Consider the following 72,089-nt stretch of genomic DNA (forward strand, 5'->3'; position numbering starts at 1 on the left):
GTTTCCTTCTTTTTCATTCTATAGATCTACGGATCTCCATCTCAAAAGGATGTATTTGTTTTAAGTATATTTTAAGATTCCTTGGGTCTCTATTATTGCCTGTGAGGTTTTAAAATTTATGGTAGCGCCACATGCCCTTTCTATTTCGTGTGAAAAAATTTGTATTCTTAAAATCTTGGTGAAGGATTTTCTGAAGGTTCATAGGCGGCTACTGTAATTAGCGCGGTTTGGGAGTATATATTTTGTCTTGGTTCTGTGCTATTCTCTTCACTAATATTCCTATACTGCAGCTAATATGCTATCATTTAGAGAGAATAGAAGAGAGCTATTTGATAGCTTATTTTCAAATGATAAAATTGATATCACCACCTCCGATATAGATTTGACAACTGTTCTCCACAAACTTGATGGGGCTGTTTTGAAAGAAAACAGGTTGTGGTGGGAGATAAATACTTTAGAGCGGTATCAAGTGGATGGCTTGATCCCCAAAGGACTTAAGTTGACAAAAGTCCCATCCTTTGGGTCTCAAAATGAGGATTTAAAAAAGAATGGGATCTAATTTTAGATCAATGTTCGCATCGGTTGATAGATTTAATTGTAGATGAAAGGAAGAAAAACCAACAGAAGTTAAATGAAGAGATCTCTAATCTCCAAATCTCTATAGAACCTTTTAAAGATTTGGAGGATGTAAGAGAAGCAGAAATTGAGATTATTAGGAAGTTGAATAAAGAAACTAGAGAGTTAAGAGATAAGAAACAGAGGAAATATCAAAGAGATCTAGATAGTTCTCGTCATTTACCTATTATAGAACGGAATGAAAGTAATCAGACACACATTTCTAAAACCCCTAGAAAATTCAAACCAATAAATAACTTTAATTGTAGAGAAAGTGAGGATGAATGGGAAGAACAACCCAGAAATTATCCGTACAGAAGTCGCTTTCGCGATTATAATAAGCCCAATGTGAACTGGAGGGATAATTATTCATCTAGAAAGTGGAATGGTTATAGAGGGAAAAATTATCATGGTGATGAGCTGACAAGAAAAAGGGGTGGATATAATGATGATTGGCGTAGACATGACAGGAACGACAGATACAGATCTCCTTTTTTAAGACGCAGTCAACAGGACAGGGGGAGATTGTAGTGAAAAATCATTTTAAAAAAACTAAGAGAGTGAAGATAGGTGGAATTCCAAAAAAAATCAAAGAAACATAAAAAATCAATAGGACCAACTATGATTAGTGAGGTACAAAAATCAGATAATGCAATAAGCAATGTGAAAAAATTTAATCTCAGTAAGAGGGTGTTAACGGCAGAAGAGGAAAAAGTACTTAAACGTGGACTTAAGTTTGCACCCACGAGTCAGATGGATTCATTTGATTTTTATATAGATCTCCAGAAATTTATACGTAAACTGACTGTACAAAAAACATTTTCATTGAAGGAGAGTGTTCTAACTCAGGAGACTGGAGAGTTTCCAGGTCCTCAGTTTAGAACAAAGTCCTCATTTTATCCCACATATATGAAAGGAAGCTTCCTTGATTGTTTTAGCAAGTTGGTGCTTGATGATGTAGAGCAAGTTTTAAGAAAAAAGAGAAGAAATTGTAACCTTACCAGGAGAGAATGGCAGGCATTAAAAAGCTTAAGGGAAGATGAACAGTTAATTATTAAACCTGCCGATAAGGGTGGAGGGGTAGTCCTTGTGGATAAGGAAGATTACATTGAAGAAATTGACCATCAATTAAAGGAAGGTGGGACTTATAATAAATTAAAAAGTGATCCCACCACTAGAATTACAAAAGCCCTTACCGTTTTGACACAGGAAGCCCTGTCTAAAAATGTCATCACAAAAAATTAATATGAATATATAAATATTCAACATCCGTCGGTACCCACTATATATACCCTTCCTAAAATCCACAAGGACCTTCTCCACCCTCCAGGTAGACCTATAATATCAGGCACAAATAGCATTATTTCAAACTTATCTTCCATAGGAGACCACTATTTACAACCATTGGTCAAAAATACGAGATCCTATTTAAAGGATACGGGTGACGTTCTAAGAATCTTGAATGGGTTTGTCTGGAATGAAAATTATATTCTAGTTAGTGCAGACGTCTCGACACTGTATACAATCATACAGGAGGATAAAGGTGTGGAGGCAGTCAAGTATTTTTTTAATTTATCTGATTATTCGGATGAGTTAAAGGACTTTTTGGTTGCCAGTATTAGCTTTATTCTAAACAATAATTACTTTGTTTTTGGAGGCACTTATTATGTGCAGCGGGTCGGCACCATTATGGGCACCAGGTTCACCCCCAGCTACGCCAATCTGTTTATGGCATACTGGGAGGACACCAAGGTGCTGTGTGAAGGCAGACTGGGGTCAAGCCTGGTACTCTGGCGTTGATTTATCGACGACCTCCTGTTTATATGGAGAGGAAATATGGATGATCTACAGAAGTTCTGTGAACTACTCAATCAAAATGATTGTGACATCAAGTTGACAATAGTCATGAGTCATGAAGAAATAACCTTTCTCGAATAATGTATTTATATTAAGGAGAATACATTAGAGACGAGGCTGTATCGCAAACCAACAGACTCTAATTACTTTATTGAGAAACACAGCCAGCATCATGCAAACTGGTTAAAAAGCATCCCCTATAGTCAGTATATGAGGGTAAAACGCAATTGTACAGAGGAAGAAATATGCAAGAGCCAGACTTTAGAAATGACCAACCAATTCCTAGAAAAAGGGTATGAGAAAGAACTGCTGATGGAGGCGAATCAAAAAGTGGAGAGGTTAGAAAGGAAGAATCTTATTGGGGAAAAAATTATTCAAGATGAAAATATCAATAAAAGGAAAAGGGACATTACACAATGGTCCTTTATATCTGAATATAACCCCCAACATAAAGAAATCGAGAAAGTGTTCAAGAAACATTGGAACGTTCTTAGGAAAGACCCCATCATAGGAAATGCTATACCTGCCAAGCCTGGTTTTATTTATAGGAGATCGAAAAATCTAAAAGATAAGCTAGTACATAGTTCAATAGAACCTGTTAAAAGAAACAGCATACATACATAGGGCTTCCATCGCTGTGCGATGTGTAATATGTATAGGACCACCAAAGGAGTGAGCAAACTTAAAGAATTTGAAGTAAAAGGAATAACGTATAATATAACAGAAGTTTTGACATGTAACTCAAAAAATTTGGTATATACCATTGAATGTAAATGTGGACTTGTATATATAGGTAAAACTACCAGATGTTTGAAAATTAGACTGTCTGAACATCTTAATAACATTAAGAAAGGAATAGAGACACATTCTCTTTCATCTCATTTCAAAAAAGTTCATGGATGTAATCCAAATGAAATAAAATCATTTTGGGCAATACAACAAATAAATTCCAATAAAAATGGTGGTCACCAGCGCTAGGTTGTGTGAAGTATAAATATATAATAATAAATAAAAAATTCAGGACGGTAGGTTATGTTGAGATAATGTATATAGTAAATTTAATAAGGATAATGGCCCTCATTCCGAGTTGTTCGCTCACAAGGCGATTTTAGCAGAGTTACTCACGCTAAGCCGCCGCCTACTGGGAGTGAATCTTAGCTTCTAAAAATTGCGAACGATGTATTCGCAATATTGCGATTACAAACTACTTAGCAGTTTCAGAGTAGCTTCATACTTACTCGGCATCTGCGATCAGTTCAGTGCTTGTCGTTCCTGGTTTGACATCACAAACACACCCAGCGTTCGCCCAGACACTCCCCCATTTTGCGTTTTTTCCGGAAACTGTAGCGTTTTTTCCCACACGCCCATAAAATGGCCTGTTTCCGCCCAGTAACACCCATTTCCTGTCAATCACACTACGATCGCCTGAGCGATGAAAAAGCCGTGAGTAAAAATACTAACTTCATAGTAAAATTACTTGGCGCAGTCGCAGTGCGGACATTGCGCATGCGCACTAAGCGGAAAATCGCTGCGATGCGATGAAATTTACCGAGCGAACGACTCGGAATGAGGGCCAATATCTTAAAAACACAGATGCCTTTGCAACACAATTATAGATTAATTAATCAAATAAAATGACACATCCACATATCTCCTCAATAGGATTAGTTCATACCCTGGCTAGGACTCCCTCTTGAAATGTGTCCATCTAAATTGTAGGAGAATTGATAAAAGCAGTGGAGTTGGAAAGGTCCCTGTTAAGCATACCAGATGATGGTATCCAGCAATAATGAGGTGATTTTTTGAAGATGTGTCCGGCAGTCTCTAACTCAGTTAGAGACTGCCGGACACATCTTCAAAAAATCACCTCATTATTGCTGGATACCATCATTTCTGCTACCCATATGGCACCAATTGGACAGCATTTCCCTTGGATATCACCATCTGCGGAGAAATTGGAGTTTCCCTATCTGCTTGAAAATGCTTGCATCTGGTATGCTTAACAGGGACCTTTCCAACTACACTGCTTTTATCAATTCTCCTACAATTTAGATGGACACATTTCCAGAGGGAGTCCTAGCCGGGGTATGAACTAATCCTATTGAGGAGATATGTGGATGTGTCATTTTATTTGATTAATTAATCTATAATTGTGTTGCAAAGGCATCTGTGTTTTTAAGATATTATCCTTATTAAATTTACTATATACATTATCTCAACATTACCTACCGTCCTGAATTTTTTATTTATTATTATATATTTATACTTCACACAACCTAGCGCTGGTGACCACCATTTTTATTGTATATACTCTCTTGGGGAATTACCACCCCCTACACCAGCAGCTTTTTTGACAGCGCACTCTTTCTATTTCTTTTGAACAAATAAATTCCACTTGGCGCAATAGAGATATCGATGTGAGATTAGCAAAATCCGAAATGCGTTGGATTTATAAACTAGGGACCTTAATACCGCATAGCTTGAACAGCGATTTTGAGCTTGAATGGTTCTTACAGTCCTAATAGTGCTCTCTTCTTTTCTTTTTTTCTTTTTCTTTTTCATATACAGAAAAGGTGAATAGGACGAAAATTTTATGTCTATGTTGTGAACATGCTATAATTGTATATATTTATATTTTTTATTTTTTATCTTTATGTATTTCAAACTGATTCCGGGACGGCCAAAGCACTTTACAATATGTCCCCTGAAAGTAATGATCAAAAACACCAAGTGGACAAAACATCAGACATAAAGAAATGCACTACGAGTATAACAGCGCTATGGAACGCAAACAGGAAGTGAAAACTTTGATCTGGAACACAAGCGTCACCGTGGAGTGACGCACTTCCGGGGGAATGCCGGAGCTCCACCTGAGAGTTCAGGTGTTTTGGATAGAAGTAATTGTTAGGGGTATATAAAGGGACTATTTTTAGATGATAGTTATGCTTCTGATGAAGGTTGTATGACCGAAAACGCATTTGAGCAATTTTATATACACCATTGGACCGCTGTGACTCTGCACCAGGACTCTGAAAGATTTATCCTGACCATTTCCATCTGGGATTAACAGGCTTCTGGGTCCGGTGAACTGTGGGAATTCCATTGTTGGTAAAACACCAGATTGTGGTGATACATGCATTGTTTTTAATTATTAAATGTGAGTGTAATTGTCTATTAAAGTCTGTGTATTTTTATCCAGACTCTATTGCACTATGTACATCTGTTTAAAGTTTTAGTACCACGGAGTGGGATCTCAGAATTAAGAAGAAACAGCTTTATGTGGATGATATGCGAAATATATTCCTTGTCCATGTGAGTGGAACTAATAATGGGGACTGAAAAGGCAGAATATCATTTGGTGCTGCACTATTGTTTCCTTCTTTTTCATTCTATGGATCTACGGATCTCCATCTCAAAAGGATGTATTTGTATTAAATATATTTTAAGATTCCTTGGGACTCTATTATTGCCTGTGAGGTGTTAAAATTTATGGTAGCGCCACATGCCCTTTCTATTTTGTGTGAAAAAATTTGTCCTCATAGATAGCAAACTAAGCAGTAGTACCCCAAGTAGGACTGCAGCAAAGAAGGCTAATAAGATATTAGCATGCATAAAACGGGGAATTGATGCTAGGGACGAGAGTATTATACTCCCGTTATATAAATCACTTGTGAGGCCACACCTTGAATACTGTGTACAATTCTGGGCACCTTACTACGAAAAGGATATCCTGGAGCTAGAAAAGGTTCAAAGGCGGGCGAACAAACTAATTAAGGGTATGGAGACACTGGAATACGAGGAAAGGCTTGCAAGACTAGGCATGTTTACACTGGAAAAGAGGAGATTACGAGGGGACATGATCAACATTTACAAATATATAAGGGGACATTATACAGATCTTGCATATGACCTGTTTTTGGTTAGATCAACATAGAGAACTCGTGGACACTCACTCAGGTTAGAGGAGAGGAGATTCCGCACAATACAGTGTAAAGGCTTTTTACAGTAAGGACGATACGTGTTTGGAATTCCATGCCTGAGGGAGTTGTAATGGCTGACTCAGTCATCACCTTTAAGAATGGGTTAGATAAATTCCTAATGGATAAGGATATCCAGGGTTACGGGGCATAGTCACGCACTATGGTTATTATAAAAAAGAGGGGTAAAACGTAACGTCAGTCATCAACTTCAGTCAAAATTTTCTACAAAATAATCATGCATAGGAGACCACAAATAGGTTGAACTCGATGGACAATTGTCTTTTTTCAACCTTAGATACTATGTTACTATGTTACTGTGTTACTATGTTACTATGTATGTATGTCTTTTATTAGCATTCTGATTGGTTTTAATTATAATATTTTTGTGCATTTTTTGTGGGATTTTGGTGGGGGTTTTGTTGGAACTTAGACAAAAAAATGTCTTCACATGCTACAAAAATACAATGAATTGCATTGAGATGCAATTTTGATGCAATTTGGGGGCAAACTTGAGCTATTTTGAAAAGACAATACTAAGTAAATCTGCAATTTCCATAGATACCAATGTTTTTTGATGATGTTTGAGTCAATGGAAATTTGCTGTGATTTGTAGTGTGGTCTCATGTGACATGCAAATTTCATTCAAATTGATCCTTGGTAAATTTGAGTTTAGAAAAATTGTGTTTTTTTTTGCAAAGTGATAGCAAACCACTCAGAATTGACTCTTAGTAAATTTTCTCTGACTACTCCACAGTACCCACTCCACTACCCAGTGTTGTATCTATTATGGGTGCAGAGTGTGCAGCTCACATGGGAACCAGTGTCCAAGGGGACCCATACCGCATATTACAATACTCCCCTCCCCTGAGTCCCCCTTTCCACAAATCACAGAGAAAATGGCACATTGCGAATTTACACAGTGTTTTGTGCATGAACTGTAAGGATATCTCTAGGAAAATTACCACGTACCAATCGCCCAGAGATTTGCACATACATTATGCAATAGAGACTGTGCCCATTAGTGCTCAAGAAATGACTGCACTGCTAGTTAAAGAGGTGGAGGCCTGAGAGGACTAGGCTTCTTACGGGCCTCCTTCTTTGCTAATACCCCCTGGATATACCCCTTCCTAATTGCACCTGTCTAAATTATTTTTTACCTTTCATTGACTGCACCAATTACATTCACATAGGTAACCAAGACCAGGGCTGAAAGTGGTCCTGAGGAGTTGGTGGAACTCACTTCCCCACCATCTACTCCCCTACCATTAGGTGAAGCCAGGGACAATGGTAGGGTGTTCGGCCACCCTCTGCTAACTGCAAATTTGTGTCCTAAGCCCCATAGTGCCTAAAGAAAGAGTATGCACCGAAGGCATGTGCTACAAGGAAGGAGCGGCATGGACTCTCCATATGTCACACAGTAGCACAAATTTATCTTCATTACACTGCATGTAGTGCCTAAATGCACCTGCCTAAATGACTTTTCCCTCTCATAGATTGCACCAATTACTCTCAAAAAGGTAATCAATTTTATCCTCCTGCTTGTGTGGAACCCTAGTTTCTGTCTCCAACCATATGTTATCACACAGATTAATACCTCTATAATTATTGGTCTTAAAAATCCTTAAAAATCTGCTAAATTTAGATTACATGCTTCTAATAAAGATACCTTCAGACAGACTAAAAGTAACCCTGCTGCATATTATCCACTCAGATGGACTTAATTTGTGGTCATCACTCAATGGTCATATCAGTTACTGGTCTCCTTACAGCTTTCAAGGGCCTTGAATCATATGTAATATTATCTTTAGAGTTTGAAAAGGTGTTTGCCCTTATGCATGGAACACACCTTTTCAAATCCCTATGCAGCTTCAGATTTCCTAAAAAGTTTATAGACAGTCTAAAAGCCCTAAATAGCATGCCTCAATCAAAGGATTAACTTTCCTTATCATTGATGATACAAAAAGGGACTAGATAAAAAGCCTTGGCCATAGGCTTCTACACTTCATCCTCTTTCAGGGTAATCTTGACTGCCAATGTTGTGCTGAAAGTTCTGTTAGCAAATGTTATGCTGATGTTTCTTTCATACCCAGCTTCCTCTCTCTCTCTCTCTCTCTCTCTCTCTCAGCAGTGTTGGACCTTACTGTATCTCATCCTATGGGTCATTCTCCAGTTATATGGTCAAAGTTAGTAAGTCTGAAGTTCTTCCTATTAGGACCACTACCTTTGATCTATCCCAGCCCTACATTACTTCCACATTTCACTTCTAAAACAAAATACATGGGAATGCAGATACCTTCTGACCTCTCAGTTATATAAAGCAAACTTTATGCCTATTATTAGTAATATTAGTGCTATGCTTGATAACTGGAAACTCCTCCCTCTTTCTTTAATTAGACCTGAAGCAATCCTCAAGAGTATAATTTTCCCAAAAATATTTAATCTTATGCAAATGTTCCTAATTAATATTTCAAACAAAGATATACAAAGTGTGATCATCCTAATGTCTTAATTTTTATGGCAAATGGAAAAAAATGAAAAATATTGCAGCTACAGTATGTAACAGTTTATAATGTCACATGAGAAAGGTGGAATGGCCGCTCAACACATACATTCTTATTCACTGTTGGCAATTTTTAGATAAATTGGTACCTGGTTATTAGACAGAAGCACCTACACTGACTCTAAACTGGACGTAGCTAGTCTCGACCTATACTCCTCTGGAGTGCTACTTGACACAAAATCCCCGGATATCCCAAATTATATTTTTAACCACATCACATTCCATGACACTTACCACTCTTGGATCTCTATTAATAAAAAAAATATGAAGACATACTTTTACAACACACTGGTGCAGGGGTAAAGGCTGTGCTCTGATTGGCTCTATCAGAAAGTGACAAAGGCAATCAAAGCTAGAAATCTTTTCTATTTCCTAGCAGCCTATAGAGGAGAGGGACCAAGTCAATTGTTTCTGAGACTGAAAGGGACAGCCTCCATCATACCCAAGAAGATCTCCTGATCTCTACATATGCAGGAACAGAACAGCCAGACGTTGTCTCCTGATGGGTCAGAAAATGAAGTAAGTAAGCTCACATAACATGCTGTAAGTTTTTTCCATATCATTTTTATTTGCAACACGTTTGTCTATGTAACCTGCATCTCTTTTGTAAATAAAATGTGTTATTAGTATATTTCATATAAGCTCCAGAAGCAAGTCATTGAGGAATCTATTAGATGGCTACGGTTATGCTATAACTGTCATTGGTTCCTGGACACATGGGGAGACTAAACTAACTACTGTATGTAGTACTGCAGAACTGACACAATTTTGCTAAAATATTACAGGACAGGGTGGTTGTAGTAAAGATAACTGCATGGCACAACAGGCAGAGAGATACTGTACAATATTCAGTGCGAGTTTTATATTCTGCTCTACCCTTGGTACATGAGGAGTTGGGGATCTGCCAAACATAGTACTGATGCTAGTGTGATAACAGTAAAGGTGATACAATTAGTGGTAACATGTGCACAATGTGTCCTTGTCAACTTACTATCATGGTGGCACCATCTGTCAGACCCATCAGTAGAGGCTGCACTAGGAGGATCTCTAACCAATCACTGAATGGAACTTAACAGTTTCCTCTCACCAATCTCAGCTAGGTATCCATCTCATGTCCAGTCAGAATAACTTAGTACAATATACAGTATATTTTTATTAATGATATAGAAATATACCATGTATCAAACATAACTGAATTACTATGTGGTATACAATATTTGATAGCATCTTACCATTCCTTCTTTCCATGTTATTTCTTCTGGTTCTATATGGATATTATGTCCGTCTTCTAGTGAATCTTTAAAGGTGGCCAATGTTTTTAGAAGAAACTCATGTGTAGTGCTTATTTTGTGTATTACCCAGTTTGTCATAGACCACTTAGAAGTCAGATCTCCGCTCTCATTAAAGATCATCTCTTCTCCAGTAGTGAAGGTTTTTCATATAGTGCTGCTTTAATAGCAAAATAAAAACATATGATAATAATATTATGAATACTGTACAATTAGACTTTGCACAGCACAATTGTGACCAAATAAAAGGCAATGATAATATTTTGTGTGACCTATTTGTCAGTGGAGAAATGATGATTCTTGATATTCTGTTCTATTCCCCATGCATAATCAATACCATAAATCATCTCTTTAATAATTTGCATATAGTTCACACAACTTACTGTTTGTCTTAGTCCATATGTTATAAATGGATTTTTAATTAGAGTCATTTTATGCAGATCATGAGCCAGAGCATATACCGCCATGTAAGCATAGTCGGGTTTCACATCAGCAACCCCACAAAATGTTGGCGGAAGATGATTTTTGCCACTGCAGTTATGACCAGAAAAACGATATATGAGTTCATAAACAGCATTTTTGAACATAATGGGGAAAGACAATGAAAATCCAGAGCCAAATATCTTCCAGCATTGGATCGCCTGGTAGATTAGATGGGTTTGCATTTTTAATAAAATTATTCATTTTGTGAATTTTTTTGGGATTTAACATAAATATTCGGCTACAGTTTATATCGAACCTCATTCTCCATTTATCGGCCCAGACCTCAAGTCTAGATAAGTAATTCTGTAGAGATTCAACATCCTTGTATGAATTAATTACTCTACATAGTTCAGTATCTTCTGCAAAAATTGACACTGCTTTCTAGCCCCTCTCCTAGGTCATTAATGAATATGTTAAACAGCAGTGGTCCAAGTATTGATGCCTGTGGTATTCCACTGAGCACTGAGGCCCATTCAGAGAACATCCCATTAATCACCACTCACTGTTCCCTATTGTACAGCCAATTATTCACCCAAGTACAAATAGTGTTTCCTACCCCGAGCTCTCTTAATCTGAAAATAAGTCTCTTATGTGTGACTTTGTCAAAGGTTTTAGCGAAGTCCAGAAAGACCACATCCACTGCTTTACCCTGAACAATATTATCGCTCACTTTCTTGTAGAAGCTTATTAAGTTAGTTTGACATGACCTGTTCTTCACAAAACCATGCTGATTCCTAGTAATAACCTTGTAAGTCCCCAAGTACTCTAGTATACTATCCCTTAATATACCTTCCAGTATTTTCCTCATTATAAATGTCAAACTTACTGGTCTATAGTTACCGGGATGAGTTTTAATACCCTTTTAAACATTGGGACTACCTCTGCTATATGCCAGTCCATCAGTATCATTCCTGATGTAATTGACTCTCTGAAAATCAAATATAGGGGTCTCGATATCTCTGCATTAATTTCCATAAGAACCCTGGGGTGAAGTCCATTCAGCACAGGAGATTTATTTATCTTAATTATACTTAATCTCTTTCAGACTACTTCTTCATTTAACCAAGTACTTAGCAACAGGTTGTCATTATAGCTTATGTTGTGCTCTAGTCTTGTCAACTGTGAATACAGATGACAAGAATTTATTCAATAAATCTGCATTTTTCCTATTATAATAAATCAAGACATCCAACTCGCCCTTTAAAGGCCCAATTTTCTCCTTTTTAAACCTTTTACCGTTTATATACTTAAAGATCTTTTTGGGGTTTGTTTTACTCTCCTTTGCTATTTGTTTTTTGTTTTCTATTTTAGCTACTCTGATTTCTTTTTTTTCTTTTTTGTTACATACCTTGTACAACTGGAATGATTCCACCATCCCGTCAGACTTAAATGCATTGAAAGCACGCCTTTTTTTATCCATTTCTTCCTTGATCTTCTTTATAAGCCAAAATCAGTTTGAATTTACTACTGCTATTTTTGTTGACCTTGGAAATATACAACTTAGTGTACTTATTGAGGGCAGTTGTAAAAACATCCCATATTTCAGCTGTATTCTTACCATGAAATACAATTTCACAATTGACATCCTACATTGCTTGTTTCAGCAATATCAATTTAGCTTTCTATAGTTAAAAGTCTTAGTTAGACTCTTATAATGTTGTTTTTGGAAGCTGATATTGAATGTGATGATATTATGATTACTATTTCCTAAGCTCTCCCCTACATTAGTGTTTGATATTATTTCCTCATTATTAGTTAGTACTAGGTCCAGTATAGTCCTGTGTATAGGTGGTTCCTTGATTACCTGGGACAAGTAATTATCTTTTAACATGTTTAAGAACCTGTTAGCCCTAGCTTTATTTACTGTTTGGGTGTTCCAATTTATGTCTGGGTAATTAAAGTCCCCAACAATAGAGACATCCCCCATTCCTGCAGCTTTTTGGATTTGCTGCCAGAGTTGTAATTCATCAGAAACACTAATATCTGGAGGTTTATAACATGTCCATATTAACAGTTTTTTTGTATCTTTACCACCACTCAAAATCTCAACCCAAATGACTCCTTAAAATACAATTTTAAGAATGGTTAAACATAAAGACAAACACTCCCTCCCTTTTTATTAGTCCTATCTCTCCTGAAGAAGGTGTACCCCTCCGTGTTTGCTTCCCAGTCGTGAGAATCATCCCACCATGTCTCTGTAATGCCTATGATATCATATTGGACATTAAGTAATATTGTTTCAAATTCCTTCATTATACTTATTAGGATTCTTGCATTAGCAATCATACACTTAAGTTTAGTAATTTCCTGATCCAAAAGTTTTTTTGTAGATAACATTTCCTTAGGAACTTGACATTTCCTTAAACTAACATTGCTGGCTATTTTGCTCCTTCCCCCCTCTCCACCCCATTATAATTCACACATCCCTCTTTTCTATGCTCTCTAGTTGTCCCATTTATTCTTTCTAATCCCTCCCCACAGGCACCTAGTTTAAAATCTCTTAAAACCTTCTAACCATCCTTCCCCAAGCGCTGCTGCCCCCTTCTCATTAGGGTGCAATCCATCACGACAAAAAAGATGATGAATGACTGAGAAGTCCATCCAGTGTTCCAAGAACACAAACCCCTCTTTCCTACACCAGTCTATGAGCCACACATTTAGCTCCCTAATCTGCCTCTGCCTCCCTGGACTAGCACGTGGCACAGGAAATATTTCAGAGAATATTACCTTAGATGTCCTTGCTTTTAGTTTATGGCCTAGGTCCCTATAATCTTCTTAAGGACATCCTATCTACCACTAACTTTGTAGTTGGTGCCAACATACACCAATACCGTCGGGTCATTCCTGTACCCTTCCAACAATCTTTCTATCTATCAGGTCCGCAATATGCTATACCTGAGAACCCAGGAGACAACAAACTGTACGGTGATCACATATTTCTCTGTCTGTCTTCTTGATAATAGAATTCCCTACCACCACAATCTGATTAGGTACCTCACTTTCTCTTGTTCCCTTTGTCTTTGAGGGACCACTCCTCCATTTGCTAGAGGGAATGGTATCCTCCAGGTCCGTAATATTCTCACTGCCATCCTCAGAATGTTCGTCCAATTGGACAAATTTATTGGGGTTTGGCAGATCGGAGATTTCCTGTCTCCTCCTCTTCTTCTTCCTTCTACCAATGACCTAGCTAGCTACCTGATTGTCCTCATCCTTTTCTACCTGTGTCCCCCCTGCAACTCCTCTAGCATTCTATCTAAGCTCTGCTCAAGATTGTGAATACCCCTCAGTCATGTAATTGTTTGCTCTAGATCAGTTACCTGTGCTTCCAGGGCAACCATTTGCACATACCTCGTGAAGATGTACTCATTCTGGGACGGTTGCACTAGGTGTTCATACATCTTGCATAACATGCACTAAGTGAAATTCTCAATCATGGCCCCACCCATTTTGATTAAAACTCTAACTCCATGTTATCTTCAGAAAAACAATGCAATACAATACAAACAATACAAACTATGCAATACAATACGATTCTATAGCCTAGCTGTGGAAAGAAACAATTTTCAACACAGTAAAGGAATTGGTAATACAATGCATAACAGATTATAAAAATGTGTAAATGGAAAACAGTCAATAAAACAGTCAGTACAATAATAAAAATGATACTTGCGTGTCCGAGGGAGTCACGACCACCTGCCGCAGCACCCACTCACTGGTACCAGCTTCCCCTGTGTTGGCTCCTTTCCTGCAGCCCTGCTTCAGCCTTAGTCAGACCCCCACTGCTTTCACTCTCTGTACTTGCTCCACTGCTCATCGCCATTGTTCACCGCCTGCCCCACTGTCTCCTCCGCAATTTTGTCTCCCCCTGGTTATACCCTGGTGCCCAGCTTGTTCTGGTGCTCGGTGCATTCCCCGGCTCCCGCGTGCACATGTGCGCACCTTTGTCACTTCTGCTTCATTACATCACAGCCTTTGCTTCCGCCTCATCACAACTGCTGATCTTCAACGCTCACAGCCACCTCTCAAGTGCACACACTGGTTGTGTACACTCATGAAGCCACGCAGATGCTCATGTAAGGTGACAGAGCTGATGTCCGTCCGCATTTATATAATGGTAATTTTTTTTCACACATTGGAAGAAACTAGAATGCAATTTACTGCCCCATTAGATTTCTTAGTGTTCGTTACTAAGTCCCCTAAATCTTTAATATAAGATCTTTTTTTAATGTCAAGCTTAGCTGCCTCAAATTTGAGCCCATTATTCTCAGTTTTCTTCATCCCAAATAACAAATGTACTTCTGTGAGCAAGAAAATATCTCACTTGAATGTTTGCATTTGGATAGAAAGCTCATTGAAACAGGTTATCTCTAGGAGTCTCAGGGAGATCATGGGCTTTGTGAGAGTCAACTGACTTTTTTAATTTTTTTATTAAAACTACAATACTATTTTCTGAATAGTGTTCAGTACAGAAGTCTGGAGCAAGAAAAGAAAACTGACTTTGAGAGTCCTTGCTTTGACGAAAAGCAACAAATAAAAGCAATGTTTGCAAATTATCAAGGCGCTATGCCAAATATAAGTGAGCACTTTGAACTTGTATTATTGATTATGAAATACAAAAATTAATATACTTCAATGATTCTGCTAAATTAGAGCTTTCAAATTCATATCCTTGGCATACATAGACACAGTTGACTTGTCTTTCTACATGCTTCATGGAAGTGAACAAGCCCGGGACCGGTTGAAACGCATTTTCCCCTCTTTCCTGTGGGCCCCTCTCCTACCTGAAGACTGCATGGGTGATATCTGACATTTACCTGTAGTTATTAACTGTTTTTTTGGCTCAAATCTAAATTATCACTAGCTTAAGTGAGATTCTGTTTTGCACATTGCCATTGGATTTTTCTAGGGGCATTATAACTAAGCGTAAAGTGATTTGTAACCATGATTTTCCCCACTAATACCAGCTCTGTTACTTTATCTTCAAACTGTTAGACACAGGTAAAACTCCTCATTTAATGAATGCAGGCATCCTCAGGTATACATATATTTCTTGGGTGGTTCCGCAGTTAAGTCTGTTTCAAGTATCTCAAACTGTGTGTTTTTTCATGGTTTCGCTCTGTTATAATCCTGTTGAGTCCTGTATATGCCACGTTTCTCTGACAAATTGCATATGGTTCTAAAGACTGAAAATAAGATTTTACTCACCGGTAAATCTATTTCTCGTAGTCCATAGTGGATGCTGGGAACTCCGTAAGGACCATCGGGAATAGCGGCTCCGCAGGAGACTGGGCACAAAAGTAAAGCTTTAGGACTACCTGGTGTGCACTGGCTCCTCCCCCCATGACCCTCCTCCAAGCCTCAGTTAGGATACTGTGCCCGGACGAGCGTACACAATAAGGAAGGATTTATGAATCCCGGGTAAGACTCATACCAGCCACACCAATCACACCGTACAACTTGTGATCTGAACCCAGTTAACAGCATGATAACAGAGGAGCCTCTGAAAAGATGGCTCACAACAACAATAACCCGATTTAGTTAACAATAACTATGTACAAGTATTGCAGATAATCCGCACTTGGGATGGGCGCCCAGCATCCACTACGGACTACGAGAAATAGATTTACCGGTGAGTAAAATCGTATTTTCTCTGATGTCCTAGTGGATGCTGGGAACTCCGTAAGGACCATGGGGATTATACCAAAGCTCCCAAACGGGCGGGAGAGTGCGGATGACTCTGCAGCACCAAATGAGAGAACTCCAGGTCCTCCTCAGCCAGGGTATCAAATTTGTAGAATTTTGCAAACGTATTTGCTCCTGACCAAGTAGCTGCTCGGCAAAGTTGTAAAGCCGAGACCCCTCAGGCAGCCGCCCAAGATGAGCCCACCTTCCTTGTGGAGTGGGCATTTACAGATTTTGGCTGTGGCAGGCCTGCCACAGAATGTGCAAGCTGAATTGTACTACAAATCCAACGAGCAATAGTCTGCTTAGAAGCAGGAGCACCCAGCTTGTTGGGTGCATACAGGATAAACAGCGAGTCAGATTTTCTGACTCCAGCCGTCCTGGAAACATATATTTTCAGGGCCCTGACAACGTCTAGCAACTTGGAGTCCTCCAAGTCCCTAGTAGCCGCAGGCACCACAATAGGTTGGTTCAAGTGAAACGCTGAAACCACCTTAGGGAGAAACTGAGGATTAGTCCTCAATGCCCCCTGTCCTAATGGAAAATCAGATAAGGGCTTTTACAGGATAAAGCCTCCAATTCTGACACGCGCCTGGCCGAGGCCAGGGCCAATAGCATGACCACTTTCCATGTGAGATATTTCAAATCCACGGATTTAAGTGGTTCAAACCAATGTGACTTTAGGAACCCCAAAACTACATTGAGATCCCAAGGTGCCACTGGAGGCACAAAAGGAGACTGTATATGCAGTACCCCTTTTACAAACGTCTGAACTTCAGGGACTGAAGCTAGTTCTTTCTGGAAGAAAATTGACAGGGCCGAAATTTGAACCTTAATGGACCCCAATTTCAGGCCCATAGACACTCCTGTTTGCAGGAAATGTAGGAATCGACCAAGTTGAAATTCCTCCGTCGGGGCCTTACTGGCCTGCACCACGCAACATATTTTCGCCAAATGCGGTGATAATGTTTTGAGGTTACATCCTACCTGGCTTTGATCAGGGTAGGGATGACTTCATCCGGAATGCCTTTTTCCTTCAGGATCCGGCGTTCAACCGCCATGCCGTCAAACGCAGCCGCGGTAAGTCTTGGAACAGACAGGGTCCTTGCTGAAGCAGGTCCCTTCTTAGAGGTAGAGGCCACGGATCCTCCGTGAGCATCTCTTGAAGTTCCGGGTACCAAGTCCTTCTTGGCCAATCCGGAGCCACGAGTATAGTTCTTACTCCTCTCCGTCGTATAATTCTCAGTACCTTGGGTATGAGAGGCAGAGGAGGGAACACTTACACTGACTGGTACACCCACGGCGTTACCAGAGCGTCCACAGCTATTGCCTGAGGGTCCCTTGACCTGGCGCAATACCTGTCCAGTTTTTTGTTGAGGCGGGACGCCATCATGTCCACCTTTGGTTTTTCACAACGGTTTACAATCATGTGGAATACTTCTGGATGAAGTCCCCACTCTCCCGGGTGGAGGTCATGCATGCTGAGGAAGTCTGCTTCCCAGTTGTCCACTCCCGGAATGAACACTGCTGACAGTGCTATCACATGATTTTCCGCCCAGCGAAGAATCCTTGCAGCTTCTGCCATTGCCCTCCTGCTTCTTGTGCCGCCCTGTCTGTTTACGTTGGCGACTGCCGTGATGTTGTCCGACTGGATCAACACCGGCTGACCTTGAAGCAGAGGTCTTGCTAAGCTTAGAGCATTGTAAATGGCCCTTAGCTCCAGGATATTTATGTGAAGTGATGTCTCCAGGCTTGACAATAAGCCCTGGAAATTCCTTCCCTGTGTGACTGTTCCCCAGCCTCGCAGGCTGGCATCCGTGGTCACCAGGACCTAGTCTTGAATGCCGAATCTGCGGCCCTCTAGAAGATGAGCACTCTGCAACCACCACAGGAGAGACACCCTTGTCCTTGGTGACAGGGTTATCCGCTGATGCATCTGAAGATGCGACCCGGACCATTTGTCCAGCAGGTCACACTGGAAAGTTCTTGCGTGGAATCTGCCGAATGGGATTGCTTTGTAGGAAGCCACTATTTTCCCCAGGATCCTTGTGCATTGATGCACTGAGACCTGGCTCGGTTTTAGGAGGTTCCTGACTAGCTCGGATAACTCCCTGGCTTTCTCCTCCGGGAGAAACACCTTTTTCTGGACTGTGTCCAGGATCATCCCTAGGAACAGAAGACGAGTCGTCAGAATCAGCTGCGATTTTGGAATATTGAGAATCCAACCATGCTGCCGCAACACTACCTGAGATAGTGCTACTCCGACTTTCAACTGTTCCCTGGATCTTGCCCTTATCAGGAGATCGTCCAAGTAAGGGATAACTAAAACTCCCTTCCTTCGAAGGAGTATCATCATTTCGGCCATTACCTTGGTAAAGACCCGGGGTGCCGTGGACAATCCAAACGGCAGCGTCTGAAACTGATAGTGACAGTTCTGTACCACAAACCTGAGGTAACCTTGGTGAGAAGGGTAAATTGGGACATGAAGGTAAGCATCCTTGATGTCCAGAGACAACATATAGTCCCCTTCTTCCAGGTTTGCAATCACCGCTCTGAGTGACTCCATCTTGAATTTGGACCTCTGTATGTAAGTGTTCAAAGATTTTAGATTTAAAATCGGTCTCACCGAGTCGTCCGGCTTCGGTACCACGAACAGTGTGTAATAATACACCTTTCCCTGTTGCAGGAGGGGTACCTTGATTATCACCTGCTGGGAATACAGCTTGTGAATGGCTTCCAATACTGGCTCCCTGTCGGAGTGAGACGTCGGTAAAGCAGACTTTAGGAAACGGCAAGGGGGAGACGTCTCGATTTCCAATTTGTACCCCTGAGATATCACCTGAAGGATCCAGGGGTCTACTTGCGAGTGAGCCCACTGCGCGCTGAAATTCTTGAGACGGGCCCCAACTGTGCCTGAGTCCGCTTGTAAAGCCCCAGCGTCATGCTGAGGGCTTGGCAGAAGCGGGAGAGGCTTCTGTTCCTGGGAACTAGCTGTTTTCTGCAGCCTTTTTCCTCTCCCTCTGCCACGGGGCAGAAAAGAGGAACCTTTTGCCCGCTTGCCCTTATGGGAACGAAAGGACTGCGCCTGATAATACGGCGTCTTCTTATGTTGAGAGGCGACCTGGGGTAAAAACGTGGATTTCCCAGCTGTTGCCGTGGCCACCAGGTCTGAAAGACCGACCCCAAATAACTCCTCCCCTTTATAAGGCAATACTTCCATATGCCATTTGGAATCCGCATCACCTGACCACTGTCGTGTCCATAACCCTCTTCTGGCAGAAATGGACAGCGCACTTACTCTTGATGCCAGTCGTCAAATATCCCGCTGTGCATCACGCATATATAGAAATGCATCTTTTAAATGCTCTATAGTCAGTAATATACTGTCCCTATCTAGGGTATCCATATTTTCAGTCAGGGAATCCGACCACGCTAACCCAGCACTGCACATCCAGGCTGAGGCGATTGCTGGTCGCAGTATAACACCAGTATGTGTGTAAATAGGTATCCGGACTCCAGGTCGACAGCACAAAGGTCGACACACTTTAGGTCGACACCAATTGGTCGACACACATTAGGTCGACAGGGTGAAAAGGTCGACAGGGTCAAAAGGTCGACAGGAACAAGGTCGACATGGAAAAAGGTCGACATGAGTTTTTCATGATTTTTTTCTTTTTTTTAACCTTTTCATACTTAACGATCCACGTGGACTACGATTGGAACGGTAAAGTGTGCCGAGCGAAGCAGTAGCGGAGCGAAGGCACCATGCCCGAAGCATGGCGAGCGAAGCGAGCCATGCGAGGGGACGCGGTGCACTAATTAGGGTTCCCGGTCACTCTACGAAGAAAACGACACCAAAAAAACATAAAAAACTCATGTCGACCTTTTTCCATGTCGACCTTGTTCCTGTCGACCTTTTGACCCTGTCGACCTTTTGACCCTGTCGACCTAATGTGTGTCGACCAATTGGTGTTGACCTAAAGTGTGTCGACCTTTGTGCTGTCGACCCTGAGTCCCAGACCCGTGTAAATACATTTTATGATATTCTCCTGCTTTCTATCAGCAGGATCCTTAAGGGCGGCCGTCTCAGGAGAGGGTAGAGCCACCTGTTTTGACAAGCGTGTGAGCGCTTTATCCAACCTAGGGGGTGTTTCCCAACGCACCCTAACCTCTGGCAGGAAAGGATATAATGCCAATAACTTTTTAGAAATTATCAGTTTTTATCGGGGGAAACCCACGCTTCATCACACACCTCATTTAATTTCTCAGATTCAGGAAAACTACAGGTAGTTTTTCCTCACCGAACATAATACCCTTTTTAGTGGTACTTGTATTATCAGAAATGTGTAAAACATTTTTCATTGCCTCAATCATGTAACGTGTGGCCCTACTGGAAGTCACGTTTGTCTCTTCACCGTCGATACTGGAGTCAGTGTCCGTGTCGACGTCTGTATCTGCCATCTGAGGTAACGGGCGCTTTAGAGTCCCTGACGGCCTATGAGACGTCTGGACAGGCACAAGCTGAGTAGCCGGCTGTCTCATGTCATCAACTGTCTTTTGTAAAGAGCTGACACTGTCACGTAATTCCTTCCAACAGTTCATCAACTCAGGTGTCTACCCCCCAGGGGGAGACATCACTATTACAGGCAATTGCTCCGCCTCCACATCATTTTCCTCCTCATACATGTCGACACAAACGTACCGACACACAGCACACACAAAGGGAATGCTCTGATAGAGGACAGGACCCCACTAGCCCTTTGTGGAGATAGAGGGAGAGTTTGCCAGCACACACCAGAGCGCTATATATATACAGGGATAACCTTATATAAGTGTTTTTCCCCTTATAGCTGCTGTATAGTTAATACTGCACCTAATTAGTGCCCCCCTCTCTTTTTTAACCCTTTCTGTAGTGTAGTGACTGCAGGGGAGAGCCAGGGAGCTTCCCTCCAACGGAGCTGTGAGGGAAAATGGTGCCAGTGTGCTGAGGAGATAGGCTCCTCCCCCTTCTCGGTGGCCTTTTCTCCCGCTTTTTTGTGTAATCTGGCAGGGGTTAAAATTCATCCATATAGCCCTGGGGGCTATATGTGATGTATTTTCGCCAGCCAAGGTGTTTTTATTGCTGCTCAGGGCGCCCCACCCCTAGCGCCCTGCACCCTCAGTGACCGAAGTGTGCTGAGGAGCAATGGCGCACAGCTGCAGTGCTGTGCGCTACCTTGGTGAAGACAGGATGTCTTCTGCCGCCGATTTTCTGGACCTCTTCTTGCTTCTGGCTCTGTAAGGGGGCCGGCGACGCGGCTCTGGGACCGGACTCCATGGCTGGGCCTGTGTTCGATCCCTCTGGAGCTAATGGTGTCCAGTAGCCTAAGAAGCCCAATCCACTCTGCACGCAGGTGAGTTTGCTTCTTCTCCCCTTAGTCCCTCGATGCAGTGAGCTCGTTGCCAGCAGGTCTCACTGAAAATAAAAAACCTAAAACGAAACTTTTCACTAAGAAGCTCAGGAGAGCCCCTAGTGTGCACCCTTCTCGTTCGGGCACAAAAATCTAACTGAGGCTTGGAGGAGGGTCATGGGGGGAGGAGCCAGTGCACACCAGGTAGTCCTAAAACTTTACTTTTGTGCCCAGTCTCCTGCGGAACCGCTATTCCCCATGGTCCTTACGGAGTTCCCAGCATCCACTAGGACGTCAGAGAAATCAGTATAACTAAATATGTTTTTGGATGCATGACTTATTGTGTTGAATATGAACATTAGAGTCACCATCATCACTGGCACCCCACTGTACAGGCACACAGTCAGGACCAGTAGTGGTGTGTGAGCTTGCACCAAGTCCTCCACCGGTACTGCAATTACACGTCGTCAGGGGGTCCTCTAATATCTAATTTCCTCCTGTTCAAATATCTTCATTATTAATATTCTTAACTTTTTCATTATACGGCATGATTGGTTCTTGCTCAATATCGCAACATTCATCACAGTGATTTTCACACCAATGCAATCAACTCTCTCTCTCTCTTTCTTTTTTCATCCATTTCTTTTTTCCGTGAACTCTCATCCACGATTCTGGTGAACGTGTCCCCTAGGAGACACGTTTCTCCCCCTGACGAGGACAGCAGATTCACGCTCCCAAGATCTATCCAACTCTTTCTTCTTCCCATCTTTTCTTCCACTCCCTTCTCAGAAGGCAACCCATTTTCTGTTTTGGTGCACTCTCATTAGTGGCACAGGGCAAATCTTCCTACGACCATACCCGTACGCTCACGCCCAATCTCATGCAATTTTGGAAGCTAAACAGAGGTGGGCTAGGTTAGTACCTAGTTGGGCGACCGCTAGGGAATACCCAGTGCAGTAGGAAGACTGCATTCCCTGTGAGATAACACTAACAGCAGGATCACCACTTCCACTTATTCTTATTACTTTACTGTGTCTAGATCCCACCCTTGTTCATCATATGCAATTTCTCTAAGACAGACTCGAATTATCAGGGTTAGAACTCAGTCAGGGGGTGTTCCCTCGCTTAAAATCATCCCTATTTAGGGCTTTATCAATACAAACACAGTTTGTACAGATCTTTGGCAGACGGAAGCAGCATGGTATGTAGCTATCTTCCAATATGCATTTATCTAAGAAAAAACAAGATCTGAACATTACAAAATTTCTCTAGGTAATACTTGTTTCCTTGTTGGAATGCTAATATTCATTCATGTTAAATCTCACTACTGAGTTTTGTTTTGTGTCGAGTTCCCATTTATTTTAAGAGCAAAAATAAAGAATTGATTATTTCCTTTACACATCACTAATCATTAGACACCAAGATACAACAAGAGTGCGCCCCAACAAGAGTCATACTTTTTCTCTCTTTGTTACATTTTACATAATTTATTAGACAGATCTCAGAGACTTCATTTGGAGTCTATCAATCCTGATGTGTATGTTCAAGGACTTCAAGTTAAGGATGGGACATAAAATCAATTTGGCTTCTGTAATAGGAGGAGGCTAAAGTAAATATCCAATCTCTTTCTAACTTACTGCTGAGCTAGACGCCTTGTTGTGACTCAGGTATTACCTGTAGTGAAAACCACCATGGAGGGAAGCCTGGGAGATGTAAATTATACCGCCAGCTCATGAAGCCTCTAATCTGTAGTGGTATGATCCCAGATGTGACGTAAATGGTCTCTCAATATTTAAGTGCCTCACTGGCTTTCCTGCCCATCATGCCGACTGTTTGTCAGTTTACTTGGACTCTGTGTGGAAGCTGTTTCATCTTGTCTGTCTCCCTGTTAACGGCCTCAAATGTAAGAAGGTTGAACCAATGCAAAGTAATCCCAAATGAAAATGTGTGTTGTGCTTTTCAAAATGTGTACCATAGATTATATAAACCATAGGTTCTGAAATTCATTCCTAAGGACACCAAAAGGTGCTTGTTTTCCAGATCTCCTCACAGAATCACAAGAAAAATAATTATCTACAGCTATAGATCATTAAAAATGTATCAGTAAGTAATGAGTACACCAGTAAACTTGCCCGATGATTGGGAAAAAGTGGGCTGTTTGAAGTCTGGAGGACAAAGTTTGAGAACCACTGATCTAAGCAACATAGTGCAGAAGCATGTACACCAGTAGATATGTTAATCAATGAAACTGGGTATAATTTTTTTTTTTATACTGTTATTTCTCTAAAGCTCTCAGAGTCAGATGTGAAAATTAAAGAGTTGGTATCATAAACAGGAACCCTTTGCCATCTCCTAAAGCGTACACCAGCTGTGCCACACCCAAAAATACTATTCCTTAATAACCACCAATAGAACTGTTGATTTTTATAGTCTTGTTCAACTATCTTAAATTTCTTTCTTTTAAATGCTACAATTCCAGAATTTATATTTCTCAAATTGACTCAATACAATGATCAGTTTTGTCAGCAGTTAAAAGAGATGTACAGTCTGTGTCAAATGACAAAATCGTTTCTCTCATTTTTTTACATACAGTACCTAACTCCGGTTCCGGTGACGTCAGACCGGAAGTCAGCGGCAAAACACGTGGAGGCATGTCATCTTTCAATCCCAGTACTATAAAGGCACCACAGCACAGCAAAGGGGGCAATCTGCTTTGAAAAAGGGACAGGACAATACCGAAACGCGTCAGCATTGCCCTGCTGTTCTCATCTTTATCATTGACGGACATCCAGAACTTTCCATCCTTGGCTGGTGGGATTAACCTCTTGGAGCCTAAGCAGGGTATATCCCGGGATACCTTGCTTCTTTGACACCTGTGGCTCCATCTGCCTTCACCGGTATGACTATTTACTGCCAGTATCGTCCATGTTTTTAGTCACATTATCACATGTTTTTTATCGTGTATTGTGTATGTCATTTTTCAGTAAAATTTAATTATTTTATTGCTGATATTCGTTATTGACACCTAGCCATAGGTGGTCACAGGTTTCGGGCGCCACACTAACAAGGGGGAGCGAACCTTTCTACCATTGTTAGTACCTAACTCCTATCTAATGAAAAGGTCCAGGTAACATTTATTAAGAAGACAGCATCAGCAGCTACAAAACTTTGGATGTCTTGATGAGAAGGAGGCGTTGTCTTCATTATGCAAAAATGAATCTATTATTATTAGAAAGGCAGAAAATGGTGGAACAGTGGCACTGCAGGATGTTTCAGCCTATGACCTGGTGAAACATAGATAATTAAATGACTCTGTAATCCTATGATGAATATAAAATGTAAAGTTGAACAACTGATTAATTTAGCTTCTGCTAATGGTTGGATTGATGCTTCTGTACTTTAAGTAATTTTCTGATGGATGATTATCCGGTGTGTGTGGTTTATATACTATGTCTAAGTTCCACAAATCATTAGTGGTCCCTCCCAGGTGACCAATTATTTCCACCCTACCCAATGATTCATGTTTCAATTATTTGCACAGCTTTCTACCTACAAGATTGTGTTAAAGTGATCAGTAATTATATCCAAAATACTTGTGATTTTTAGGGTATTCATATATTCAATTAAGTATATTCCATACCAGATGAATGTTCACTGTCCACTCTGGTTGTGTGTTCTTTGTACACTAAAATACTGCACAAAGAGGGCATTAAGGCACTAAACATATCACTCCAGATAGGTCCATATTCAGGTATAATAATTTAGTTTATCATTACGACTTGAGATTGTTCTTGAGTGTAACCATTTTATGTATGCTAATGAGTTTTTCATGCAGCCATCAGGGACTGTAATGGGATCATACTTGGACCATGCTTATGCAAATATGTTATGGATAATTATGAAAATGAGTACCTTATGCCATGATATGGGGATAAGCTCCTTTATTTTAAACAATTGTTTGACATTATTTTTGCTGCCTCAATCAATAAGATAAGTATGAATTTTTGGAACATTATTATTTTCAAAAAAGACATTAGGTTGGTGCACACTTTATGGCCCTCATTCCAAGTTGTTCGCTCGTTATTTTTTTTCCGCTACGGAGCGATTAGTCGCAAACTGCGCATGCGCAATGTTCGCAGTACACCTGCGCCAAGTAAATTCGCACAAAAGTTTGGTATTTTACTCACGGCCTAACAAGGTTTTTTCATCGTTCTGCTGATCGTAGTGTGATTGACAGGAAGTGGGTGTTTCTGGGCAGAAAATTACCGTTTTCTGGGAGTGTGCGAAAAAACGCAGGAGTGTCTGGAGAAATGGGGGAGTGGCTGGGCGAATGCTTGGTGTGTTTGTGACGTCAAATCAGGAACAAAACTGACTGAACTGATCGCAGTGTAGGAGTAAGTCTCGAGCTACTCAGAAACTGCTAAGAAATTTCTATTCGCAATTCTGCTAATCTTTAAATCGCAATTCTGCTAAGCTAAGATTCACTCCCAGAGGGCGGCGGCTTAGCGTGTGCAAAGCTGCTAAAAGCAGCTAGCGAGCGAACAACTCGGAATGAGGGCTTATATTGTAAATATACTGATCAGAACACTCTTCTTGTTTATTAAAGCCGTCATCCAGATGACTTAAAAAACAAGTTACCTATATCTCAATTCCTATGAGTTTTGAGAAATATCTCAGAAGCTGACCTTATTGGGGTGCAACTGGAGGAGAGAAGGCGAAGATTACTCTTAAGATGATACATTAGAAAGGTGGCCGACTGTTGCCTCTCCAGGGCAAGAAAATTGTCCCAGTATAATATAAAGGCACCCAAAGGGTTGCAGAAACCTGATATTATGATCAGGGCATGAAATGTGATGTAAACTTTTGGACAGAGTAGTTTTGGATAGAAACATTAGCTGATCGGTGCCTCTGATGTGGATATGGGAAAAATTAGGATAGCCCTGCCATTGCTAAGTGTGTGACGTGTCCCGAAATGTAAAATGTATTCTATATAGAACCAACATGAGAACTACACCCTCCAGCAGAGAGAATTTGCAGACCACCAGCAAAGGATGTTTTCACTGTCTGGGATGTACAACCTGCAAGGTGCTGATTATGTGTCTTTTCCACATCCGCAGAATGGAAAGAGAATCAGCATCACCTAACATGCCTATTGAATAATGTCATCTACTTCTTGATATTCCAGTGCAGACTAATGTATGTGGGCAGGATCACAAGAAACTTTAGGGTGAGAAAGGTGTCACTAAGAAACCAGTGGCGTCACGCTGTTTGCAGGTTGGCCATTAACGAACTACCCTAAATGTATGATTATTGACTGGGTGCCCCCACTGAGAAGAGGTGGTGAAAGGAGCTGGAGGACTTTTACTGTTGAAAAAAAGAGGACAGATGGACATATGGATTGGAGACCATGGCCCCAAAAGGCATGAATGAATATAATCACCTAAATATATAAAAAAAAACAATATGGGAAGCCTGTCGGTCCTGTTAATATATCCTTTTTTTTTTAAAGAAATGATTAAAAGAGGGGGCGCACATATTTTATTCACTTAAAAACAGGTCTTTTAGAACATCACAAGATAAATTGCAGCATCGTACCAAGTATCTCATCACTGTGGGCTGGATACCACAAGATGTAAAACAGAGAGCCACCGAAATACTGAAACCCTTCACTAGGAAAGGATTAAGGACTATACACTGTGTCCACTGTTCACCATAGGATCCATCTGGACACTGCTCACTACCAGCATGAAGGACAATGGGGGTCATTCCGAGTTTATCGCTCGCTAGCAGTTTTTAGCAGCCGTGCAAACGCAATGTCACCACCCACTGGGGAGTGTATTTTAGCTTTGCAGAAGTGCGAACGCTTGTTCAGCAGAGCGCCTACAAAATCATCTTGTGCAAAACAAGGCCAGCCCTGTAGTTACTCTTTGTGTGCGTTGATTCTAATGACGGAGGGACGGCTTTTCACATCACACACCCGCCCAGCCACGCCTGCGTTTTTCCAGACACGCCTGTGTTTTTCCAGACACGCCTGCGTTTTACTAAGCACTCTCTGAAAACGGTCAGCTGACACCCAGAAGTGCCCACTTCATGTCAATCTTCCTGCATTCGGCCGTGTGACTGGAATCTTCGTTAGACTCTGTGCAAACCCACGATGCTCATTGTACTTGTATGACGTGCCTGCACATTGCAGTGCATACGCACGTGCAGAAATGCAGATTTTTAGGCTGATTGCCGCGCTGCGAACAATGGCAGCTAGCGATCAACTCGTAATGACCCCCATTATTTCAGACACACCCCACGTTGTATAGTCCAATACTAAACGTGTTTTGTGTAATCACTTTGTCTGTATGAAGAGGCTGAATTTTGTCTTGTGTGTTTTTAAAAGAACACTTTTAAAGTGAAGAAAATTGATCTACACGGTGCTCTTTTTATCCGTGTGTGTGTGTGTATGTATATATATATATATATATTTTATTTCTTTATTTTTTTTACTTTGTCCTTGTCACTTAAACCAGCTCTTTCTATACTTATTTACATAAACCATTTCTGATGCATAGCCTTTTAATTAAGCAAAGTTTATAAAAACAACAGGTTTTGTATAATATAACGGTAAAGTACAGTATCTGATGGTTTATATAGTGTTTTTCCCCAATATTGTTTTTCTGGAGTTAAATTCAGATTTTATAAGCAAAATAAACAGCTTTGGGAAAAATATACAGCCCAGAACACCGGCACATGAGGTCATTATGGCAAATATCTCCACAGCCACCATGTATTTCCCTTTGGTGCTCAGATAGGACGGGATCATTGCAATCCAGACACTGAAGAACACCAGCATGCTGAAGGTGATGTACTTGGCCTCATTAAAGCTGTCCGGTAATGTCCTCACCATGAAAGCCAAAACAAAGTTCACAGACGCCAGGATCCCCATGTAACCCAACATAGAGTATAATCCAATCACTGTCCCCTCATTACACTGAATGATGATCATTCCCTTAGAGGAGTGATGGTCATACTCCTGGTAGGGAGGAGATACAGACAGCCAGATACCACAGATCAGAGCTTGGACAGAGGAGAACACAATGACCACATAATTAGACACTTTGAGTGTTACCCACTTCCTCCAGGAGCTCCCAGGTTTGGTGGCTTTAAAAGCAATGAAGACAGTGACAGTCTTGGCTAATACAGAAGAGACAGCTGTGGAGAAGAAGATCCCAAATGATGTCTGTCTGAGTCTGCAGGTTATATCCACCGGCCGGCCGAGGAACAAGAACACACAGAGGAAGCTCAGCAAGATGGAGATCAGGAGAATGAAGCTCACAGCCCGGTTATTGGCTTTCACAATTGGAGTGTTCCAGTAATAAATAAAGTTCCCTAATATAAATAATGTTATGGCAGAGAATGATGAAGCTGTTACTGCAGATATTTGCACCACAAAGTCCTTTTCATAGGACAGAAAGTCATATATTTTGGGAACACATCTAATTTTTCTCTCATCCGGCCACTCTTCATCAGGACATCTATGGCAGATATCACTGTCTAAGATGTAATATAAAAGCATACATATAATCTCAGTGGGTCAGATATTTTGTTCTTTATAAACAGTTAGACAGAATATATGTTTAATATAAATTTAAAAATAAATAATGTGTTTTGTCAGCAATGGGAGCATTGGACATTTGTTCTTCTGAAATGTTTTATGGGGTATTTATCCAAATGGGGGTATCAGAGTATTTGTTTCATTAATGAAATACTTGTGTCTCTCAATAAAAAGTGATAATTAACAAAATACAGCAATATAATATGTAGTGAACTTGTAATGTGGTATTTTATACTTTAATGTGAGAACACCAACATAGTTTTGTGCTATTTGTATTGAGTTTTTATTCTATCATACAGTTTGTCTTCTATACTGATATTTTGCTATGATAATTGTAAAATCTTTATTTACATATGAAGATTTATCTTCTGTATATACTGTAACATATTCCTACCTGTTGTATTAGATATTTCTCCCTCAGAACATGGGACACAGTCATAGCAGCAGACATGGAATCCTCCATTAAAAGCTTTTCTGTACCCAGGAGGACATCTGTCATTGCACCGAGATATTGGGATCTTGTACAGGCATTAAAATATAAAATATGATCCATGTTTTTATATAAATCATTTAATTTAATTACTGTTTCTTTTTATTTGCAAAACCATTTACTATTATTTCTTAATTTCTCAGAAGGATATTACAATATGCTGATATACCCTCATCATCCAGTGATAACATGACCATATCTTCTGTCCCTCAAGTCTGTTGCCTCTTTGTCATCCTAACATTCGCTCTCTCCTTCACTCTCCACATTAAGGCTTATATTAATACTGATGCTTTTTAAAGGGTTTAAAATATGCCTTATTATTAAAGCATTTCATCCTTCCTGTTTATTTGATTCTCTAACCTTGCACAATGTATATTTCTCTGGTCACCTTGCTGCTGTTCTTCCCTTCTCTTTAGAATGTAAGCTCCTCCTTCTTGTTCTTCCTTGGTACACCGCCTCTCACCAGTACTCCGTGGCCTTGTCTCCTTCCTACAGCCACTCTGATTCTTGTAGCTTGCCCACATGCTGGGTACAGTATCACTGCACTGCATTGACTCCCACCTTTGACTCCAGCTATCATCAGTGAGTTGCCATATCCATGCCCAAATTCCCTGTCCTTTCCAGTCTGGTGTAAATTTTTGACAGTTATATTATGGCGTTCCTTTATGTATTGTATTTAAACCCTACTGTGATGCCCTGTAAAAGAGAAGTGTTTTGTATGTGTATTCTGTACAACGGTGTATACATTTTGCGGTACCTAATAAATAAAAGGTAACATTAATACTGTGGGATTACACGCATGAGAATTTGCACTTATTGAAACATACAGTAAATGGGATACATTTTATAAATCCTAGAACTAGATTTTTGGGTGTTTCTGTGTACACAGCAGATCATTCATAATCATTTTTATAACTACTTATTTTCTAACCATTCATAAGATATTCCAGCAATCATTGTTCTGTGTATAATCCACAACCCTCCTGCACAACAGCTCTGACCACTTACTGTACATCAAGGAAAGAAGATAAGTATTCTAATTTGTTCTTTCTATTATTGTAACTGAGTATAACTTGTTACTTGCATGTTTTTATTGTTGTAACCTAAATAAATACTTATCTCTTTTGAAATGTCCTGTGTCAGTCTCCGTATTTAACACATTGTATCCCAGAACCTGAGTTGCTTGTTTTTTTTTTCAACAACAGGAGGCATCTTTTTACACAAGATGCCTCCTGAGGCGTTACCATATTGTCACACAGCAGCTGTATACAAAGATGAAGTGGTTGCAACAATAGCGTTCACCTCTGAATTAGCTCCTGGATTTTGGAGGTGGAGTGTGTAGAAAGTCAAGAACAGATTGGGGGGGGGGGGGGGGTGAGGAAAGACAGAATGCCTGACAGGGAAGATAAGAGTGACATGGCAGAACTGTTCGATGAGAGCATGAATTTGTAGTTGCAGAAAACAGTGTGACGTCATTGATTGTAATTCAGTGGAAGAGGAACATTGCATAGGTAGGAGGTATGTAAGGTGTGTTATGGCTGATGTGGTAACCACCAATGGTTAATAGCAGCAACCAGGACAGTATTATCTAGATCAAGGTAAATGTGTAATTAAAGAGTTAAATGGCCTCTTTGGGACAGAAAGGATATCAATGTACAAATAAGAGAGTTAAAAATATCTGTTACTTACATGACTATTGTATAGCAAACTGAAGACAAACTCCTAGTATACTCAAGTATACCTTGCCAATAAAGCTGATTCTGATTCTGAAGGTACAGATGTTGCCACGCTCAATGATTTGGATTACGGCGATTATGAGATCTCCCAATGCCCGCAGTATATAATAAAAAAAATAATTAGACTCACTTGTCCTGTGTTTTCCAGGATTCTCAGTGGTCTCTCCACCATCTCTACCATGGGGAGGCTGCTGAGAGGCTTGGAGGCATGTATGTAACAGATAAGCAGGTGGGGGCAAGTAGAGTCAGACAGATAGGTATATTGTAGGGACACAAGTGAGTTACAAGTACATCTAGTCAGCCAAAGTTCAGGAATTCAGCAGGCAGACTGCTTGGGGAAAGAATCTTTTGAGGCTTCTGGTGGACCCAGCAGGGACAGCCCTTTACCTCCTGCCTGAAGGAAGCAAGTTAAACATGCTGTGGCTGTGGTGTAGCTGGTCCTTTACTATCTTTGTTGCTTTCATTTTAGCTCTGGACAAGTACAGGTCCTGGACTGAGGTTCTGACCACCTTTTGGAGCCTGCATCTGTCCCTCGTGCTGGTGGAGCCATACCACACCAGTATCAATGAGCACAGTACCGACTCCACAATAACAGAGTAGAGGAGGAGCAGAAGCTTCTGTGGGATGTTTCACACAAAGTTATTACAAATATTGACTAAAATGACCTTCAGGCTGTGCGTATAAGGTGTATATGAAACATAAATGCATTCTGTGCTTAAAGTTAGGTCCCATCACCATGATATCTCATTATGGTATGCAATTATTCCAAAATACGGAAAAATCCGATATCCAAAATACTTCTTGTCCCAAGCGTTTTGGATAAGGGTTACTCAACCTGTATACTAAAGAAAGGGGAGAGAAAAAAAGGGGAAAGAAAGGCATTTGGTGTATATCAAATAAATGCACAAATTCTATAATTTCTAGGCAAAAAAATAGATTATGTGACTGAGCAAAAATATTATGTTCCCTTTATAATCACAAAAATAATTTTATTTTCCTAACCAGGAAATATATTAATGTGAATAAGTAGCTCTCTTAGGTTCAGCTTGTGTCAAAAAGTAATGATCTTGTATAAGTGAATAAATCACCAATTCGGGAGAGTAAAATACCTACGGTACCTAGTATTCTCTGGTGGTCGCCCATCCAGGTACTGTCCAGGCCCTGCAGTGTATGGCTTCCAAGGTCAGATGAGATTGGGCATACTCAGTGTGGTCTGACCATAGGTGAATCCATTCTTCACATGTACAATCAATCTGCACATACAGACAGTCTTGCAAATCATATATTAGGATGATGGATGTGTACTTGAAAGTACCTGAATATCACTTAGTGTACTCGAAAAAGCACAAAAAATGTTACTGAATAACGTGCACCATGATATATCGTTCTCAATATATATGTTTATCAAATTTTTGAGAAACAGGAGCCAGGTCAATGATGGTAATGCAACTGATGACAATGAACACAGGCAATAGTAACTCCAGTGATTGGTTTGGAAACCAACAGCAATGAATTCACACAGTCTGTATATACAGTAATCAGAAGTCCACAAAGCCAAGCAAGGCCAAAGCAGGAGACAGTTTGCATATTGCAAGCTGGTTGTTTTAAGTGCCAGATGGAATAGCACAGTGCTGAATTCATATAAACAACACACAGATGAGAATGGTAAGTAGCACCTATAGAGAGTCTCTTACTGCATGCAGAGGTGGGATCCGACTGTGGAAGGAGCTGTAGCAGAGCTGGATGGATGGAGCCTGTAGTTCCACGGAAACACTGGAGCAGGGATGTCACTGGAGACAGAAGACTGGAGCCAGGAGACACTGTACACTGGACGTGACGCATTGTTCAAGGCAATGAGACTGAGCCAATGTTCTGGATTTATACCCGCTGGTCAGCAGACATTGGATGCTTGAGTCATGTGTGCAGAACAGTGCAGGATTGGGTGTTCCAGATCAGCTGACCGCAAGTGTCATGGCAGTGCCCATGCTGCACAGATGGTGGGTACACACTAGATGGACATCAGGGGTACACAATGATAATGGGCACCATGCCCACAGACAGAGCATTCAGGCAGCTGCAAACTGGGACCGTGACCTCCGGAGGCCTGCACACCAGCGCGCCAGTAAGTGAGATGCCATTGATCGCTGATTCCTGACAGTCCACTAGCGATATCACATTGTCAGCAATTGTTAGCAGAGATTCACTAGCTGACTTATGAAGTCCACTATCATCTCAACAGTTTTGAGGGGGTTGAGATTAAGGTTGTTGTGGCTGCACCACTGGGCCAACCGGTCTACTTCCCATCTATAGGATGATTTGTTACTGTAATTTAAACATGCTGTGGTGGTGGTGTCATCAGCGAATTCTATTATCTTTGCTGATTATACCTCTGAGGTGCAGTCATTTGTGTACAGGGAGAAGAGTAGGGTCAGAGGACACAGCCCTCAGGGGTCTTTGTACTAATGGACTGCGCTTGAGAGGTAAATTCCCCCGCTTTTACCACCTGTGTCCTATCTGTCAGTAAGTCTACTATCTAGGAACAAGTAGCTTCAGGGACCCCTATCCAAAGTAATTTGGGGTAGAGGATGCTGGGGACAACTGTACTGAAGGCAAAGCTGAAATCAACAAAAAGGACCCTCGTTTAGGTACTGGGCCTGTCTATGTGCTGTAGAATGTAGTGCAGGACCAGGTTAACTGAATAATTGACACACCGATATGATCGATAGGCAAACTGTAGGGGATACAGGTGGGGACCAGTCACAGTTTTTAGGTGATTCAAAACCAGATGATCGAATGTTTTCATAACCACAAACATCAGTGCTATCAGCTTATAGTTGTTCAGGTACGTGATAGAGGGTTTATTGGGGACCAGGACAATAGTGGACCTTTTGAGGCAGAAAGGGACTTTCTGTAGCTGCAGCATTTTGTTGAAGATCTTGGTGAATATGGGGACGAGCTGACCAGCATATGATTCTACCTATTATTGTCTCAAAATGCATTTAGCTTTGCAAGGCTAACATGTCAACCAGGTTTACACCAGGGGAAAAACAATACTAAGAAATAAGTAAGCATTGTCTGGCATATTAGCCATTTTTTCAAACACAGAAATGTACTAAAAGTAAACATAGGAATGTTCTATTAAATCAAACTTCCAAAAACATTCTATCATGCAAATACTATCAGATACACCATTGGCCAAACTAGTGAGTACTTTCCATAGGGATTAATACAATGCAAAAATGTATCAAATATGCCCATGATTTTAGCAAACTCTGGTCAAACTTGGCCCAAATTAGAATGCTAAAAGAAACCACCATCAGCATGTTTGTGACATGTTGGTTACTTTTATGTTGCAAATATAAAAAATATATAGCAATCACGTATACCTAGTCCATGAATACTGTGAAGAATAATTGAATAAATGAGTTTTGTACTAAAAAAAGCACACAAAGATTTGCAAAAAAGAAATTTATTTTAAATAAATCCTTACTTTTACCTATAGATTATTAGCTTGTGAGCAGGGCCCTCATACCTCTATGACTGTTTGTTTATTACCCAGTTTTGTTTTATCATTGTGTCCAATTGTAAAGCGAAACGGAATTTGCTGCGCTATATAAGAAACTGTTAATAAATGAATACTTTTGCAAAGGACAAACATGCAGGAAAGATTGCACTTAAGAATATACTACTGTACGGCACAGTATGTCACTACACTTTAGTAACAAAGTACACAATGATGTACAACAATATAATTATCACAATAAATTATGTGAAAAATATATGTAAGTAACCAAATTAACTATGCTGTTTTTTTCAACAGATTAAGTAGGTCACTACTTGCAGCTATCTGCACCACAGGCCTGCTGAGATCTACCTCTGGTGTGGGCTGTTCATAGGGGTGGTGTTGTCACCATTATAGGTGTTTGGATGTTGCTGCATGCTGATGTATAACCATTATGCTCAGTTGAGCTTCCCAAAAATGTATTTCTACAGCATTCTCTATTAGAGCAGTTTTAAAAACCATTTTCAGAAAAAAGTTGACTAATTTCTAAAATGACTGGACATCCCTTGGATGCCATGAAAGTCACTACCCAATTTACTGAGACAGAAATGACCTCAGTAGGGCTCTGATTCCCCTAGTTCTGTGGTGACTCCTTCTGTACTGACTGAAAGGAGAATCCAGAGTTGCTTGCTTCCAAAGCTTTCCCATTCTGAGCATCAGCGATGGAATGACAATCTACTGTGCTTGTATTGTGGAAGCAAGTCACTTTTTAATGGACTGCTCCCTCTGAAAATCAGGAAAAAGCTACGTTCAACATATCAATGTTCAGGCAGACAATTCATCTTAAGTGGTCCAGACTCCATCACTTCCAATGATAATTCAAAGGTTCCCAAAAGGAGTATCAGGTTTATAACTGAGGTCCTATGACCAGAAACTCCAGGTTAAGGTTTGGGAACCAACTGAGGGTATGCAAATCCCTCAATCCCATGGTAATACCTAGTCCTACAGCCCTAGGAGAGTCATCAAACACTGCAATCCCTGGTGGTTCATCCAGTCCTGTAGCGTGAGAAGATGCAAGTTCAGAAATAGCAGAAGGGGAGTACATCTCTATGTCAAGTTATGTAGCTTTAGGAGATGTTTCTGCTTCCATATCTAGTCCTGAAGACCCAATAGGGATGGCCTATGCCTCAGCCAATGGTGTGTCCCCAGGTGGACAGGCCAATGTCTCAGCCAATGACCAGATACCAGGTGAAATATCCAATGCCCTGACCTCAGTAGAGCTATTTAATGTACTGACTCCAGGAAGGGGGGTCTTTCAGGAGGGGTAGATTTGAGTTCCAAAGAATAAAGACTCCAACTGATAACCAAGAAATGGATATTCCAGAAGAGACCCCAGGAACGGTAGATCCTGTTTAGTCTCCAGAAGGAAAGATTCCAGCTGTGATCTCAGAAGGGGTGTTTCATGTCATGTCCCTTGAAAGGCATCTGTTTCTGTTGCACTTGATGGGGCATTTGACACTGCTAAATTTGAGGAGGCATCCCAGCCAAATATTTCAGCATGCAAATCAAAATCTCCTCCTAAAGAACAAGATACGGATCCAATCATCATCTACATGCTACTGGAACAGTTTAATGAGCTAATGTTACAGTTTCTAGCTGCAGCTACACTGTGTTCTCCAGCAAAGTTGGTGATACTCCTTATGTCATTCAGAGAGAAGGCTATGAGGCTAGGAAGTGGACTGACCAGTTAATTGTGTCCAGTGATCCAATTCTGTAGGACTTGGGGACTTTCAGCCAAGCTGTGGTCAAGAGGTTTGGTGGACCAGAGTCAGTGTTCATTCTGGATCTTCTGAGAGTTCTGTTTCACCTACCAAGGGTTCATTTACCAGCATAGTGGTAAAGTCTGCAAGATCCCGAAATCTGAGTTATTGTCAGTTTCAGGTTGATTACAGCACAGTAATATATTTACCTAGGCCTCAAGCCCAGAGTTAAACTAATGGCTATGCCTTACTGTCTGCCTCTTGTAAAGAAGTTCTGAAAATGCTGACCTACTGTATCTAGTAACTGTCAAGTCTGCCTATGCCAAATTAAACCGTGTTTCTATGATACCGTCTGCCTCTAAGAGGATCACTGTGATTCTACCATTGGACGTAGACTCAAACTTGGAATTCGATTCTGAAGATGGATAAATTGCATTGCTGAATGGTACAATCAGCTTGGATAATGTATTTGGGCTTACCTTAGTCATACCTCTGTAACCTCGCATAAAGAAGAAAAAGTCACACTAGAAATCTTTAAATATGCCTTGTCCTTCTGTCTAGTCTTATCAAGTCCTCAGTTCACCTTGGATTTGGACTTGGTATCAGGAGGAGGTGGGCGGGTACTGTTATGAGTCACTGCTGCAACACATCCTGTTTGTATTTTTGTATGTCTTCTAGCAACTAGAATGCTGGCTGCTATGTGTAGTAGCACAGCTGTTTGGAATGCCTCAGTATCTGACTCTAGCCTGATGACTACTGTGATTAATCTCTCTCCCTTTCATTAGGGATTTTGACAAGTTTCTGTTGCTGGTGATACTCCCTAGTTCCCGTTACCTAGTAAAGTTTGTCACATGGTCACTGCAATCTGTACAGTTCCTAGTCTCACAGTCTGTTCCTACAGTATGTTCTGATGTCCTGCCATTGTGTATCTATATTTATGTATCCTACCTCAGTCCTATGTGTGATGTCCCATACAATCCTACACCTGTGCCCTGTTGGATCCTATCCTGTACCTGATATTCTGTGTCAATTTCTGCTCCATGTAATTTTCTTGCTGTGGCCCTCCAGTTACTCTCATATAATGGTTCCTGATTTATGACCAGGCTACTCTCAATTATTTGTGACTATATCCCTCCAGTCCTTGGATGCCTTCTGCAATAGAATATATTTACTCCACCCATGCCTGTAAGTCACAAGACTTCAGTATATCCAGTACTCAAACTAAATCTTATCCTCTTTGTGTTATTGCAATCTGCAGCCTGGACATCTAGTAAGTCTCTCTTCAACTTAGTTCATACTGGCAGCACTCTACTTTTAATCAAAACACACTCTGTACCTGATTATCCCAGCAGTTAACCACCACTTGGCTACTGTGAATACTGTACCCTCTTAGTTCAGAAGTCTTCAGCCAGCAGATCCTGCTGACCTGACCTGCAATTAACTCCTGCTTTGTATCTAGTTTTATTCAAGTGCTGCTGTCTTCAGTTACACCAGCCTTGTCTGCATAACCTAGCCAAAGACTGTTTGTTATGAAGCATAGCCCTGGCAAGTCATTCTGATTCCTGGCTGTCTGCAACTAACCCTTGCCTTGTCAGCTGCTGCACTCCAGGTAAAATATCTTGTGGTTTCCAGCCTATTGTGTTTGCCCTTCCTACTAGAGGTTTAAGTCCAGGCAGCATTTCAATTACCGGTTTGTAAATACAGCTCTAAGGGAAAAGGAGTGGCTGTTGTTTGTGGAAGACCCTTTTACCAGCTCTTGGTGTAACAAACACATAGTGCTAAGTTGCCTAACAATGACAAGATACAAAATCATTAACCGTATGGGGTATATTTACTAAGGTCCCAAATTAATTAGAATCCATTCGAGTTCCGTTTTTTACTCTAAGTGGCATCTCGGGATTTACTATCCAAGAAAGTCAGCCATGTTTGTTGCATTCATATTTTTTTACACAGCTGCGAACACAAATACGAATTAATACACCATCGGTCAAATACGATTGTTATTTAATATAACACGGTAATTTACTAAGGATTCGTATTTGTGTTTTCGGTCGTTAACACCTTAAAGTCGGCCGCAAATATCCTCGAATCTTATAAAAGTTCACATTTAAAATAGTGTGTTTGACATCTATCACTACTCTTCAATTACTAAGGTAAGTATAATAAGGTTCCTTTATGGTTGTGACTGTATTGTGTGTGTTTTGTAGGATACCTGTTATGTTTTGATCAACAGTACACTTTGGGGGTAATTCCAAGTTGATCGCAGCAGGAATTTTTTTAGCAGTTGGGCAAAACCATGTGCACTACAGGGGGGGGGGGCAGATACAACGTGGTGTAGAGACAGTAAGATTTGGGAGGGTAATTTTGTTTCTGTGCAGGGTAAATACTGGCTGCTTTATTATTACATTGCAAATTAGATTACAGATTGAACACACCACACCACACACCGAAATCTAACTCTCTCTGCACATGTTATATCTGCCCCCCCCCCCCCCCCTCCTGCAGTGCACATGGTTTTGCCCAATTGCTAACATAATTCCTGCTGCGATCAACTTGGAATTACCCCCTTTGTTTTGTTGTTTTTATTGTTACAAATGTTCAAAAAATCCAGTCCTGTTATTGTAAACATTATATTTGCACAGCATTTATGTTGTGCTGTTTTGTGTTTATGAATGTTACCTCATGCATAAACATAATCCTAAGGTAATGTTACCTAATAGAATGATGTCATGTAAAATACTTTTGTAAAAATATAAATACTTAACCTCTGCTGCATGTGTAAGATATGTTGCCTGATTGTGAGCATGCATATGATTTCCTTAAACAACTCTAAGTAAATTGTTATGTAAACAATATCCAAACAACTGTATCATGTTGTACCTTGTTTTTACTGGTACATTAGTTTTACAAACAATTTAGTTATAAAACAAAAACCACTTCTCACACTTGTGAGTGCAACATCAAAAATGCAACTAGCATAACATTTTCATTTAAGAATTTCCACACATGATTATGTTAATTTATTTTGCAGGTCGGCCTCTTGAGGTGGATGGGCCTTTACCACTGGTGTCTGTATGAGTTCGGCCAGCACGTCTGGGAGGGGACATTACAGGTGTCACTAAAGGGGTTGTGGTAGAGGAACTGGAACTTGTGTGCTCACCTTGATGAGTGAGATGCTGGGTTAGTGTAGTCAGAGTCAAAGTTAAGTCTCTAGTTGCAGACGTGTGGCTCTCCGTGATTCTGACCATGGTGTCTTGTGTGGTTTGTGTTGCAGTCAATATCTGCTAGTAGGTTTGATGGAGCCTGTGATTGTCATCCATGACTCGTAGGTATGTATCTATCATGTGATTATTGTCTGCCCTCATTAATTCTAATGTGTTTGCCATTCAGGTGAGTTCATTTGTTTGCTGTTGCTTCTGCAGAGACGTGGAACATAATGCTCAAGACTGGAAATATATTGCATTTGTCTACGCAAACAATCTAAATTATTTGCTTGCTGGGTGGACCAGCTGTCCCAAAATGCCTGGTCTTGAGACTGTGCTATAGGTGTGGTCGGGCTTCTGTCCTGCTCAGGTGTCTGGTGAGTGGCAGAGTTGCAAACTGTGTGGATGTTGGGTCTGGCGGGGGTATGGCAGTGAGTTTGGGGGTAAATGTTTCCTCATTGTCTGTCCTGCAGTTGCCCTGGCTGACTTGCCTGAAGATTCGTGTCTGCTGAAAATAGAAAGCAGTTGTGTGTAAGTAGAATATTTACAAATTATTTTGTTTTGCAAATGTGTTGTTTTATTAGTGCTACTATTGTTTATTGTATTCGATTTATTTCTGTGTGTTGGAAAACCTAGATTTGTCTCATATATTGTTTCTTCTGTTTTTAACATATGCACCTCACATTTGTTGGCCTAAGTGTTTTGAGGCAATAGTGTCCATTTAGTTTGTGGTGAAATATTTACCGCTTAAGTTTTGCACTAATTTGATTCATAAATCATTTTTATAACATTGGAGTATTTGAAGTAAGTTTCCATTTCTCAAAAATGTGGGATATAGGATATATCATTAATTCACATTTCATGTGTTTCATTCTTGAAGGTGAAACATAATTGTCACGTTTCATGTGATTGGTTGTTAAGGGCAACATAGCATCTTAAGTAGGACAACAATAGTACAGCATATTTAGCACTGTTTGGAGTAGTGTAAAGTGTGTGTGTAAATATGAGTGTTGTGTGTTTGTACAAATTAACTCACCTGGCAGCTCTGGTGAATGCGGTGACATGGGTGGCTGACTGTCCAGCGGCTGCTATGTGGGCACAGCTGAGACCTGGGATATGTGTCGTCGTGGTGATGGCTGTAGTTGTGTTCTGGAAGACACACCCAGACTGTGCTTCTGCGGGGGCAATTTGTGTGTGGATGGTCCTTTGGGAAAAAGTGTTTGAGTTATTTTTGGTTCAACATTGTGGCTAAAATACACCCAAGGTTGATATACTTACCAGCATCAGCAGCATCCTCTGCTTCAGTCAGAGTGGAGGTATGGCCAGAAGGTCTTTGTGACTGTTTAGACACTGCAAAAGGATAGAATGCACTTTAACATTTTAACCTACAAAAACCACTACATTCAAATGTGCCGACACATTACTCCTAAGCTCAGGGCCGATGCTACGGTGTTCGGCGCCCCCCTGCAAACTATAAATTTGTGCCTCCCATACTTTCCAAAGGGACAGCGCACGTCAAACAAGGGACGTGGTCTCACAAGGAAAGGGCATGGCCAGCAAATTGTACCGCCCATTTAAAACACCTCCAGTAGTGGCGCTACTTACACATAACACCCCAATAGTAATTCAGCTTACATGTAACGCCCCATCAGAAATGACCCAGTGGTAGTGCAGTTTGCACGTAACACCCAAGTAGTAACGCCCCAGTAGTAACACCCCAGTAGTAGCGCAGCTTACACATAATGCCCCAGTAGTAACACCACAGTAGCAGCACAGCTTACACATAATGCCCCAGTAGTAACAGCCCAGTAGTAGCGCAGCTTACACATAATTCCCCTGTAGTAACACCCCAGTAGTAGCGCAGCTTAGACATAACACCCCAATAATAATGCAGTTTACCTGTAACACCCCAGTAGTAATGCCCCAGTAGTAGCGCAGCTTGCACATAACACCCCAGTAGTAATGCAGCTTACATGTAATGCCTCAGTACTAATGCCCCAGTAGTAATGCAGCTTACATGTAATGCCTCAGTAGTAACGCCCCAGTAGTAGCACAGCTTGCACGTAACACCACAGTAGTAACGCCCCAGTAATAATGCAGCTTACATGTAATGCCCCAGTAGTAACGCCCCAGTAGTAGCTCAGCTAACACGTAACGCCCCAGTAATAATGACCCAGTAGTAGCGCAGCTTACATGTAATGCCCCAGGAGTAATGCAGCTTACATGTAACGCCCCAGAAGTAACGCCCCAGTAGTAATGCAGCTTACATGTAACGCCCCAGTAGTATCACAGTTTGCACGTAACACCCCAGTAGTAATTCCCCAGTTGTAACACCCTAAGTAGTCATGCAGTTTACATGTAACGCCCCAAAAGTAACGCCCCAGCTGTAATGCACTAGTAGTAGCGCAGTTTGCACATAACACCCCAGTATTAATGCCACAGTAGTAATGCCCCATTAGTAGCACAGCTTGCATGTAATGCACTAGTAGCAACGCCCCAGTAGAAGAACAGCTTACAAGTAATGCCCCAGTAGTAATGCAGCTTACATGTAATGCCCCAGTAGTAACGCCCCAGTAGTAATGCAGTTTACATGTAATGCCCCAAAAGTAACGCCCCAGTAGTAATGCAGCTTACATGTAATGCCCCAGTAGTAGCGCAGTTTGCAAGTAACACCCCAGTAGTAATGCCACAGTAGAAACGCCCCATTAGTAGCACATCTTGCATGTAATGCCCTAGTAGCAATGCCCCAGTAGAAGAACAGCTTACACGTAATGCCCCAGTAGTAATGCAGCTTACACGTAACGCCCCAGTAGTAATGCCCCAGTATAAGCGCAGCTTACACGTAACGCCCCAGTAGTAATGCAGCTTACACGTAATGCCCCAGTAGTAATGCAGCTTACACGTAACGCCCCAGTAGTAATGCCCCAGTATAAGCGCAGCTTACACGTAACGCCCCAGTAGTAATGCCCCAGTAGTACCACATCTTACACGTAATGCCCCAGTAGTAACGCCCCAGTAGTAGCGCAGCTTACATGTAATGCCCCAGTAGTAATGCCCCAGTAGTACTACATCTTACACGTAATGCCTCAGTAGTAATGCCCCAGTAGTACCACATCTTACACGTAATGCCTCAGTAGTAACGCCCCAGTAGTAGCGCAGCTTACACGTAATGCCCCAGTAGTAACGCCCCAGTAGTAGCGCAGCTTGCATGTAACGCCCCAGTAGTAACGCCCCAGTAGTACCACATCTTACACGTAATGCCCCAGTAGTAACGCCCCAGTAGTAATGCAGCTTACACGTAATGCCCTAGTAGTAATGCCCCAGTAGTACTACATCTTACACGTAATGCCCCAGTAGTAATGCCCCAGTAGTAGTACATCTTACATGTAATGCCCCAGTAGTAATGCCCCAGTAGTAGCGCAGCTTACATGTAATGCCCCAGTAGTAACGCCCCAGTAGTAATGCAGCTTACATGTAATGCCCCAGTAGTAACGCCCCAGTAGTAATGCAGCTTACATGTAATACCCCAGTAGTAATACCCCAGTAGTACTACATCTTACACGTAATGCCCCAGTAGTAACGCCCCAGTAGTAGCGCAGCTTACATGTAATGCCCACAGAAGTGCAGTTTATTCACACACACCCCTACTTCACACACATGCACAGTGTTGGACTGGGGCATGGAGGGCCCACTGGGGGAATGCTGTTGTACAGACCCATGCTTAAGGGAGTGGCCAGCAACCACAGAGGTTTGACTAACCATTAAAGAGTACATTTTCTGTGTAACTATATAATAAATCATATTCTTGTGAAGTAGAATGTAACATATGTATAATGCATAATTCAAGTGCACCTGGATAAAGTCTGGAACCTGATCCCTAGAGGAGGAGGAGGGCCCACATAAGGTGGGGTCCCCTGTGTGCCAGTCCAACCCTGCATGCACATACATAAATACACATACATACATATACACACACACACACCCACACACATAAACACACACACACTTTCTCTGTTACTCTCCCTGGCTGGCAGGATCTGGAGCAGCATGTCCTCCTTTGTGGCACTGCAGTCTTGTAGTCCCATGTTGCCCCAACCCTTCTGCCCATTTATGCCCGCCCCCTCCATCCATGTAGCCCAACCCCCTCCATAAGATCTGTCATAGGAGGGGAGGGGATGCTTTCAGCTGCTGGTTCCGATGCCTGTCATGCAGTGACAGGCTTAGCAGCCGGCAGCAGCAGGGGGGCAGCAGCAGGTATGCAGAGCATATAGAGTGCATCTCCTGCCTGGCGCCTACCTGCTCTGCATCCCTTTGCTGAACAGGTAGCGCTGGGCCTGCCTAAGCTGATGTTTGCCATATTGCACATTTTAACAATCACTAAGCAAAACATATTTTCAGAAACACAAGGCAAACATTTAAACACAACTACAAACTAGAGATGAGCGGGTTCGGTTTCTCTGAATCCGAACCCGCCAGAACTTCATGTTTTTTTTCACGGGTCCGAGCGACTCGGATCTTCCCGCCTTGCTCGGTTAACCCGAGCGCGCCCGAACGTCATCATGACGCTGTCGGATTCTCGCGAGGCTCGGATTCTATCGCGAGACTCGGATTCTATATAAGGAGCCGCGCGTCGCCGCCATTTTTCACACGTGCATTGAGATTGATAGGGAGAGGACGTGGCTGGCGTCCTCTCCGTTTAGAATAGATTAGAGAGACACTTGATTTACTAATTTTGGGGAGCATTAGGAGTACTCAGTACAGTGCAGAGTTTTGCTGATAGTGACCAGTGACCACCAGTTTTATTTATAATCCGTTCTCTGCCTGAAAAAAGCGATACACAGCACACAGTGACTCAGTCACATACCATATCTGTGTGCACTGCTCAGGCTCAGGCCAGTGTGCTGCATCATCTATTATCTATATATAATATTATATATATCTGTCTGACTGCTCTGCTCACACAGCTTATAATTGTGGGGGAGACTGGGGAGCACTACTGCAGTGCCAGTTATAGGTTATAGCAGGAGCCAGGAGTACATAATATATTATATAGTGAGTGACCACCAGACACACAGTGCAGTTTATTTAATATATCCGTTCTCTGCCTGAAAAAAGCGATACACACAGTGACTCAGTCAGTCACATACCATATCTGTGTGCACTGCTCAGGCTCAGGCCAGTGTGCTGCATCATCTATATATATTATATATCTGTCTGACTGCTCAGCTCACACAGCTTATAATTGTGGGGGAGACTGGGGAGCACTACTGCAGTGCCAGTTATAGGTTATAGCAGGAGCCAGGAGTACATAATATTATATTAAAATTAAACAGTGCACACTTTTGCTGCAGGAGTGCCACTGCCAGTGTGACTAGTGACCAGTGACCTGACCACCAGTATATATAATATTAGTAGTATACTATCTCTTTATCAACCAGTCTATATATTAGCAGCAGACACAGTACAGTGCGGTAGTTCACGGCTGTGGCTACCTCTGTGTCGGCACTCGGCAGCCCGTCCATAATTGTATATACCACCTAACCGTGGTTTTTTTTTCTTTCTTTATACATACATACTAGTTACGAGTATACTATCTCTTTATCAACCAGTCTATATTAGCAGCAGACACAGTACAGTGCGGTAGTTCACGGCTGTGGCTACCTCTGTGTCGGCACACGGCAGCCCGTCCATAATTGTATATACCACCTAACCGTGGTTTTTTTTTCTTTCTTTATACATACATACTAGTTACGAGTATACTATCTCTTTATCAACCAGTCTATATATTAGCAGCAGACACAGTACAGTGCGGTAGTTCACGGCTGTGGCTACCTCTGTGTCGGCACTCGGCAGCCCGTCCATAATTGTATATACCACCTAACCGTGGTTTTTTTTTCTTTCTTTATACATACATACTAGTTACGAGTATACTATCTCTTTATCAACCAGTCTATATTAGCAGCAGACACAGTACAGTGCGGTAGTTCACGGCTGTGGCTACCTCTGTGTCGGCACTCGGCAGCCCGTCCATAATTGTATATACCACCTAACCGTGGTTTTTTTTTCTTTCTTTATACATACATACTAGTTACGAGTATACTATCTCTTTATCAACCAGTCTATATATTAGCAGCAGACACAGTACAGTGCGGTAGTTCACGGCTGTGGCTACCTCTGTGTCGGCACTCGGCAGCCCGTCCATAATTGTATATACCACCTAACCGTGGGTTTTTTTTCTTTCTTTATACATACATACTAGTTACGAGTATACTATCTCTTTATCAACCAGTCTATATATTAGCAGCAGACACAGTACAGTGCGGTAGTTCACGGCTGTGGCTACCTCTGTGTCGGCACTCGGCAGCCCGTCCATAATTGTATATACCACCTAACCGTGGTTTTTTTTTTCTTTCTTTATACATACATACTAGTTACGAGTATACTATCTCTTTATCAACCAGTCTATATATTAGCAGCAGACACAGTACAGTGCGGTAGTTCACGGCTGTGGCTACCTCTGTGTCGGCACTCGGCAGCCCGTCCATAATTGTATATACCACCTAACCGTGGTTTTTTTTTCTTTCTTTATACATACATACTAGTTACGAGTATACTATCTCTTTATCAACCAGTCTATATATTAGCAGCAGACACAGTACAGTGCGGTAGTTCACGGCTGTGGCTACCTCTGTGTCGGCACTCGGCAGCCCGTCCATAATTGTATATACCACCTAACCGTGTTTTTTTTTTCTTTCTTTATACATACATACTAGTTACGAGTATACTATCTCTTTATCAACCAGTCTATATATTAGCAGCAGACACAGTACAGTGCGGTAGTTCACGGCTGTGGCTACCTCTGTGTCGGCACTCGGCAGCCCGTCCATAATTGTATATACCACCTAACCGTGGTTTTTTTTTCTTTCTTTATACATACATACTAGTTACGAGTATACTATCTCTTTATCAACCAGTCTATATATTAGCAGCAGACACAGTACAGTGCGGTAGTTCACGGCTGTGGCTACCTCTGCGTCGGCACTCGGCAGCCCGTCCATAATTGTATATACCACCTAACCGTGGTTTTTTTTTCTTTCTTTATACATACATACTAGTTACGAGTATACTATCTCTTTATCAACCAGTCTATATATTAGCAGCAGACACAGTACAGTGCGGTAGTTCACGGCTGTGGCTACCTCTGTGTCGGCACTCGGCAGCCCGTCCATAATTGTATACCACCTAACCTTTTTCTTTGCATCATGTGCTGATTGGGGAGGGTTTTTTGGAAGGGACATCCTGCGTGACACTGCAGTGCCACTCCTAAATGGGCCCGGTGTTTGTGTCGGCCACTAGGGTCGCTAATCTTACTCACACAGTCAGCTACCTCATTGCGCCTCTTTTTTTCTTTGCGTCATGTGCTGTTTGGGGAGGGTTTTTTGGAAGGGACATCCTGCGTGACACTGCAGTGCCACTCCTAGATGGGCCCGGTGTTTGTGTCGGCCACTAGGGTCGCTAATCTTACTCACACAGCTACCTCATTGCGCCTCTTTTTTTCTTTGCGTCATGTGCTGTTTGGGGAGGGTTTTTTGGAAGGGCCATCCTGCGTGACACTGCAGTGCCACTCCTAGATGGGCCCGGTGTTTGTGTCGGCCACTAGGGTCGCTAATCTTACTCACACAGCTACCTCATTGCGCCTCTTTTTTTCTTTGCGTCATGTGCTGTTTGGGGATGGTTTTTTGGAAGGGACATCCTGCGTGACACTGCAGTGCCACTCCTAGATGGGCCCGGTGTTTGTGTCGGCCACTAGGGTCGCTTATCTTACTCACACAGCGACCTCGGTGCAAATTTTAGGACTAAAAATAATATTGTGAGGTGTGAGGTATTCAGAATAGACTGAAAATGAGTGTAAATTATGGTTTTTGAGGTTAATAATACTTTGGGATCAAAATGACCCCCAAATTCTATGATTTAAGCTGTTTTTTAGTGTTTTTTGAAAAAAACACCCGAATCCAAAACACACCCGAATCCGACAAAAAAAATTCGGTGAGGTTTTGCCAAAACGCGTTCGAACCCAAAACACGGCCGCGGAACCGAACCCAAAACCAAAACACAAAACCCGAAAAATTTCAGGCGCTCATCTCTACTACAAACTATGTAAGCTTTCACTTCCCTCATGCGCTTTTAATCCTCTTTCTGTTCGTATCTACATAACAAGACTTCCTTTGATGACACAAAATCCTTAGCCTGTCATCCAAGCAGAAACTTTATAATGTTCTGTTTAATGACGCTACTACTGTATGTTTATATACCCTGTACTTGTTCTCTATTGTATTGAACTGTAAGACACTGGCTTCATGTTTTGCCAAATTGTACACTATGCTTTTACTAAAATCACCACATGTGGCACCATATAAAGGCTTGCAAAATAACTTAAAATAACAACGTACCTATGCATTACACACATCACCATATATTTTCATTTGGTCCACAATACACTATTTTATAAAAGACTGTATGGAAGGAAATATATTTATACACAATAGACATATATCATATTAATGACTGGTGTGCAGGAAACTAAAACAAAAGTCATGTAAATTAATTCAGACAACCACATTCAAAAATAAATGTTTCAATATGATGTGTTGAGAAACATAAACACAACATACATTTCTGTGCGGACAGAATACACAATGGAAGATGAGATTAAAAAATAAGACAGCACTATTGATGCCAAAACCAGACTCAAACTGCTTTTTGTTGCTAAAAATCTATAAACCAAAAAAAATATATATTAAAACACTTAACTTACCAGCCACCTTGGGACGATCAGAGTCCCGTACATATGTCCCCCTCACTACCTCTGGAGGGATCAGGTTCAGCAGCGGCTCCTCAAACTCCAAATAAGTGGCTATAAATGGCCGTCCCCCTCCTATTTGATGTGCCGACTTGGCCTCCTTCACCATTTTGACTTTCACACGATGCTTGATCTCGTAAGAAGCAATTTCTGCATGTCTCCTCTGTTCTCACCACGCCCTCAATATTTACAATTCACAGCGTCAACCACCTTCTTCCACATTAAAGATTTTTTCCTGGCTGACACCTTAGCTGCATCCAGACCAAAGAGCTGGTGATGATATTTCATTATCATCCTCACCAGGGCAACATTCTCGGCAAATGTGAACTTCACATTGCGCCCTGACTTGATCCTGCTACGCGGCTGCTCAGGCGCTTCCTCTGCCACCTTCACCACCTCTCCCCCTAACTACCCTCCTCCACCACACTAACCTCCTCCACCTCACTAACCTCCTCCACCTCTCCAACCTCACTAACCTCTGACTCAGACATACTTAGGAGGAACAACACTTAACACTAAAAAATTAACACAAACAAAACACACTCCTTCTCTACCTCTACACAGCACACACACACACACACACACTGACAAGAGACTTGAAAAAAACTAGGACAGAAAATATGACACACTAATAACTAACAATACAACAATAAAGACAAGACAACTTTTACAGCTCAGCACTCAGAAATTGCTACCCAAATATCCAAAACACTCACCAACTCCTCACAGCACTACCTCTCTCCACTACACTAACTAAACCCACAAGGTTCAATCTGTTTGGGGCGTATTTATATGGCAGCGCTTTGACACTCCCACGTATTCCACATTACCAATCCCACTTCACCTTCAAAATAAAAAAAAAATTGAAAAATGCTGCCGCAAAATCCACAAAACACTGCCGCACCTGAAAAATACGAATTACGGGTCACAACATCCATCTTCGGCCGAAAACAAACACATTTGGCCATAAAAACACAGCCAGAAATACAAATTACATCAAAAAATATGAATAGGACAAACTCGAAAAATTAGTAAATTACAGAATACAGATTTAAAAAGTTGCAATTTTGCACGGCCAATGTCAGTCGAAATTCAATTGCTACTAAAATCGGTTCCAACACGAATCTTAGTAAATATTCCCCTATGACTTCTTCCCCAACAACAGGCTCACCATCCAGCACTGGTTTAACAGCTTCATGAACCTTGTCATCAGAACCTATGAAATACATGAAAGTATAGTATTGTGTTTTATATGTCAATGTAGTACACAACATACTGTAGCATTTTTTTTTTTAGTTTTTGTGTTTGAAAAATCACAAATATGTGTGAACAATACAGCAGTCTGAATGTACTGACAACTAATAAAACATTCCATTGTAGCCTTTTAAAAAATTTGGCAAGTATATTTTGTATTGCTTGCTTTGTATTGTGCAATGTTAATGTTGTTTGCGAGCTCAAACATAGACTCACCAGGAAGGTGTCATGAATATGTCCCAGAAATCACGTGTGCTGTGTGCAGGAGGGACAAAGAATTATATGTTAAATTCACTATAAAATGCTGAAAATCTTCTTAATAAAAAAGTGACCCATCTTCTCTTCCTCCTCATCTCCCATGAATCTGCATTTGTGGCCTTTTTTTGTTTTGTTTTGTTAACATAAATGACACAATTAAGACTCTACTACATATGCACTGTCAGTCTGCAAGTCAAGTTGTTTTTAAAATATAAAGGCAACCAGTTTTGTAGGTAAAAACATACATATTGGACAGAATATAAAAAAAATCTAATAGTAAAAATAAAACAAGTTTAGCAGTAAAATCATTGCAAGATATACTTTTACATAATTTTAAATAGTCAAGTTAAAAAAAAACCATCACCATAAAAATAACTTCTGCAATATAAAAACCTATGGTTCTGTCAATCAAAAACACAGGTATTTACAAAATGTTTGTCCTCGTACTGTATTAGTTTGTCACTGCCACACAAATACATGAAAAATAAAACTTGCAAAATGCAACACTTTACTATAGTAAGTAAACCTCCAAAACACTACCTGCAGAAACCTAAGCTGGGTACACACTGGAGCGATGTTAGGCAGTGAAACACATTAGGGTTGTCAGATTATCAGGATGCTTTACTGAATTGGAAACCGAACCAGCCCCGGATTACCACCTTTGAATTACAAGAGATCCAGAGACTTTTCGGCCTAAAACCGTATTGCATGAGGGACCTATTCACCAAAAGGACATTGCTAAACCATCATTCCTCTAATGGTAAATTGCATGCATCTCTAAATGGATTAACTCTGCAAAGAGACTCTTGTTGCACTGGACTATGAATTCTACAGGGGCACTATTGGAACGGACTCCATCAATTTAGTTTTATTTCAGTCCTGACCGGATATCTATGGTAATATCTAATTTTTAACCACTGTATATGAATTCATATAATTTTTTTACTTTTTGTTGTATGTATGCATTACTATGTTTTTTTATTAAATTATCTTGATATTTTATACTATGGTTATGTACTGATATATGAGTGCAGCCTCCACCCCTATTCCATTTCTGTAATTCTGTGGAGGGACTTCCCTATTTTTTGGGCTGCAGTTTAGCGAGGCATCCCCTACTTCAGTGCCCTCAATACCTGTGTACAGGTTTCTCTTTCTTTGATGTGTTTGATGCTTTGCCAGGTTTGATGTGCTATAAATTGCATGGTGATAAAGTACCAGCCAATCAGCTTCTATCCGTCATGTTACATGCTGTTTTTAAAAAAATGACAGGAGCTGGTTGGTTGGTACTTTATCACTGTGCAATTATTCACTCTCCAAGGCTTGATAAATCTGGGCCACAGAGAATAAAAAGCAATCACAAACCTCCTCCACTCCACAAAACACAGGAATCCCCCCACACACACACACACACACACACACACACACACACACACACACACACACACACACCACTGACTAAACATAAAAATATGACAAAGACAGAAAAAGAAGACACACTGATAACAAACAAGACAATAAGGTAGACAAGACAACTTACACTCAAATATCACCAATCGTAATGTGCAATAAACAATTCACCAGGGTTCCAATATTCCAAACTCTCCACTACACTCTCCACAAGGTCCATACGGTTTGGAGTCTATTTCTACAGTAGAACACCTTGACAACTTCAACCAAACAACAGCAAACACCAACTTAATTTAAACCCATCAATGTACAGAAATGTTTAAATGGCCTGAGACAAAACGCAGCTAAAAATCCATGAATCCGTATGTCATCAGAAAACACAATGCTGGAAAATATAGTAGATGTAGTTTGAACCATCAAAAAATGAATGATATGTCCTCATTGGCTACTGTATGTATAAAAAACCTCAACATTGATCATTTATTTTCCATTCTCTTACAAAATATTATCTGAACTATATATAAGGTGATTCTTTAAATACAGCATTAATAGTTAATCATAGCGGTTAAAGGTATAAGTTACAAAAAGGTAATGCTTATGAAATACAAGGTAAAAAGTAGCCTGACAATATGAGAGATGATGCAGCAAAAATAGCGGAGAAGTAAGCCATTGGGAAAGTTACCCGCAGCAATCAGTTATATGCCATGTATAATTGTATAGAATTTTCTTGATAAATGTTATCTCAAAGCTGATTTTTTATGATGGACTAATTCTCCACCGGCCCATTTCTCCACTATCTTCACTACTTCATACATCAAACCTAATGTATTCTAGTATTAGACATAATGATGCACAAGGCTGTCCCCGGACAGGTGATACTTTCTGAAATCTTTTTCTTTCACTTGGTTAAGAATTCACATTTCCAGTTGACTGACATGAACAGGAGTATTGATGCCGGACAATACAGGCAGACCATTCTCTTGAGATACCATTTCAATCCCGATGTGCACTCGCACGGGGTCAGTGTCGCAAGACTAGTTAGAATGTTCAGGCAAGTCAATCTTGAGTTTCTAGTGTGTATAGTACAAAGTATATTGAAAATTGGCACTTAGTCAAAATTATACAGTCAAAGTTGCAAGTACAGATAAACAAAGCTGGTTCTTCTGGGCTCTGGGGGAGTTCAATGGAAATCACATAGTCAAAATTGGGCATAGCAAGTATCTCACTGTGTGTATGCACCTTAAGATGAAGTCTCCATAAGACTTGTGATGTACTTCTGTACAGAGTAAGAATTTTCAGAAATACAAACTAAATACAGTACCGTAAAATTCATCAGCCTTATATACCAGATTTGTTTAATCAAAGTTCCCCAAATATGCCCTCAAATACATTTTCCAAGCTCATTATTATAATTATGATATGATTTATACAAATGTTTTCTAACTACACTTTTCCTAATTTATCCTGTAAAGTTTATATCTTTTATATGCCATTGATTTATTGGGTCTGATATATAATACCAGCAGTCAGGATGCCGACCGTCACAAGACCGACAGTGACATCCCAACACTGAAGAAACAGAAAGTGGACAGGGAAAGTATTTTACACTCCACTTTTCCCTATATGTTGTATATAGATAACAACCTTCCCAGTGCCAAACCCTAACCCCACCTGGTGCCAATCCCTAAACCTCCCAAGGCCCTAACCCTAAACCCTGATACTCACCTTTGGGATGTCAGCTGCCATATTCTGGTGCAGGTCACATGACTGCCGGCAACTCAGCTTCCAGGATGATGAATGCTTCCCAATTTATTGCCAGGTGTTAACCTTCCACAATTACATGTATGCTAGATGTAATTTAATTTCATAATTCTAATATTTCAGCATTTAACAACAAAACATTAATTTGATAATTCAGATTCCTCACTGTGTTAATTTATTCATATTATTCATCTTTCTGTTGATTATTATCAGCATCCTACTACACAAAATCAAGACATTCATATTTCCGCTACTTTTAATATTTTTTATTATTCTTTGTATGACATCACAAGGAATTAAGAGCACCCAATTCCACAGTACAAAAACAGACAAACAGTGACTTACAGTCAAAGACAATATCGGACAAGTACAGGGTACATAAACATATCTGCATCAGCAGCCGCCACTGAATTAAGCATCAGGGTGTCAGAAAACTGTGTGATTTGATGCTGTTGAAGATGGTTAAAGTAAGAGAAGGAAAAGCACATGAGGAAAGAGGACCCTGCTCATGAAAACTTAAATTCTAAAGGGGATGGGACAGACAGGTATGATGGAGATGAGTCAGACAGTGAGCATACAACTGAATGCTAGGATGAGATTTGGCTGCAGTTGATGGGTCTTGAGAGCCCATTTAAAGTTTTGTAGAGAGTTGGAGAGTCTGAGAGGGAGAGACAGATAATTCCATAGAAAGATAGTGTCACAAGAAAAATCTTGGAGGTTGGAGTGGGAGGAAGTAATCAGTAGGCAGGAGAGATGGTGTGCCTTAGCGGAGTGAAGAGAGCAGGTAGAAGTGTAAAGGAAGATAAGGGTGGGTAAGGGCTCTGTAAGGTAATGTAATAAACTTTACTTGTATTCTGAAAGGGAAGTAATGTTAGTTAAGGGCTTGTAGAAGAGATCAGGTGGACAATTTTGTTTGATGAGGTTGATAAACTGGGCTGCAACATTGAGGATAGATTGGAGTAGAGAAAGGCATTTGTCAGGGATTCCAAATAGGAGGAGATTACAGTACTCCAGTCTGGAGATGAGATGACCAGTGAGTGGATAAAGGACTTGGTAGCATCCTGGTTGAGAAAGGGTCTGATCCTGTAAATATTTTTTGATGAAAATGGCATGTTTATGAGAGGTGATAAATGTGTGGTTTGATGGAGAGGCATGAGTTAAAGATTTATCCAATACAGCACACTTGGAGGCTAGAGAATATAATGGTGCCATAAAATAGATAAAGAAAGTGTGGTGGTTGAGGTTGTGTGCGAGGGTGGAAAGATGATCAGCTCAGTCTTAGTCATGTTACGTTTTAGAAAGTGCTGGGACATCTAAGAAAAGGTAGCAGAAAGACATTTGGAGATACAATATGAGGGAGGAGAGTGGGGGAGAGGTCATGGGAGGAAAGGTACATCTAAATTTCATTAGGCTAGAGATGACAATGGTAGTCAAAAAAGCTGATGAGTATACCTAAAGAGGACATATAAATAGAGAAAAATAACGAACCAAGAACAGAATCTTGAAAGTCAACAGTTAATGGAAGTGGGGGGTGAAGTGGCATCATGAGAGGAGAAATAGAAGAAACAGTCAGAGATCAGAAAAAGAGTAAAGGATTTGCAGAATAGGGTAGTCCAGAGTGTCAAAAGCAGAGTTTAAGAAGAATAAGCAGTGATCAGAGGCCCTTAAATTTTGCAGCATGTAAGTCATTGCAGACTTTTGTGACAACAGTTTCAACAAAGTAGACATGACAAAATCCAGACTGGAATGAGTCACACAGTAAGTGGGAGGAAAGAAAGTCAGTAATGCTATTATACATAATATGCTCAAGTAGTTTGGAGTGAAAAAGGAGGAGAGAAAAGTGTCAGTAGATGGAGATGGTGGTTTGATCAAGAGTAGGTTTTTAAGAATTGGGGATGATTGTATTTTTGAAGGCAGAGGGTACAATCTCTCATGAGAGGGAGATATTGAGGAAGTGAGTCAAGTGGAGAGGTGGTGGTGGGCAGGAATGGATGAGGGCTATGAATTTCTCATTAGTTACAAAGAAGAAAGATGTTAGAGTTGGTAAGAGGGATGGGGAGTGGTGTTAAGGGACAGGATGTTGCTGATGATCTGGTAGGATGTGAAGTCCTGATGTATGGAGTCAATTTTGGATGTGAAGTAAGTGGAAAAATCAAGAGCATAGAATGAGGAGGTCGGAGATGAGTTTTTGGTGGTGTAAACGTCTCTGGACACATACATTTATTTGTATTGTCCTTGACATTCAAATATTTATCTAATCATGATGGGTTTCACAGACTAACAGAGCAACATCTGCGGTCCCAGAATGTCCAAGTTATTCAATATTCAAAACACAGTTTATTTAACTCTAGAGAATGATGGAGATTTTGATCATCTTACTCTGATGAATTCCCACAATGAAAAGAGTTAAGATTCTTCAAAAATATTTCTATTACTGAAAACTCTTTGACATTCTGCTTAATTATGAATTAATTAAAAATTGGAAAAAATATTTTCCCTTTTGTTATCTTACTTTTTACAATTTTACTTTGCTATTGTATACATTTATATATATATTTTTTAAATAATTTACTATAGGAGGAATTCCATAGTGCTTGAGGTTTACTGAGGTAAAAAAAAACAACTCACATACTGCACCTCGCACCTAGTTTTGAATTAACGCAGGTATTCATGATCGCAATACCTATGGGATCCAATTATAAAAAAAACATGGTTGAGGTGTTTTCAGCTCTGAAAAAATTAAAGATACTCATCTCTCCATGCAGAATATCAAGATTGTATGTTAATATTTCAGATCTCAAAGCTTGACAGTCTGCACATGTCGACATGTTCAATGTTGTAATTTTATCAATGTTCAAAATACCAAAATTCTAATTTAGTCTACTATTTTGATGGCAGTGACCATAGTCAAACAGAAATTAGACCAACAAAACCATGGTTTGGTTAACACAAAGTTTTCTCAACTTCTACTTTACCACCAAATTCAACTAAAAATGAAGAATTAAAATCATTTGAGAAACATCGGAAATGGATTAGAGACACATTCTTTGTCAGATAATTTAAAAAAAATGCATAACTGTTCCCCCAGTCATATAAATGTTTTTTTTTTTTGGTATTAAACACATCAACTGTACAGAAAAGGATACGAATATTACCACTCGTTTGGCCAGATCTTAAATGAAATTGATATACCAATATAAAACCCTGGCACCGCAAGGGTTAAATCAACATTTTGAGATAAAGTGGTTTTTATGACATTTTCTTGTTTTTATGGTGATTTTATACATTATATTTCACTGTAATATATGCTGCTATGAGAATTTTTTGCTGTAGAAATGTTGGAGACAGATATAATGGACTTTAAAATATCCAGAACTTGATATTACCGGCCCGTGAGAATGAACAGGAAGTGGGGCAAGAAATACAGGAAGTACTGGACGGAAAGATCACGGACGCCATCTTGGAGGAGGCCCGGCACGGGACGGAGATTTGTGATGGACCAAATGAGAGGACATCACTTTCAGAATGAAAAAACAGAAGTTACACAGAACCAGGGACAATGTATTTGTACTAATGGAGGACTTGCATTACCATTAGAAATCTTAGTTAGACAGATACCGGGGCCAACACCATGGAAGGAAACACACCTGGGAGGAATAAGTGATTAGGGAGGTTTATAAGGACTTTGCGGCAGGCATCGCCCACACCTTGACAAAGACCCAGGTCCGGGTCGAAAAGCGTTGGTGGGTAGGCCTGCACTTGGACATACGTACCCTGAGGGAGCCGGAGATTATCAGAGAGTTGGGGCCCCATTTTTTCTGTTTACCATCCAACTCTGTGAACCCCCGGTGGAGCTTACTTGTTTTTAATGTGTTGTCTGTACATAAATAAACATCTTTGTGGAAGAGAAACTATCTGCATAAGTGAAGGAGAGAGAGTCAACAGATAGGCATGCTGAATATCGTTTCATTGTGAGAGCTATATAAAGGGGGCAACCCCGAGATCATTTCCCACGTGGTGGCGGATTATCCTAGTGTAAAAACTTTGAGTATATAGGCTTTTCACCCTCTGTACCATTGTAAGCGGTTGGGAATGGGGACCTCCCTGAAATTTTGATCTACTTTATCATTTTAAATATAGTGTGATAGTTAATATCATTGTACTATACCGCATGAGGATTTTGTTCTGTGTTTTATCTTCTATGTATGAACACATCCTAGAACATGGAAATGGGAATTATCTGACACACTTCACCTAAAATCTAAGGGAAGTGCAATTTTATGTTTGTGAGTGCCCAGGCGTTATATATGTAATTTATTCTATTATAACAATACTACTGCCTATACTACTATTACTCCCATTACTTCCACAACCACAAATACTACTTCTATCACTACCACTAATAATACTACTACTAATACTTACTACTAAAACTCCTACTATTACTACTAATAATAATAATAATAATAATAATAATAAGTTCTTGTATATCCTTTGTTGTCTAACAAATTTTGTGAACCTACCTCCAGTACTTCATGAAACTCAAACTGCTTGAGATGACTGATAATTAGATCATGTGTTTTATATCTGCTCAGTGTGCCTTCATCAGTTTGCCATGAATGTGGCACCTACTGTTTGCCCTATCACACTATGCTGCACCAAGAGGCTCTCTGAAAAATCCCTTTAGAAAATTTACAATTTCTCTCACTATTCTCAGCTAGGCAGCTATTCCATGTCCAGTCAAAATAATTTAGTACACAGAAGTTAATTATGTTTTTATTTGTGTAACAAATTTTAGGACAGATGCCATGTACTGTATCTAGGCTTACCATACATATCGTGTAACTGGGGCACACATGAAACACACAGATTCTCTAGCTTAGTAAAACAAGATGAAATGAAAGTTTTAAGTCAGCCAGCCACAGAATCTGTGTGATTTATGTGTCTATGTTTAAAGGGATAGTATAGCACGCCTACATGTATCAGACATCAACTGCATTCCTACTGTACTGTATATGATACACTATATTTCATCTTCTCTTACCATGCCATTTTTCCACGTGATTTCTCCTGCTTTGATATTAGAAACCTGGTCATCTTGTGATTCTTCAAAGGTAGCCACGGGCTTTATAACAAATTCATATGATGTGTTAGTTTTATATATAACCCAGTTTGCAGTTAACCACTTAGAGGGCAAATCTCCTCTCTCATTGAAGGTCATCTCTTCTCCAGTGGGATCTGTGTAATGAAGGTTTCTCATAGAGTGCTGCTTTCAATAGGAAATAAAAATGTCTGTATAAGTAATGGCCCTAACACAGTAAATGTTCTGCACATACACATCCACTTAAAGCTTAACTGTAGCTATAGATTTACTAAACATAGCAAGGAGATAAAGTGGATGGAGATAAATTACCAGCTAACCAACTGCTGTAATTTTTCACACACAGGCTGTAACATGACAGTTAGGAGCTGAGTTGCTGGTACTTTACATTTTGCCCCTTTTGTGTTTTGTCATCTTCTATGAATGACCGCAAAGATACAGTAGAACATATTGTAATGATGATTTTGTAACTCTGTTTTAGTCTGCTGAATTAAGTAACTTAGTCTACTGCTTTAGTGGAAACAATGTGCTAGTTCCAGCCAAAAAACAACCAAAACCAACTACTGTAGATGCTAGATCTTCTCCATATGCATATTGCTAGGTAATAAAAGGAGCGTTAAATGTATTTCTATGTAAAAGTTGTCGCTTTGTCAGAAAACTCTATTGTGGTTTGTCTTTATGTTTTCCACAGAACTAGGAAAAACTATTTTACAGAGTAAATGTGACTGATGTAGGACTTGAGAGGTTGACATGTTACCATGCGACTGCCAAAAGTCAATGCCAAACAATTATCTTTTAATTTATTACATATATAGAAATAAAATATCTGTGGTGTTTACTGGGATTTTAAGACACATCAGCACATTGGCAACTTAAGTCCAGTGCTCCAGCCAGTTCCTTCTAGTATTTTTGAGTTTTGGAACAAGCCCTATTCTTCACCTACAGTACTTTCTAGATACAACAAATCTTCTACAGTATATACGGAAATACATCAACATATCCAGTTCTAGTGATACTGGTGGTAATTCAGATCTGATTGCAGCAGAAAATTTGTTAGCTAATGGGAAAAACTATGGGGATAATTAAGACGTGATCGCTAGTCTGCATTTTTGTGCAGCCTGCATTCAGGTCTGAACTGCGCATGCCTATGTAACACAATGCACAGGCGCGTTGCACGGATACAAAGAAGATTGCCACTTAACGATGGGTTTGTGCAAACAATCCAATCACACGGGAAGCACAAGGAGATTGACAGGAAGAAAGTGTTTGTGGGTGGAAACTAACTTTTCAGGGAGTGGTTGGAAAAATACAGGCATGTCCAAGCATTTGCAGGGAGGGTGTCTGATGTCAATTCCAGTCCTGGACAGGCTGAAGTGATCGCATCGGCTGAGTAAGTCATGGGCTGTGCAGAAACTGCATAAGATCTGTTTGTACAGTTCTGCTTGTCGAAGTCGAAAAGATTATTCCCACATGCATCAAGTACAAACACCACACAGAGTGGCCTCCATGAGTGTACTTTTTCTGCCGTGCGTGCGCATACTCGCACGTTGCGTATATTGGCTCACGAGGTCCTGCATATTACTGCGTGGTATGAGTAAATATGGTAGCATATGCATTTGCATGTAAAAGCCGAAAAGACATATCTCATACTTAATCCACATAGCACATAATTTACAAATAGCCTACACACACCACACCAGCAAGTTGCATTTACTTTAGAAATGGAACAATAGAGAGATTCAACTTTACAGGATATGAGGGGACAGAATTAGGTTAGGAGGTGGTGTTTGGTATCCACTTGTACAGTATTTCAAGGGCAATATTCCGATGGCAGTTTGCTGAAAGTAGCACGCTCCTGCGCGTAGATAAGCACAGGAATATATTATTAATATCACACTGTATTTACTGTACTCTTGATATTCGGTGGGAACCCAGTGGAGAACATCTGCAAGTGCACCTGGACCAGGCATCGCCCACCTATTCAAACCAACCTATTATCACTCATGTACTGTAAATGCCCAGCTCTTTGACCTATGAAAGAAGATATTGCGCTTTCCTTTGTTTCATGCTTTGGACCATTGTATAAAACCAAGCCTCCTGGCTGGCCTCAGTCTATTCTCTGAAGGTCATCTATTCAGATTGACTGAGGACCGTAAAAAGGTTGCACAGGCGAATAAACGTATGTATCCATTAATTGTAAGCTTTTTTCTTATGTGATTGTATTTCTGTTGTACCCATTTTGAGTAAATATTTGTTGCTGGGTTGGACCACAACATTACATAACAACTGATGTCGCATTGCTTTCCTGTTAGGGGTTATAAAGTATATTTCACCGCACGTGTAGCTACTTTGTGCTTACAGCGTGACGGTGTGCTTAAACAACATGTACACATTTCATAGGGTTTTACACACACGCTTAGAGGGTTGCAGCAGCCTGAACATTTCTGTATTTAAGGTATTGTTTTTTTTCTTCCTGTAAGTTAATCAGACTTTATCAATTGGGAGCTCTGTCCGGTTCATCTCACACTCACAGACTTGCAGGCCATAAACAGACTTTGATCTTCCAACATAGGTGGTCATTCCGAGTTGTTCGCTCGCAAGGCGATTTTAGCAGAGTTGCTCACGCTAAGCCGCCGCCTACTGGGAGTGAATCTTAGCATCTTAAAATTGCGAACGATGTATTCGCAATATTGCGATTACAAACTTCTTAGCAGTTTCAGATTAGCTTCAGACTTACTCGGCATCTGCGATCAGTTCAGTGCTTGTCGGTCCTGGTTTGACGTCACAAACACACCCAGCGTTCGCCCAGACACTCCCCCATTTTGCGTTTTTTCCGGAAACTGTAGCGTTTTTTCCCACACGCCCATAAAACGGCCTGTTTCCGCCCAGAAACACCCATTTCCTGTCAATCACACTACGATCGCCTGAGCGATGAAAAAGCCGTGAGTAAAATTCATAACTTCATAGCAAATTTACTTGGCGCAGTCGCAGTGCGGACATTGCGCATGCGCATTAGGCAGAAAATCGCTGCGATGCGATGAAATTTACCGAGCGAACAACTCGGAATGACCACCATAGGGTGGAGAAGCATCTTAAGTAACCTTGCTTTGTTGCTTTGTGTTTGAAACTTTATTTTGTGTTGTTAGACCATGTTTGTTCTGTAGTCTTAGAGGTGCTGGTGTATTCCTAGTGACAAATAGGAGGGGGGAAAAAGCCATTTATTATCTGTGTGTAATTTTGGTGCAAAAGCGTACACAAAGCGTACCGATACTTTGGATGCATTCTCACATATTGTTGCCATAGGTTATCAGTCATTATAGATCTGAGTGAAATCTGATACATTTGTTTGCTATATATATATATATATATATATATATATTTATTTGAAACAGTGTGTTAAGGGTGTAATTGTAAAACACGAAATGCAGTTCCAACCTAAAACATTTAGGTTTACACTCAAAATGATTTTGCCCATGTGGGTGACTTCCGGCATGCGTACGGAACAATTGTGTGTTGTGTTAGTGAGCAACAGTAGTTTTGTTGCTCACATTTATCAAGATAGTGTGGTTTATTGAATTGTGAACGCATGTTTATACACGTGGTATGGAACATGAGGACAGCGTACAGAAGCATGTATGTGGCGCAGGGTCGCACATTTGGCGTAGAGACATGCACGGTCGCATGTGTACACGAGTTTCCATAGAGTTACCTATGGAAGGTATAACCACATGATAGCTGCTCAATTTAAGGTGGGATAGTAAATATTTAATACTGTAGCACATAACTGTCCGATTTCAAAAACAGATTATTGTAAGACTTTGTTTAAACTGTACTACCTCTGGGGTAAAGCTATCAGTCAAAGAAAGTGATATTTTTGTGTACAGAAAAACAGTGTGTATTTGTGTGAGCTGAAAGTAAGAGTGAGAGGATTGAACCCTGGAAATCCGGGATCCCGTGGAGACACTGAGTAAGCAGAGGCTTAGTAACGTAAGGTGATCTACCTTACGTTAATATAGAGAAGAAAGCAAGTTGTGAGGAAACTTGCACAGGAGCGTGATAGAGTATAGAATTGTGAATTGAAGTAGGGTGGATAGTTAACAAGCATTTATACGCTGTGTGATTGGAACACACATTTGTGTATGCGATACGTGGCGCAACATGATACCAGTTTGCATGCTTTTGCGTAAATTGCGTTATCATACGCATTGTGTAGAGCATACGCAAGCATCACTTGGGTATAGTAAAAGGAAGTTTTTGCTTTTTCTCTCTCAGGAAAATCTTCAACGGTAGATATTCACTGAAAAGGTAATCGGTCCTACAAACTTCCAGTGAATAGAAACCAGTTATGGTCCTCACTGGGTATGCGGTGTTCACTATTGGAGTGAGTCATGGTATGGCCACCAGAGATGGAGCACGTGAAAGCGCTGGCTTAACTTTCACCATCTACTCGTGTTGTGCATTTGGGGATTGTGAATAAGGCAAAAAATCCACGATGAGATACAATTGCACAAGCGGTGGGCATTTGGCAGCCAGGGTTCAGGCTGGAGAGTTGCAGGCCAAGGGTTCAGCACGGTTAATAATATGTGAGAAGTTTGGTGCATGACTGCTGAAGATAGGGCATCGTTCCCTAGGGTGGGTAGTTTTGAATCAGAAGTAATGCAGAGCATAAGGATTAGAATATGTCTCATCAAATCTCAAAAACAGAGGATCAGACATACTGACTTTTTAAATCTGTGTCAACAAGAGGGAGATGTGCAAAGGGAACTGGCTCGCACAGCAGTTTCCAAACCTGACAGGAAAGCAATTGCAAGCACATCACCATTGCCATATGTTGATGGGGAGAAATTGGCTACAACCAATGGTAAAGGATAGCAAAATGCTTAATCAATGTGTTAACCCTAACCCTTGCCAGTTGTATCCTGTTTTGAATTTTCCCCAAGGTTGTGAGGAAGATGACGAGTCCAGCACAATATCAGCACTCTCTTTAGCAGCTACCATACAGGACACTCAGGTGGGCACGTTTAAACAAACCAAAAGCAGCGAAGATGCCCCACAGTGGAAGGGTGAGTGAGGTTGTGTCCACTGGTAAGTATGGAATCAAACATTATGCAGAGACAATAGCTTCCTGTTTTATAGAGACAAATAGAAATATAGTGGTTGAGCTAAACCCAGTCATGGTTATTGCAGTCCTCAATGGGAAGACTGATAATCAGGGAGTAACTCCCATCAGTAACATTGCAATGCATTCTCCTTGGTCCCGATCAGAACTGAGATCAGTTATGTCAGAATTCCCTGATCCCAGAAAAGATCTAGTTGGATGCCAGAAGTTTATTAGAGAATTGGGTAATGCCCATGAGCCCACAAACAAAGATTGGCGGACAGTGCTACAAGTGAGTTTACCCTCAAATATTGACATCCCAAAATTCATAACTGATTGTAAACTAGATGTAGAATTGCCACTCACTGATGAGTACAACCAGGAGAATGTAAGGCAGATTAACATACAATTAGGATTCTATTTCCCTACTGTTAAGTGGAACAACATTTTCTCAATAAGACAGAAGGACAGTGAATTGGCATCCAAGTATTTCCATAGAGGATATTAAGGAGAAGGCCAACAACAGGGAGGTAGCTGTCTCTGTACTAATGGATGGACTGAATGAGGCACTAAGGACCAGAGTGCAAACCTCTCAGAGTGCAAACCGCTCTGCCAAATTAGAGAGGTATCACGGTAGCTGCACTGAGAGAGTCTGCCATCGAGCATGATCGCAACATCACTAAACACAGGGAGTCGCAAGGGGATAAGCTGATGATGGTATGTATACAGGCTCTTACAGGGAAGTCCCATCTGCCAAAAAGCCCAGACCCCTGATGGTAAGTCAAGGTCAATAATATGTAATTTTTGCAAGAGAGAAGGCATTTTGCAATGGATTGTAGAAGTAACTTGACACATAACGTATATAGACCCCCTAGACCTGAATACAAACCACGTTACCAGACACATAGTTCGGATCAGGGAGCACATAGAAAGGATTGTTAGCCGCATAGAAGGGAAACAAGGAGGTACCCACCAAGGAGGGACTGACAGACCCCCGAAAACTCACAGTTACCCCCCACACATATTGTAGCTGCCAATGCCCTACAGGAGGGTCCCACTACACAATAGAGGTAAGGCCATACCTGTAGTCTGTAGCCAGTGACATTTATTGCTGGTCTTGGTAGTGAACCTGAAGTCATGATTGATGTAGCTGGTGTACCACTACCTTTTCTTGTAGATACAGGGGCAGCCAGATCAGTGCTAAACTCCACCACAGGTATAACAACCACTGCTAAAATGATTTCGGCAATGGGAGTAATGGGAAAGGTGCAACAATACCCTTTGAATAGACCTGCAGAGATTACGATAGGGCCCTTGCAAACCAAACATTCTTTTCTGTTGGCTGCATCGGCTCCGACTAATTTACTTGGCAGAGATTTGTTGTATAAAATGCGGTGTGTCATATACTGTACCCCTGAGGGTGTGTTCTTAGATATCCCTGAGAACCATGCACAGGAGGTACAAGATATATTAGACACCCCTCAAAGGCTAATGTTACACTCCACCATTATAGACACATGTCCATCGCAGGTAGAGGAAATGATCTCGCAAATACCGGTTTCCCTTTGGACCAAGGATGGACAGGACAATGGATTGATGGTGAATGTAGCCCCAGTAGTAGTACAAAAAAAAGGTGGCAGGATAGCTCCAAAAATCCCCCAGTACCCTCTGAAACCAGAGGTGGAATTAGGAGTACACCCCATCATAGAACGGCTGCTTCAGCAGGGCATCCTAGTCAGGACGTCCAGCACAGCCAATAGTCCCATCTTCCCTGTGAAAGAGAGTGGGAGGAGGGTTAGTTTAGGATCTAAGGGGGATAAACAAGATAGTTGAGAGTCAATTCCCTGTACTGCCCAATACAGCTGTCATCCTCATGCAGATTCCCTCAACCTCCAAGTTCTTCACTGTCATTGATCTCTGTTCTGCATTATTTTCTGTCTCTCTCCACCCTGACAGCCAATACCTCGTTGCTCTCACCTACAGGGGAGTACAGTATACCTGGACTCGTCTTCCCCAAGGTTTCATTGACATCCTGAGTTTTTTTCCCCAGGCCTTACATGACTGTTTGCAATATTTTTAACCTGAGAGTGGGTCGGTGCTAATACAATATGTTGATGACTTGTTGTTGTACTCTGACTCATTCGAGTCGTCCCTGGCAGACACTAAGCAGTTTCTGTTTCATCTCTCCCAGACAGGACACAAGGTTTCAAAGGATAAGTTGCAATTGGGCAGGACTAGGGTTAAATACTTGAGACACTGCTTGACGCAAAGATTTAGGCACCTGACCACTGAAAGAATACCGGCCATCTGCAACATGACTCTGCAGCAAACTCAGCAACAGATCCGCACTTTCCTCGGAATGTGTGGGTACTGTTGAACGGGATTCCAGGGTTCTCTATACTGGCACAACCTTTGCAAGAAATGGTCTCCTCGAATAAACCAGAACAGGTCTCTCACACAGATGAGTCCGAACTGGCATTTGAGAGACTAAAACAGTGCTTGTCACAAGCACCAGCATTGGGTATGTGTTAGGGTCTCCTGCCCTGTGCTGCCACGTCGTCATGGCAACCGGGAGACAAGTGCTAGTGGAGTAACCTGAGCGCAGCTGATACTCCGGTTCGGGTCTTTTGCTGTGCAGTGGTTATAGGCTCTGTGCACGGCAGGGGATCCGGTGCTGGTTTTTGTGCTCACAGTCTGTGAGGTCTGAGTGGGGCGTGGACAGCACCTGCTTTATAAGGCCTCTTTTCAGGGTAAGCAGATGCTGCTGAATCTTTGTTGGTTAGTCAGTTCATGAATGTTAGCCAGTACTGTGTAGCTTTGTATTTGTTTGTTGCTTACTGCAAATAGGCCTGGGAATTTGGTATTACACTCTGCCAATCCAGACCTAGCAGTAAGACTGGAGTCAGTCGTTTAGCTTGCTGGGGTTCTGTTACTACTCTGTGAACTTAGCAAGTTTGCGGCTGTATTCTAAGACTTGCCTGTCTAATCCTGTCTCACTGTGCTAGGTGTCAGGGGTCAGTTTAGTGGCAGTAAGCTAAAACCTGTGCACTGCAAGTGAGAATTTGGATTGTGGAGATTCTCCTTGTGTCTATCATTCCATCTCTGACCAAGGAGTTTACTGCCACACCCGTTGGTAACCCTTTAGGGTTTTGCTGTTGCCCTTAGCAACAGCATTTCGGGTACTCTACGTATTAAAACACAACATCTTGCTTTTTCCATCTTAGCAGTTCTAATACAAGGGAGATACCCAGTTCCTTAGCCTCTGGGCTTCTCTGTTCACTTTGTGTGTATTTTGTTACCCTATCACCTTCTGTGTACGTTATGTCATATCCCCCAGTTTGTCTGTGAGTCCATCTGTTTTGCATAACAGTTCAAACACCAGTACATTCCTGCAGACACTGGAGTGCATAACAGTTCTGACACCAGTACTTTCCTGCTGGCACTGGTGTGCATAACAGTATGCCAGATTACGAGAAGCCCTTTGAATTATACAGTACTGAAAGCACTGGGTGCGTGGCAGGAGTCTTAACACAGAAACATGGTGATGCCAGCAGACCAGTAGCCTACTACAGTGCACAGTTGGACACTGTAGCATGGTCTCTCCCCACTTGCTTGCAAAGTGTTGCAGCCATAGCTTTGTTGATAAGTTAAAGCGAGGACGTAGTGTTAGGACATGACTAGACCATACATACACCGCATGCAGTATCAGCATTGCTAAACTCTGCACAAACCAGACATTTCTCATCCACTCGGTTTACAAAGTGGGAACTATCACTGATAACCCCTGTAAACACAACCATAAAGAGGTGCAGCACACTAAATACTGCAACTTATTTGCCAAGTGTGCATGGTCGTGCACAAAGGGAAGAGGGTGAGAATGATGGTGAAGGAGGATTTAGTGCAGACACTGATATGCATAATTACATGGAATACCTGAACCAGACCTTCACTGTGAAACTTGACATCAGTGACTACCCACTGGAAGGAGTAGACTTTACCTTCTAGACTGACGGTAGTTGCCACAGACAGATGGAATCAGGAGACCTGTGCACAGGATACGCAGTTGTAGATGATGAAGGTATCATAGAAGCTAAACCCCTTGGTCCACCTCACTCAGTACAAGTCGCTGAGCTGGTAGCACTGGCCAGAGCATGTGAGTTGGCAAAAGGTAAGTCAGCTAATATATACATGGACTCTAGGTACGCCTTTGGAGTGCCTCATAAATTTCATGATGGCAGCTGGCACACCTGTAGCGCATGCGTCATACATCAAGAGGCTTCTGACAGCAATACAGGAACCGGACAGAGTGGCTGTTATCAAGTGTAAAGCACACACTTACAACCAAGACCTAATTTCACTTGGTAACAGCCAGGCAGACAAAGCTGCAAAATTAGCAGCAAGCACTACCATACAAACTAACATCACACAACTGATGACATTTATCACAGTTAACGTGCAACAATTAATCGAAATAGAAAATGTGTGTTCCCTACAGGAGAGGGCCGTCTGGAAGGCGAAGGGATATGGTCAGGAGTCCTCAGGACTTTGGACAGATGGTCATGGAAAGCCAGTGGCCCCAGGGCATATCTCCCAAGCCTAGTTGAGGTGGCACACAGTCTGACTCCTCTGAGTAAGGAAGGTATGTGCAAATTGGTAAGAGCCTACTGGAGTGCACCAGGGTTCTCTTCTCATGCAGGTAAGAAAGCAATGACATGTCTTATTTGCTTGAGGAAAAATATTGGTAAGACAATACCAATGGAGCCATCCCATATCCCTCCTTTCCAGGTAATACAAATCATCTTCAGACAGTAGGAATTTAAAGTATGTGTTAGTATGTACTGATGTATTTTCAAACTGGGTAGAAGCATTTCCCACTACCAAAAATACTGCCGTGTTTACTGAAAAGAAAATCATGCAGGAATTTGTGTGCAAATATGGTATCCCTAGAATGATTGAAAGTGATAGGGGTATCCATTTTACAGGTGAAGTCTTTCAGGTCATGTGCAAACTGATGGGTATTAATAGTAAACTGCATACTCCATACCAGCCACAGGCAAGTGCGAAGGTGGAGAGAATGAACAGTACTATTAAGAACAAGCTGAACAAAGTGATGGCTGAAACTGGAATGTTGTGGCCAGAGGCATTGCCATTAGTGTTGTACAGCATCAGAACCACTCCCAGGTCACCACTTAATTTATCACCCTGCAAAGTTCTTTTTGGGCAACAACCCCATGTAATGATAGACCCCCAGGATGATTTGAAGTGCAATAATGAAATAACTGTGCAATGTTTGGTTAGGATGAGCCAGCAACTGAGAAACCAGCAAAGCAATCTAAAACTGACGATTTCTGACATACTGAACAGTAATTTTCATGACATTGAACCTGGAGATTACGTGATGATTCAAAATTTTCTACGCTCAGGTTGCCTCATTGACAGGTGGGAAGGACTGTATTAAGTTTTGTTGACCAGCACGACAGCAGTAAAGGTTGCCGAGAGAGAGACTTGTGTCCACACTTCCCACTGCAAGAATGTTGCTGACCCGGAGAAAACTCGCGACAAAGAGAAAGGTGAAGAGAACCTCGTATCACTGAAGAATTTGTTCCGGGAAAGCTGAGTGGCAGGATTGTTGAACGGCACCTGAGTGCAGAGAACAACAAAGATCAAGGACGGTTTTCATAACATTTTTTTTTTCATTTTTTTCACCCCCCACTACATTTTTTTTATTTTTGTTTCTCTTCCTATTTTTGCTCCTTAACGAAATGGACCCACACCAAGAGACTGTGTTTTGGTTTTTTCTTGTGACTCTGTTTATGATCAGGACAGTCTGTTTTTGTGAGGGCCCCGAGACGTTAAACAAGGATCTGGAATGGGTTCTGATGGAGAGTACGGATTCGTAGGACACCAGGAGCAGAATAACACTCTAGTCAAGGCTGGTATCAGTAAGAGATCTGGTAGTCACGGAGCTCAGACGCAATGTAAAGGGTTATTGTCTGATGAGTACTGTATATGTAAGCATTGTGAGATCATAGTCGAAGATGGGTGCATACAGGGATGTCAGTCAAACAGTAATATCGACATTGGTCAACATCCTTTTAGTGATTACCACTCATTAGTGGATACAGTCTTAAACCAAACAGAATGCTGGGTGTGCTCACAATTACCTCAAGGACAGAGTAAGTCGGGATTAGTGCCATACCCTTTAATGATAGATGAGGTACTCAAATTATGGGGTGAGAGACCAGTGGACAAGAAATTCAATATATCTAGGCCCCCTAGCTTGAAGCTCCACCAGCGCCATGTAGCTAGGTCACTGTTATGCTTTAATGTGTCCAATTTCTGGAAACCAGGAAATTGAGAAGTGACATGGAATAACCAGACAATGACTTTTTCACACAGAGCTGATAAAATACCTATCGACTATGAACTTGTACGCAAGATAGCCACAATTGGGAAGTACTTTCAGTATAGGTATACACGTGGGATTAAAACCATGTGGGCTGGGAAAGTGTCGCAGGGGTATTGTGCCCACATCATCCAGCCCGATACTTGTACTGAGCAAATGAGAGAACTGGGGACTGGTTTCTTTATAAGGAAGATATGTGATATGGTTTTGTTGCATTTTGTCCCTTATGTTCTTCCAGATGATGCCTACTTCATATGTGGGAGGAAAGCATACAAGTGGCTTACTCCGAGCTCCGAAGAGTTGTGTTATATTGGCAGAGTACTGCCAGAGGTTATGACCATAGCACACAACAAAATGAAAGACATTCACCACAACGCTCAGACTCCTTATACTCATACCCATTATGAACACATCATCAAGAGACACCTCATAGAAAGGACAGAACACGCAGCCTCTGATTTGATCCATGAATCCACTAGGATTCAGTTACTTCTCACATTAGATATCACATGTACTGCCACAGGAACTATAAATTATAGGTACATCCATGCGCTAGCGAACTTGATAGATAATATCACCGAGATGTATGATAACACCTTCAGGTATACGGGCAGGGAGTTACAAGCCTACAAAAAGGAGCTAGTCCAGCACAGAATGGTCCTGAATGATGTCATGGCTGTGACAGGTGGGTACTGTGTTACTCTAGCAACTGAATATGGTGTGAAGTGCTGTACATATATTACGAATAGCACTGACGACCCCACGGAGGTCATCGATCAAAAGATAGACGAGATCTTACAGTTAAAGTGGGAGTTCAGAAGGAAACACAACCTTACCTTGACGGCTGTGGGTAATGAACTGGCTGGCTGGGCCTCATGTTTGAACCCACTCAAATGGTTCTCCAGCTTAGGAGAGTGGGCAAAAAGTGTAATGGCGAGTGTAGGAAAGTTTCTCCTTTGTATCCTGGGTGTCGGCATAATTATTGGTCTGATATTTAGATGTGTTCGAATTCTGACGAAGCACAAGTACAGGACAATTATGATGAGTCTAAGGAGTGAGGGCCTTGTTACAGCAGCAGATTTGATTTATGACCCATCCGTAGAAAACGTGTTATGAAAAGGATTGCAAATTATTTTCAAGGCTTGTTTCTTTCACCATTTCTTTGTGTTTCCCCCTCTACCCAGAAACATCCAACCGGAAAAGACTTCAACCATACCCAAACTTATGTGAATTTATTTTTATGTGTCTTACTGTCATCTCTTCAGTTAATGGCACACATAGTCGATAAATGTTATCCACACATAACAGCATACACATACTATATGTTCCCCCTCCATGTATCATCAGATAAATGTGCTCCCTATTTGTTGGTATAAGAAGTCGGAAAGGTTAGCGCTAATGGCCTTTGCCTAGAAAGAGCTTGGTAGTATTTGTTTGCCCATTTACAAACCCTTAATACGGGATGAGAAGGAGTTAATGTATTCTTTGCAATACCTCGAAGATTACTTAGAACATATACAGCACGATGATACATGCCCCTCAGACATCAATTCATACATACATGCTTTTTCCTATCCCACTAGGCTATGCATTTCCCACCTACAAATCTTATCCGGATACATTATTTTTGTATATAATGTATATGTAATATTTTCAGTTTTATTAGTTATATGTGGCAGTTATTGTTGACTGCCAAAGGGTGGACTGTCGAAGTCGAAAATATTATACCCACATGCATCAAGTACAAATACCACAGAGTGGCCTCTGTGCGTGTGCTTGTTCTGCCGTGCATGC

The 72,089-nt window shown here is 41.1% G+C and overlaps 1 protein-coding gene and 1 pseudogene across 1 annotated transcript; both read right to left on the reverse strand.

Annotated features, from left to right (window-relative positions):
* Positions 1 to 28,490: 28,490 nt before the first annotated feature.
* On the reverse strand, positions 28,491 to 36,292 carry LOC135052010 (vomeronasal type-2 receptor 26-like). The gene is made up of 3 exons (XM_063957417.1): positions 36,194 to 36,292; positions 29,854 to 29,977; positions 28,491 to 29,398 (listed from the first exon to the last, which is right to left on the reverse strand). Exons 1-3 carry the CDS (start codon positions 36,290 to 36,292, stop codon positions 28,491 to 28,493), a joined length of 1,131 nt encoding a protein of 376 aa, XP_063813487.1.
* Positions 32,792 to 32,910, reverse strand: LOC134948002 (5S ribosomal RNA; annotated as a pseudogene).
* Positions 36,293 to 72,089: the final 35,797 nt, after the last annotated feature.

This window comes from Pseudophryne corroboree, chromosome 1, assembly GCF_028390025.1.
Source record: "Pseudophryne corroboree isolate aPseCor3 chromosome 1, aPseCor3.hap2, whole genome shotgun sequence".
In the NCBI taxonomy this organism is placed as follows: Eukaryota; Metazoa; Chordata; class Amphibia; order Anura; family Myobatrachidae; genus Pseudophryne; species Pseudophryne corroboree.

What these genes read in the sequence shown, in the direction of transcription:
- LOC135052010 (XM_063957417.1), bottom strand. Translation starts at nt 36,292, where the DNA reads ATGTACTCCCCTTCTGCTATTTCTGAACTTGCATCTTCTCACGCTACA. An exon ending in TTGATGACTCTCCTAGGGCT is followed by an intron (nt 29,978 to 36,193) that starts GTAGGACTAGGT and finishes TGCCTGTACAAG; the next exon opens with ATCCCAATATCTCGGTGCAA. An exon ending in AGAAATATCTAATACAACAG is followed by an intron (nt 29,399 to 29,853) that starts GTAGGAATATGT and finishes ATTACATCTTAG; the next exon opens with ACAGTGATATCTGCCATAGA.